Raw genomic sequence first — 72,089 nt, forward strand, 5'->3', positions numbered from 1 at the left:
ATTTCAGTACTAGCAAGTTTATTCTTTTTTTTTTGCTAGAGCATAATAATAATGCTACTGGTCTGTGTTCCAGTGTAGGTCATTCAAATATTAAAACGTGCAGGAAAATGCATTAAATATGAAAATAGTTAAAGCAGGCACATTGAAATCTGTGGGATTTGATTACAATTCTTTCTTTATACCATAGAATGCTTCCCACACAGATATTTAATCTCCTTCTATACTTTTAGATCACATAAGAGCAGAAAAGGCTCATCTCTGGTGGCAAGATACTAAATAGCATTCCAACAAACTTTGATGCCAAGGAACACAATCTGTGATTATTAAATAAAAAAATCACATGCTCATATGAAAGATCATATGCATTAGATCTATAAAGATACAAAACGCTTTCTTTTTTATATACCAGTAGGAGTTGATATTTAACACCAGTAAGGTATACATGAAATTGGAGTAGATAATAGAGATAATGCCTGAAGCTTTGCCAGAAACTGAACCTTTTCAAGAATCTCTCTCTCTCTCTCTCTCTCTCTCTCTCTCTCTCTCCACCCTTCTCAAATGCAAAGCAAGTGGACATATGGCTCATCTCCATCTTGAGAAGGCGGGTCCCTTCCTCGCAAAGTTTCGGATTGTATGACAAATCACGTCCTGGGGAGAGAGACTCTCGCACCAAGCAGAGGGTTTGAGGCGTGTGCCTCATTACCCCCAGACAACAGCTTCATTAGACTGGAAGGGGGGCCTGAAGCCCCACCCGCTCAGCACCACTGACCTCTCCTTCTCAATTTCCCTATTGTTTGTCCATTCCTGGTTCTTACTCTCTATACCATATGGTTCAGCTGAAGATTTTTTAAAAAAAATAAAAATAAAATAAAGTATAGAGAAAAAGATCCACGCTGCCTGAATTGGGAATGTTCCAAGCCTCATACACAATTTAGATCTGCAAACACACTGTTATTGCACAGATCTGGTGTCATTTAACACAGAGAAATTGAGGGCTCCTTTTGTCTGAAGCTGCCTATCTCTATAAACCCTCCCAATATTACATTGATAAGAGTAAGGATGAAAACTTTACCCACCTTGCAAACAAGAATGAGCAATATGGCAATGGAGAGACCCTGCCGTTAATTTCAGTAAAATTCAGTTGCCCATTTGACACTAATATCTTTCTCTAATTCTTGTCACAGGTGGCTTTTGAAGAAAATTGTTTTAAGAATTGCAACTCAAGTTCCCATCTTGCGACCCATGAAGTGCAGTTATAGAAAGTGAAATCAAAAGAGACCTGGTTTTATGTGCTATTTATCACCATAAAGCAGTATAAAATCTTATAACCCCCTTTGTCAATTTTAATTATCTTTTTTTATAATTTCTGTGTCTCAAAACTGTCATCTTCCAATCTCTGCTAACTGGAAAATTCATGGAACTCTTAAATTCCTGATTATTCAAGAATCCAGATTACCAGCCTTGCCATAGTCTATCCAAACAACCAAATTCACAATTATATATATAAAAAAGGATTTCAGCATCAATCCTGTTGCCTTACAATGGACTAGTCTTAGTTTAATGGGAATTTAATCCACATCTTATTGGAAGCATTGGTCTGTGGCACAGCTGTGAATTAGACTACTTCATGAATTAATTGAGATTTAAAATACCCAGGACTGAATAGAGATTTTATAGGGAAAACACACACACAACTCCAAAAGAACATCCTCAGAACTTGATTATTAATACTTCTGACTGCAATATATACACAGAGAGAGCTCCTATTCATTCAATCTATTCCAATGTTTATTTACATTTCTGGAATAAATAATTTGAACACCTGCTTACGAACTGACTTATTTCAATCTCAGTGCCCAAGCTCTAGATTAGTTGAAATTTCTCTTAGAATGAATAGAAAAATCTAGGTGGGGGGAAGGGGAAGAAAAAGGAGGAGAGGGGATGGGAGGAAGAGGAGGGAGAGGGAGAGGAGGAAAAAAGGAGGAGGAAAAGAAGAAAGAAAGAAAGAAAGAAAGAAAGAAAGAAAGAAAGAAAGAAAGAAAGAAAGAAAGAAAGAAAGAAAGAAGTGGAAGAGGAGATTTTTAGGTGCGCATGCTTAGGACTTGAATTCAGTTTCAACCCATCTTAGATTGTGGATCTAACTATAAGTCACCCAAACATAATAATACGTATCAATATTAATAGGCATCTTGGGTCCATTTACAAAACGTCTAGAGCACCACTTAAACATTATTGGCATTGACAAAATCACCACCAGTCAATTGCAAAAGGCAGCTTTACTTGAAACAGCCTACATCTTGTGATGTAAATTTAAGTCAACCAAACAACATCTGTCTATCCCAGATCCTTGGGAAGGTCTCAATAGGTGGATAAAAATGCCAAGTCCAGTTTAAATATCTGGCTGACTTTCCACCAACCATAGTAATAATTATAAAAGGTTTAACTATAGTTGAAAAGAAGAAACTTCAAAATAGGCCACATTTCTCCAGATCCTTTATTTCTCCTTGCATTTGAAACTTTATGGCATGATTCCATAAATCTTGATGATATTTTAGATGTAAGATTTAACAGAGAGAGAAAAGGGAAAAGGGTGATCTCCATCTGCCAAACAAGCAAATAAAAAAAATCCCTATCGCGCTCCTTTAAAGTGTCAGTCACCTCTTGGGCCCTAGAGTCACCCCAAATGTGCAGCTTAGCCTATCCACTAAAAGCTTCCTTATTCACCTGCATATCTACCTTATTATAATTTACCCCGGTAAATAAAAATTATCTACAATTTATGGACTTCCGTAAACTAAGTGGGGGACTGTATCAAAAATTATAGAACTATAAAAGTGCTGCCATTGTGCTAGATTCTGGGCTTCCAGACTGGAACTGCAGAGACACTTCTGTGTTCACAGCAGAACTGCACAACAGTGTCTCTTCTGTGAATCCAAAGGACTGCCTATTATAGATTTACTTTATTAGCTTGTGCCTTGTATCAACCCTATAGAACCAAAAATCACTGTTGACAACACATAACTGATAAATGTAAATGGCTTCAAATATTTGGGAAAGGTCATCTTGAGTGATGGGTCTTCGGATAAAGAAATTGACTCCAGGGTCAACAACACCAGGCAGGCTTTTGGATGGCTGCATAGCAGAGTGGTCAATCAACACAGTGTCCACAACTCCACAAAGGTGAAAGTCTACAGAGCTGTAGACTTTATTCTTTCCCTCTTACATGGATAGAGACATTAACGACACATCAAATAACTGGAGAAATTTCACATACACACCCTCTGTTTGATCTGTGGCATTCATTGGCAAGAAAGTGTCTTTAACTTGGAAGTCTTGAAACAGGTGAAGTCCACCAGAATTGAGTGGTTTATCAGAGCCCAGATGTGGTGGATGGGTCATGTCATTAGAATGAATGTCCATCATGTTCTTGCCAATTGCTCTTTGGGGAACTGGAGACCTCAATGTGGCTGCTGACAGAACTCAATGGTGAGCCCTATGCTATGAAGCCTATAGCATCTTCAAAGACAGGTTGTTGTTGTTGTTGTTGTTGTTAGCTGTGAAGTCATGTCTGACCCATTGTGACCCTATGGACAACGTTCCTCCAGGCCTTCCTGTCCTCTACCATCTTCTGGAGTCCATTTAAGCTCACACCTACTGCTTCAGTGACTCCATCCAGCCACCTCATTCTCTATCGTCCCCTTCTTCTTTTGCTCTCAATCTTTCCCAGCATTAGGCTCTTCTCCAGTGAGTCCTTCCTTCTCATTAGGTGGCCAAAGTATTTGAGTTTTAGCTTCAGGATCTGGCCTTCTAAAGAGCAGTCAGGGTTGATCTCCTCTAGGACTGACCGGTTTGATCGCCTTGCAGTCCAAGGGACTCGCAGGAGTCTTCTCCAGCACCATAGCTCAAAGGCCTCAATTCTGTGAGTGGCATCACAGAATAACACTCACAATTGTTGTAACAATGGATTTCCAGTGCCTCCATTGAGGTATACTTTGCCCTTCCAGACTGGAACTGCATAGCCACCTCCATGTTCACAAGCGTGTGTGCAAACAGTATGTCCTCTTTCAAAGGACTATATACACAACATAAGAGCTGTGGTGGTGCAGTAGTTAGAATTCAGTACTGCAGGCTAACTCTGCAGACTGCCAGGAGTTTGATCCTGACTGGCTCATGGTTGACTCAGCCTTCCATCCTTCCAAAATTAGTAAAATGAGGACCCAGATTGTTGGGGGCAATATGCTGACTCTGTAAACTGCCTAGAGAATGCTGTAAAGCATTATGAAGTGGTATTTAAGTCTAAGTGCTATTGCTATTGCTATTGCTATGTTATAGTATTAGGTACTTCAAAAACTTTCATTAATAGTATAAATAACAGTGAGAAGGGCTGCATATACAATAAACAAACAAACAAATAAATAAAAATTGTGATTTTGAAAATGACAGAGGTTAAATTATTAAATGGCTGGATAATGAATTAATTTAATTCATCTTTAATCATTAAATCATTGTCCTGGCTCCAATTTTTTCTCTTGGTTCCATCTAGATTTTTGAAATGTGGCCACAGTCCTTCCACTCAAAAGTCAGATTTCTTTAGTTTAATCTATACTTTTGGATTAGATGATAACAAATGTGTTTATTGAAGCCTATTATTTTACTGAAATCAGATCTGTGTAAAGTACATGTATGCAAAAGGATAGGTCTGTTTCTTCTCCCTGTTGTCTCCCCTATTTCTTCTTTTCTTTAGACTAGCCAAACCCAAGTCCTGCAGCCATTCTTTGTATGTTTTAGTCTCCAGGCCTTTAATCATCTTAGTTGCTCTTCTCTGAATTTTTTCCAAACTCTCAACATCTTTTTTGTGATATGGTGACCAAAACTGGCTGCAGTATTCCAGGTGTGGTCTTACTAAGGTTTTATAAAGAAGTACTAATACTTCGTGTGATCCTGATTCAATGCCTCTGTTTATACAACCCAGGATTGTATTAGCTGTTTTGGCTGCTGCTGCACACTGCTGGCTCATAGTCAAATAATCATCCACTAGGACTCTAAGGTCTCTCTCATAGTTACTGTTTTTAAGCCAGGTCTTGCCCAATCTGCACTTGTACTTTTGATTTTTCCTGCCTAAATGTAAAACTTTGTTTTTGTCCACACTGAAACTCATTTTGTTGGATAGGGCCCATTGTCCAAATTTGACAAGATCTTTTTGGATACTGAGTTTGTCTTCTGGGGTGTTGGCTACTCTTTCCAGTTTGGTGTCATCTGCAAATTTGATGAGTTCCTCTTCAATTCCCTCATCTAAGTCATTGATGAAGATATTGAAGAGTACTGGGCCTAAGATGGAACGTTGTGGTACTCCACTGCTTACTTTTCTCCATGTGGATGTAGTGCCATTGAAGACTACTCATTGAGTACAGTTTGTCAACCAGCTTCAGATCCATCTGGTGGTGATGTTGTCTATTCTACCTTTTTCTAGCTTACTAAGCAGCAGGTTGTGGTCTACTTCGTCAAATCTAAGCATACTATTTTACACAGCATTTCTCTGGTCTACTAATTTAGTCATTTTATCAAAGAATGAAACAAGATTGGTTTGGTATGATCTGTTTTTAACAAACCTATGCTGGCTACTAGTTATAACTTTGTTTGCTTCTAGTTGTTTGCAGATCTGTTTTTTGATTATCTTTTCTAGGATCTTCCCAGGTATTGATGTTAAACTGATTGGTCTGTAATTTCATGGGCCTATTTTTTCCCCTTTCTTGAAGATGAGAACCACATCAGCTCTTTTCCAATCCTCAGGTACTTCCCTTGTGCTCCAGGGTTTTTTAAAGATGTGGTGCAGTTGTTCTGAGATAACATCTGCCAGCTCCTTCAGAACTCTGTTATGTAATCTGTCGGTTCCCAGTGATTTCTACTCGTCAAGGACAGATAGGTGTTTTCTTACATTTTCTTCTTATTTTAATTTTTGTTTCTAGATTGTCTTTTGCAGCAAGGTTTTTTTTGGCGGGGGGGGGCAATGTTGGGCTATAGCAGGGGTGTCAAACTGCTGACCCACAGGCCAGACACGTCATGGCAAAACCATGTCCACCCCATTGCCAGCAATGGGGAAAAAGCTCTGATATGTCGCACAACATCATGTGACGTCACGAGTTTGACATGTCTGGGCTACAGTTTCTTTTTGTGTGAAGATTGATGCAAAGTATGAGTTAAGCAGCTCTGCTTTCTCCCTGTTGCCTGTTATTTCCTTTCCATCTTCTCTCTTTAGTGGACCTACAGTTTCCTTGAGTTTTTTCTTGTTAATATGTTGGAAGAAACTTTTTTTATTATCCTTAGTTTCTGTTGCAAGTCTTTGTTTATTCTGAGTCTTTGCATTCCTGACTTGCTTTCCTGAGTTTCCTGATTTGCAAATCCATGCCAGTCAAAACAAGACTCTTTCACTATCAGAGTAAAGAAGATCTGGAGATGGTTCTAGGAATAGGAGACAACATATGAGCTTTTGTTTCTGTCTTCACATCATCTGACTAGAATTGAGTCCAACAACATTTGGAGAGCAGCATGTTCTCCAGATTCTGCCCAATGACTGAAAGGATACAATGAGACTAGGATGAAAGAGCACAAAAATAAGTTTTTATGTAGGCAGTTCTTCATTTAAAGGTAAAGGTAAAGGTTCCCCCACACGTGCGTGCTAGTCGTTTCCAACTCTAGGGGCCAGTGCTCATCTCTGTTTCAAAGCCGAAGAGCCAGCGCTCATCCGAGGATGTCTCCGTGGTCATGTGGCCGGCATGACTAGATGCCAAAGGCGCACCGGAATGCTGTTACCTTCCCACTGTAGTGGTCCCTATTTTTCTACTTGCATTTTTACGTGCTTTTGAACTGCTAGGTTGGCAGAAGCTGGGACGAGTAACAGGTGCTCACTCTGCTACGCGGCACTCGGGATTTGACCCGCCAAACTGCCGACCTTCTGATCGACAAGCTCAGTGTCCTAACCCACTGAGCCACGGCGTCCCTAGTTCTTCATTTAGACTTATACAAACCAAAATTTTGTGCAGTATGAAAATGCATATGCAGATATTCACCAAAAGCACATTGTGGTACTTTAAAGAGTAAAATGAGGGGTGAGAGAAATCTGTAGAGACTTACATTTTAAGAGACACAGTTCTTGGAGGAAAAGACTGACAATTGTTTTTCTGACAATTTTCTCCTAGTGGAAGATTCAAAAAGGTAAGTGATTTGATACTCAACAACAAAGAAGTAGCAGCAGAAATGTTGAGACGTGATGGTCATGTATTGTTAGAATTCACACTCACACTACAGGTAGTCCTCAACTTATGACTATAATTGAGCTCAAAATTGTTGTGCTAAGCAAGACAGTTGTTAAGTGAATCTTGCCCCACTTTATGACCTTTCTTGTCACAGATGTTAAATGAATCACTGTCATTGTTAAGTTGGTAACACGGTCGTTAAGTGAATTTGGATTCCCCATTGACTTGTCAGAAAGTTGCAAAAGGTGATCCTGTGACCTCAGGATCTCATCATAAATATAAAGCAGTTGCCAAGCATCCAAATTTTGATCATGTGACCATGGGGATGCTGCAAGAGTCAGAACTGTGAAAAACAGTCAAGACATTTTTTCCCAGTGCCACTGTAACTTCAAATGGTCATTAAATGAATGTTTGTAAGTGGAGGACTAACTATACAATAAAGTGAGAATGGGGGACAGGCACAATGTTCAAACATGAGGCCAATCATTTTCAACACATGAGGGCAAGAAGTAGAAGGACTTTTTCATCAGATTGGGAAATGACATGTAACTGGGCAAGGTCGCTATTACAAGATAGAAATAAAATTCAAAATGATCTTGCTATGTTAGATAAGGAGTTTGGAAACAATAGAAGGAAATTTGACAGAAACAGATGCAAAGTTCATTACTTAGGAAGTAGAAATTATTCATAGGTGTAGAATGGATAACAATTTGGGATGGCAGAACATGACTTAGGAATTTTAGACATCAGCAGATATACCATATCCAAATCACAGGAATAAGAGCAGTATGTTCCAGTATATCAGACTTAATATTGAATGTTGTATACAATTTCAGGCACCAATTATTTAAAAAAGTCAGACTCTATAAAACAGACTCAAAGAATTCACAAGGAGATATTTAGATGGGAATATAATTGTGCTTTCAAGTAGCTGACAGGATTTTACTCAGATGAAACTTGTTCTCTACACAGAACATGAAATAATGGATTTAAATATAGGAAGCAAGCCCCCAATTGAATTTTGCAGAAAATTACTTAACAATTTACAGTGGCATCCATTACCTAATTGCTGATTCTGTGAACATTAAAATTAAGAACAAAAATTAAAATCTTATATAGATGCTTGTAAGTGCTTGTATAATTGCAGCTTTGCTATCCTTGCCCACTTTTGCTTTATATTCTTTTTTCAATTCATTATGAGCCATCAATAAAAAGCCAATCTCTTTTAAAGCCTCTTTCAGAACCTCCCAATGTTGCCTAAAAGAGGATCATAAAAAGGAGGCTTGTAGAATCAAATTCCAGTTATCGAGGGCCTGATTGTCACAACTGTTGCAGGAACATACAACATTTAAGGTCTCTGCCCTCTATCCATTAGCATGCCTTTCTCAGCATTTCCTTCCAATATATTCTGCTTTCAAAATGGAAGACAATTATCCCATGCCAGACTTGAAAGTAGGGGATGGGGGAAGGGGGGGCAGAATCCAAAAAGACTATGATTGCATGATTGAAGCCACATTCCATACATTGTGTGTTGCACATAAAAAGTTCTGTAGTCAGAACTTTTCTGACTGCCCTCTTTGGATGCCACTTCTTGTAAATTATAACAGCACTGAAAGCATTAATTTTAATTTCAGATCTTCATCTCCTTTCGTCTCCTGTGCATGACAAGACTTCTCTACCCTCCTCTTTTCTTTAAAGGATGGGCAAAGAGGAAACAAACAAATAAAATCCCTTGAGATTGCAGTATTTCTACAATGCCAAATCAAGGGATTATGCCAGGAATTAATATTTTAAACTCTCCAACCAGTGTTTCTGATTCAGAGATATTTTGGTCAGTAAATCATACTACTGTCTTCTTTAAGATTCTGGCTTTACCAAGTGCAAACTTGATTTTTAATAGGTCAGAAGAAGAAAGTTGGGTTGCTTTTAATAAGGCCAATGTAAAGTGCAGAGCCTGTTTTTTTTTCAACAATTATTCTTCCTTCAGTTATCTGTTCCAAACTTTGTTTTCTTTCAGACCGGCTGAGCAAAGCCTCTATGCTTCCTTGCCTTGTTTCTAGCCTCCCCTAATTCCTGCCAATTTATCCCATATTAAAACTTCTTTAACGAAGAATGAAGAATCAAGCACCTGCTATGCAAATGGCAGCAAATCCTTCCCTTCTGAGGGAAGTGGGGGGAGAGCCAAGAGGAAGAAGGGAGCAAGAAAGCCGAGGGCATTCATCTGCTGGGAGACTGTTCATATGTAAACAGGTTTGGGGCCTTGACAGATTGCTAAATGCTACCCAAGAAATTCTGATATTAACCTGAAGTAAAGTTATGCAGATCCCCAATCACTCTACTCCCCCCTTAAACGTCCACTTCACAATTATTTACTACACAGAGGATGTTTTTCTTCTGAGCATAAATTTCTCATTTAAAAGTTCCAGCTGAATATGTTCTCTCTGAAAGGAAGGTTTGGGGGGGGGGAACCATAGGAGATCAGAGTATTTATTGGTCATCTTGCCATTTGGAAAATAAACGTGCTCAGTACCATAGTTCCTTTTCCTTCTCTCTTCTCTCTCTCTTTATTTGGAAGCTACCCTATTTTGGCCTTACTTTATAATGATTCCTTCCTTCCTTCCTTCCTTCCTTCCTTCCTTCCTTCCTTCCTTCCTTCCTTCCTTCCTTGTTTTCTTTCTTATTCTTTTCTTGTTTCATAATTATTTCCAACAAGTAAACCAATAGTCTTTCTTAAAACTCTAAAACTTACAGAAAAGAAACTAGGCCAAGCATCAATAAATATCTATTCATTTTATCACATTTTTATTCTCTTTCTCTTCCATCTTCCCCACCATTTTCCCTGGCCTGATTCTCTTGGATAACATGGATTAGCGCTGTTGAAACTTAAAAAAAAAACAAAAACAAAGTAGTCCTTCCCCCCCCCCCCGCCCGTCCCTCGTCTCTCACGTGGCCAGGCATTGAATTGCAATCCTATCTCAGGCTTAATCCCATCAGACAGTCTCCTTGGAGGATCCTCTTGGCTAGCTCTTTTCATCCCTGGACTAGGGACTTCTTCAGCACAATGCAACTGTGTGTATATGTTTGTGTTTGTGTTTGCTTCCTTTGTTGTTGTTGCTTTGCAGACTATACTATTTTCGAATTTATAGACATTGCATTATGGCAGTGTATGCGGTGACTAAAATATAGCTGGATCTACAAATACCGCTCATTCTATCTTTAAAGTGTCTTTTTAAATGGCCTCATTTGTCATTTGGGAATTGGAGTGGGGGGTGAGATACTTACACACTGTCCTGCATTAAGATCATTTATTTTCAACTGCTGAGAGCATGACTGACATTGAAACTGCTACTCTGGCTCAGATATTGTTTGGGTTGAAAATGTATTGTTTAGGCGGCTCATAAAAGAAATAAGTTAAATACCCTGGTATCCCCCGTTAACTTCCCCCTCTTCTAACACAGACTTTGATAACCATAAAATCCACGGTGGAATGGGAATATTGTTACAGGGGACAAAACCCAGCCAATGGTTATCACTTGCTGCAGAGTTCTCTACTTTTCTGTTCTTCAGAACAAAAGATGCCACCAAGGAAAAGAGACTTTGAACACTCTAACTTTCTCTCTAGGTCTATCAGATATATCAAAGCAGCAACAATGGGAAAATATTATCATTATTCTTTACCTCCCCCCACCACAAAAAAAAATTGCTTGGAAAAAGTAGGAGAAAAATCCCCAAGAAGTTATGGTAAAAACTTAAGATGCGACAGCAGTGGCTTTCTTTACACATGCTGTGAGTGTTTGAATAAGAACAATTCCCCAGCACTGTAACACGCCAAAAGAATGACAGACAAAGGATTTAAAGGAAAAGGTTTGGTTAGAATACAAGGCAAGTGAAAGTGAAAGGAAGCAAAAGGGGGAAAAAACCCATTTACAATGGAACAATGCATGTACTAATCGCTTTGATATATTATACAAGCCCAAAGACCCAAAACATTGTGTAATTATTTATAAATGACTTCTCCACTCTTGTATATAATACCAGCGAAAGAATAAAACTGCAGGCTACTCTCTAAACTATTTCTAAATAGACCTGCCTCAAAAGGACAGAGAAGTTTTTGAAACAAAATAATTAATGGTTGATTTTATGGTTGTCTCATTAAAACATTTTAATTGCTGAAAGAAAAATACATTGCGTTCATAGGCAACCATAATTTAGTTAAGTTCTAAAATGTGTATAAAATAAGATAAAGGAAATACTGAACTATAGTTACCTCATTTCTGATTTCTTACTGTAGTTAAATGCAAAAAAAATGCAAGAGACTAGAAGATGGTTTTGCTGTAAATTTGGTAAATTTGTCACTTGGCTTGAATTATTATTTTACATAGTGCATATAAATGACTGAGAGAAGGAAAGGTTAACTCTATTTTAAGAACAACTTCCAGAGACTAGCATAACATTTCAAGTGCCTTCAAAGATTATGTATTATCTGGAATGAAAATTTCCTCAATGAAATTGATTTTGAATTTGCATTTCTGTCACTTAGTTGAAAAATAATTTGAAAAATATTTTGTGTGCTCATCCTTAAAAATGGAACAACTCTGGCCAGATTTATGGGTGGTGTCCGTCTCAGTAGACATATCATATGAGCATCTTTCTCAGAAGATGGTACCATTTCAATCGAAAGAAAGAAACCCATTTAGAGATGTCAGCAGACTATAGTGGAAGCTTCAAGTCTACTGTATCAACAGAAGAAGAAGAACTGATTCCTTGTGTAGCCAGGTATTGAACTGTTGGAAATATAGCCACCGGTTTACTTATAACTGCTTAAGTCAATATGGACATTTAACCAGTCCACTCATATCATGGAAGACGATACAATACAAACCAAATGACAAATTCAGGTAGCAAGAAAAGTTTCCAAAAAGTTATCAGTCTTTCATAAGTAGTATCATTTATTATGTGCAGCCTGGTCTTCAGGAACCTACCTTTTAAGGGGAATTTAGCCATGTGCTTTGGAAAAGAGAAGGTTGGGTAAACTGCATGAAACAACCTTTAGCTTTCTGAATGATCCTATACAAGAGTCTCCATCTCTCTATGTGGTCATGCAGCCACTCAACTGTACAGTGATTCAGATGTGCTCTCTGCAAAAAGACCCTGAAGTTTCCGGTTCACTTGGACAATTCTCAGTGGATTTGGAAAACAGTGTACAAGGTATCCAGCAATATGAAGGACAGCTTCTTAAAATGCACTATCAAGAAGCAAAGAAAGGATTAAGTTCTTATAAAAAAAATTTCTTGAGCAATATTTTTGTTTAACTAATATCCATTTGATCATTTCCTCACTTACATTCCCTGGATTCAGAACCAGATTGTTCCCACAATTTATTTGGCTATTGAGTGTTCTGAAATTAATCCCACTGTAAAGGTAAAAAGGTAAAGGTTCCCCTGCACATGCGTGCTAGTCGTTTCCGACTCTAGGGGCCGGTGCTCAACTTTGTTTCAAAGCCGAAGAGCCAGCGCTTGTCTGAGGACGTCTCCGTGGTCATATGGCCAGTATGACTAGACGCCAAAGGCGCATGGAACGCTGTTACCTTCCCACCATAGTGGTCCCTATTTTTCTACTTGCATTTTTATGCAAGTAAAATGCTTCCGTCGCGATCTAAAGACATTCTTATTTGAACAAGCCGGCCTGGCCTGATGGGGGATGGGTGGGGTTTTTTATTGTTATTTTAATATTTGTATTTACTGTTTTTAGTGGGCATATATTTAATCCTTTTTTAACTTTTGTAACTCTGTGTATTTTTTTTATGCTTGCCCTGTTCACCGCCCTGAGTCCTTCGGGAGAAGGGCGGTATATAAATAAAATTAAAATAAAATAAAATAAAATAAATGTGCTTTCGAACTGCTAGGTTGGCAGAAGCTGGGACAAGTAACAGGCACGTAATTACGCGGCACTCAGGATTCAACCCGCCAAACTGCCGACCTTCTGATCGACAAGCTCAGCGTCCTAACCCACTGAGCCACCGCGTCCCTTACTGAAGTTGCTAATGGGCATGTTTTAGAATCACTTTCAAAATCTGTGAGGCTTCAAATGGGAATACAGAACAATAAAAAAATGCATGGATTGAAAAGGCCTGGTTGTCAGAATTATTTGAAAAATGAGCCTGGTCAGCTGACTGAAAAAGGAGGAAAGAATTATGTATTCTGCTCTTAATTATGAATTATGAAAGCATAAGATTCTAAAGAAAATATTTCCCATCTAAAAGTAAACACTAATCCTCACACAAAATAAAAAAACAGAATTACTGAAACGGAAGGGCCCTTAAGATTTCTCCTATTCATCCCTTTTAAAGTGTAATAGTTAGAAATTAAAAGTTAATTTCCTCCAAAAATGTAAACCTTATTTCTGTAAACCTTATTCATTATGTTGTATATGAGCACACTCCTACATCAATTTTGGGTAGGAGATTCTGGACAATTTTACATCAAATTAAATCTTGAGCATTATGAAGCAAGGGATGTGATAGATGTCCAGAGTGGGAGAGGGGGAGGAAGGGAAGGAGAGAGAGAGAGAGGGAATAAATTAAGCATTATATAAACTGTTGTGAACTAGATAAGCATATGATAGCAATTTATTCAAATTCAGAGAACAGAAAACTTTAAAATTTTATTAGGTCCTCATAATAAATACCAAGGGAAAGTAGGAAAAAAGAATGAAATTATTTATGTGATAATTTATTAATACTTTGTGAAGGACACTTTAAAAATATACCATTGTATTTTCTGCAATCCACTTAAACAATAGAACTGACTGTATATTAAACTCTTCTGTCAAGACAATCAATTCTACAAAAAAATTCAACAGATAGTCCTTGATTAGTGATTGCAATCATGACCAATCAACTCTGTTGTTAAGCAAAGCATTCACTAAATGAAACTGAAATTGTGCTTACAATCTTACTTCAGCTTACCTTTGCTTTACAGACCTGTGAAGGTCATAAATGTGAGGATTGGTCATACAATTACCTTTTTATCAGTATCGTAACTGCAAATGTTCACTAAACAAGGGAATCACTAAATGAAGACAATCTGTAATTGTTTCACACAAAAAAGCTTCTGGAGTTTGTCGATTATTAGCATTAGGATGTTACCAAAATATCTGGGCATGAGAACTGCATAACTGCATATGAATGCATAAAGAACTCTCTGATAAATTGAAAGATAAAAAGGACAAGTATAAGAATTGGAAAGAGGGGCACATAACTAAGTCAGAATATCAGCAAATAGCCCGTGCCTGCAAAGATGAAGTGAGGAAAGCTAAGGCTCAAAATGAACTAAGGCTTGCAACCAAAGTCAAAAATAACAAAAAATGCTTCTTTCAACATATAAAAAACAAGAAAAAAGTTAAGGAAATGATTGGTCTATTAGTGGGGGAAAGTGCCAAGAAGGTGACAAGCAATAGGGAGAAAGCAGAACTATTTAATTCGTTTTTTGCATCTGTCTTTACACAAAGGGAAAAAACAGTCCAACCTACCCAAACCAGTGGCATAAAAAACAGATTAGAAATGCAAGTTAAGATAGGCAAGAAAATGGTAAGTGAGCACCTGTCCAGCCTAGACGACTTCAAATCACCAGGACCAGATGGATTACACCCCAAGGTTCTCAAGGAACTGGCAGACGTGATCTCAGAACCACTGAACTATATTTTTCATAGTTCCTGGAGCACTGGGGAACTACCAGAGGACTGGAAGAGAGCTGATGTAGTTCCCATCTTCAAAAAAGGGAAAAAAATAGATCCAGGAAACTACAGACCTATCAGCCTGACCTCAATACCTGGGAAGATTCTGGAAAAGATAATCAAACAACAAATCAGCGAACACCTTTAGTCATCACTAAAAGTCAACATGGGTTTGTCAAAAACAGATCATGCCAGACAAATCTTATTACATTCTTTGACCAAGTGACAAAACTAGTGCACCAGAGGAATGCTGTAGATATAATTTACTTGGACTTCAGTAAGGCATTCGATAAAGTAGATCACAACCTACTACTTGATAAGATAGAAAAATGTGGGTTAGATAGCATTACCACCAGATGGATTCATAGCTGGCTGACAGGCCGTACTCAGCATGTGGTCCTCAATGGAACCGCATCTACATGGAAGGAAGTGTGTAGTGGGGTGCCCCAGGGCTCTGTTCTGGGCCCAGTGCTCTTCAATATCTTCATTAATGATTTGGATGAGGGGATAGATGGGGAACTCATCAAATTTGCAAACGACACCAAGCTGGCAGGAATAGCCAATACTCCAGAAGATAGGCTTAAGATACAGAAGGATCTGGACAGACTCGAACACTGGGCACTATCTAACAAAATGAAATTCAATGGTGAAAAAAGTAAGGTTCTACACTTAGGCAGGAAAAATCAAATGCATAGGTATAGTATAGGTGGTACCTTGCTCAATAGTAGTAACTGTGAGAGGGATCTCGGAGTCTTAGTAGACAATCACTTCAATATGAGCCAGCAGTGTGCTGCAGCTGCCAAAAAAGCCAACACAGTGCTAGGCTGCATTAACAGAGGGATAGAATCAAGATCAAGTGAAGTACTAATATCACTTTACAATGCTTTGGTAAGGCCACACCTGGAATACTGCATCCAGTTTTGGTCACCACGATGTAAAAAAGATGTTGAGACTCTAGAAAGGGTACAGAGAAGAGCAACAAAGATGATTAGGGGGCTGGAGGCTAAAACATATAGGGAACGGTTGCTGGAATTGGGTATGTGTAATTTAACGAAGAGAAGAGTGAGGGGTGACATGATAGCAGTGTTCCAATATCTCAGGGGCTGCCACAAAGAAGAGGGAGTCAAGCTATTCTCCAAAGCACCTGAAAGCAGGACAAGAAGCAACAGATGGAAACTAGTCAAGGAGAGAAGCAACCTAGAACTAAGGAGAAACTTCCTGACAGAACAATTAACCAGTGGAACAACCTGCCTCCAGAGGTGGTGAATGCTCCAACACTGGAGGTTTTTAAGAAGAGACTGGACAGCCATTTGCCTGAAATGGTATAAGGTTTCCTGCCTGAGCAGGGGGTTGGACTAGATGACCTCCAAGGTCCCTTCCAACTTTATTATTATTGTTATTATTATTATTATTATCTTATTTTTTTTAAAAAAATGAAAATAAATAGTTGAGCTTATTCCATAACAAAGCTTACTTTAAAATAAGTCAGTCTTGGCCACTCTTATTTGTATATTATTTGTACCAATACCTACTTATCAAAACAGAGAGTAAATAAAAATAATTTTGTTGCCATGGAAATAATGCCTTCAAAATTTTATTCAGAGAAACAGAAATCCAAGCCACGAAGCCAATCTCTTTAAAATGTTTTCAAGCCAAATGTCTAATCTTGATTTTTGATAAGTCAATGAATATTCTGCAATTGACTTCCAATGAAGGAAGCCCAAAAAGCCTAAGAAGAACAATCTTTGCTGGCAAAACAATTTATTCACAAAATAAGTACGTACACTGCTTGCTACTGAGCGCAACCGAATTATTCATTTAGCACTTTTTTGTTTGCTAATAAATCCATCTTCATTCTTTCAGAGTATGTACAATTCATAAGGATTCACTAAACAGATGCTCCAAATAAATTGCATACATGGCATACTTTGGCAAAAATATATATTAAAAAATCTGAAGATGGTATGCTTCATACCAGGCAATAGGTTCATGCTTTTTATTTTTCTGTTTCAGATCTGATTGGATGAAAATAAAAATCGATTTAAATAACTGCCCTAAGCGTAAATGAGAAAGTTTGTTAAAAGCTACGCTTGCATATAAACACATGTACAACTATAGATAATAGATGATTAGGAAAAAAAATATAGAATCATTTTGAACTAGTTGGCCCGCAGTGTGAAAAGCTGTGAAAGTTACTTTTCTACTTCAAATATAATAAAAATGTGACAGTTCCCATTTGTAACAGGGAGGGAAGAAATGGACATAACTGAAAGTGGAAGTCCAGAAACTTGCAACATTACAGAATTTCCCAACTTATAAAATGAAAATAGTGGTCTCCTCATAAAAAGCTTGACTGGGTCATTGATTGTCTGATTAATTGATTACATTTCTCTCACAATACTTCTGAGGCAACTCAAGCTGGCACACAGGAAGACAACAATCCTGAGGAGCAGTTTTGGCTGAGATGGGTAAGCCTGAAAACATCGGCCAGTTCCATGGTGGCATGAAAACTTGAATCTGGATTTCCTTGGTCTATATCCAATGCATCAGGGGAAAAGATAGTACTGTTCATTATTATTACAAAATAACCATTTACATTATTTCTTTATAAGACAAAAACAATTACAAATTAGAGGGATTATAAAACCGTGTTTAACAATACTTATTTACAATATGCATTTTATAACACTTTCATATTCTACTTCTCTACTAATGGTTCTACCAGGATCTTTTCCACCAAGAAAAAGAAGCCAATTAAACAAAGTCAAGAAGTGTTGAAAGGCCACTATGGGATGCTAATAGATGACAGACAGCATGGACAACGGAAGCTGGGAGAGGGAAGCAATGTAAGGTAGAATCTGGAAGAAAGTCCATTTGACTGGCATCCTGGAAGGAAAAAAAACATTGGTAACTGGTCTCAATTTCAGAATATTAAATGAAGGAGAATTTACTATTGACAACTTCTGAAAAACCTTGCCAAGACTTTCCCAAGCAGTCTCTGAGAATCGTACATGATTGAACTGAAGGGGGGGAAGGGGAGGAATGGGATGTAACACCCTCTTTTGTAGACGTAAGGAAAAAGTACTCAAAAGTCCTTTGAGTCAAGCTCAACTCCTGACGATTCCATGAACACATCCATATTGTATTCTGACAACAATATCAAAGTGGTTTTGCCTTTGCCTTCTTCCAAAACGCTTTTGTTGGATTTTAATCTCCCCGTGTAGCCTATAAACAGGGTTGGCTTAGTGGTGCCATCTAGCTCCTTAGTGGTAAAAACTAATTGATCACAATAGGGCTTTTAGCTTTAGGATGCAGCATTTCAAAGCAAAGAACTTGAGTTAAGGAAGGGTCACTCTGCTAAAATTTATACCCTAGTGCATTTGTATGGGAGTGCATTCCACCTAACTGAATACATCACTCACAGGTGTAGTCTACATCTGTGTAACAATATTTTTACATTAATATCCTTCATCGTTTCACTTTGATTGTTCCACTTACTCAACCACTTCAGATAGTAGCATGCAGCTGTCCTTGTCTAACCTCAAAAAACTAAAAAAACAAAAACAAACCCAAACCTGATTAGTACTAGATAAGACACCTAGGAACCCAATCTAGGAAGCTGAAAAAAAATCAGAAGGTAATAGCCAGGGCTTTTTTTCTCATAGAACGCTCAGAACGGAGTTCCGGCACCTTTTTTGGGATGGAACCTTGTAGGGTAGGCAAGGTGGGTTGTATGACATGTGAGTTCCGGCACCTTTTTCTTTTACAAAAAAAGCACTGGTAATAGCAAATCACTTCTGTGTTGTTATCAAACCAAACCAAACCCTACAAGACTTTTGGTGGCTGTAAAAGAGTGGTTAAAAACTGAGCTTTTCCTGAGAGCATTTTAGTGATGCTTTTCTACTGTGCCATCTCCCCCACCCTTTCCTTCTATTTTTGTTATTTTTCTAGTTACACTCTATGCTGGATGATAATTTTATTATATGGGAGTCTATCATTCTAAAACACCAAGCAAAAGAAATAGTTTCATAAAATAAAATAACTGTAGTATGTAATCAAGCAAAGTTATATTGCCTGCTTTCCAAATAGAACTTGGCAGCGGGGTGAAACTATTACTATCCCAAACGAACTTGGACAAAACGCTTTTTAACCTCTTACACTGGATTTACAACAACTTAAAACCAAATATTCCGCCGTGTTTTAATCCCAAGCCCCTTTTAACTCGATAAATGCGAAAATACACCTCCGAGCCATACATTGCAAACGGCAAAATAAAGGAAGTGTACGGAACCCCGAAAGAGGATAAATCCACATTATTATTATTATATTATTTTTCTTCATAGGCAAGTAGAATGGATTAGAAAAGAAGGTGTGCCTGTTTGTTTTATTCTAGAGTTTTGAACTATGCAAAAAGTAAACGCTTATGGTCTCAACCGAAAATAAGCCGTAGTAACGTCTTGTTGTTTTTTTCCTTCTTTTTTTCGTGGAAAACTAAGAGCCCTCCCGGCTATTCTTGAAAGTTTCCTAAAGACAAGTCAAGGGACATTTCTCGCCAAATGGGAATTAAGACGCGCCGCATTTCAGAGCCGCTAATTAGAAATCCACCCACCCCCTCCTCCTCCTCCCCCTCCCCTCCTCCGCTGCATCTATCGCGGCAGGTAGAAGAGAATGGACAGGAACGCGATGCCCCCTTTGACACTATTATGATCGCGATTATATTTATTCCTCATTCTATTCAACGGGCAGGGTCGAGGTCCCCAGGCCGGCGACGTGGCTTTTGTAGTTCCTGATGCCTTCAGCCCGATCACGTCGGGCTTCATTCACCGAGGCTCAGCAAAGAGCCTTTCCCCCCCCCCCCAAAAAAAGGAATCAAATCAAATCGAAGACAAAAAAAAGGGGGGGAGAGACCCGAAAAAGCCAAGCGGGCGCCGTCGCTGCCCCCCCCCCGCGCCCTCCCCAATTGCCCGTTTGGCGCAAGGTTGAATGGCCGGCAATGCTCTCTTCCGAGCGGGAGGGGCCGGCTCGCCAGGGCTCCTTTTGGGGGGGGGCTTGTGCCTCCGGCCCGAAGGCTAATCACTTTGTTCCTCCCTCCTCCTCCTCCTCCCTCCCTCCCTCCTCTTTTAATAGACTAATGAAGCTCAAAGGAGGCTTAGCCCTAGTGAGAGCTCACGTGGCTCGCCGCCGGTGCGCGCTGCCCATTGGGCCGCCGTAATTATAGGCACACTCCCGGGAGAGAACGGAATCCTCGGCACATAAATTATGCAAACGAAGGAAAGTGCAGCACGGGGCAGACCTGATGCCTTGATTCATTCATGCCGCCAGAGCTCGCGGGGGGGGGGAGGGGGGGAATCGCGCAAAAGAAGGAGTAGAGGGGGGGGAGGTGGAAGAGCTGCGGAGCGGGCGGGGTGGTGGTGGTGGGGGGGGGCGGCGAGGGGTGAGATTCTATTGTTTTACAGGGTATATAAGATATCTGAGGCCAGTCGTGTGCCAAACTCGCCGCTCGCGCGATTTGATCGCGGCCGAGATCCCTCCGCAAGACGAGGGCTGTCGCGTGTCCTCTCCTCTCGCTTTCAGCAGAAGTCCGGGTTTCCCCAAGTCTCCAAATTAACGTTGGGAAGCTGGGCTGGCGGGCGGCCGGGCGAGCGAGCGTCGTATGCGCGCACCGCCGCCTTGAGCGCGCTTGAAGTGAGTATGAGCCAGAAACGCAGGCAGGAAAGCAATTTGCTAGCTGGCTTTTTGGATAGGTGCTGAGATAGGGAAAGGTTGCAATTCGGTTGGATTACGCTCAAAAAAAAAAAAAGATACACTCGGACTTCCAATCATTCTTGAGCGGGGACGACCCCAGTACAAAAACTCTGTTTGGTTCTAAGTTTAAATTCCGGACTTCATTTTTTGGAAAGTTTTACCAACTGCTATCCCAGCTTGCTTATCTTAGAAACTTGTTTTAACAAGTATTTTTTTTTCTTTGTTTAAAAAATATTTCCTCTTTTCCGTTGTTCCTCATTTTTCACTTTTCTCCTGTTTCACCTTCAGCTGAAATCATCCTTCTTCACCAACCAGCGGGCTTCCAAACCTGTCTGTTCCTACTGGTTGTGGGTGATGGGAGCTGCGTCGTCACATTTTCTGAGTATACAGAACAGCCTTACAGCCACTCACTCCACCTTTTGCCTCACAGGATGTCCTCTGCTTTGGAGACCAGCTACTCTGACCTTGACAACAGCAGTGACGTGTCCTTTTGTATCACAGATGATGAAGGGAGCCTCGGGGACCTACAGATCCCTTCCCTGGCCTTTCCCAAACACGTTGCCTCCCCAGAGCCTCGCTCCCAGAGGTGCGAAGAAGAGAAAGAACGGGGAAAGAGGCGAAGGGGACGCACCAAGGTCAAGAACGAAGCTGTCCTTCACACCATCAAAAAGACCAGGCGAGTCAAAGCCAACGACAGGGAACGGAATCGAATGCATAATCTCAACGCGGCCCTGGATGAGCTCCGGAGCGTCCTGCCCACTTTTCCAGATGATACTAAGTTGACTAAGATTGAGACCCTGCGCTTTGCCTACAACTACATCTGGGCCCTTTCGGAAACCCTACGGCTGGCTGATCAGTGCCTTCAGAAAGCCCCCAAAGAGATGATGCTGCCTGGTTTCTTGGGTTCCACCGATCCACCCAGCCCTGGCAGTGATGCTGGGTCCTGGATTTCCACAGCATCTCCTGCCACCTCTTCCCTCTCTGCCTGCACTTCAAGTCCCAGCAGCCCAGCCACCTCTGAAGACTATTGTTCTGTGCCCGGTGACAGTCTCTTCTCCTTCCACAGCCTGCCCAAAGACTTGCTGCAGAATACAGCTTGTTTTGTGCAGTACCATTAGAAGGCAGAAGGCAACCGTGATATCAAGGGTATTCGCCTTCCACAAGCAAAAGTTCCCAAGCAGCCAGTGCTTATTCTGGGGACTTGGTCCAGCTGTGTTTTTCTCTAGGTACAACAAGCAGCCTGGGGAAATTGTACCATGATTTCTGAAATATGAAAAGTCCTGTATTTTCCCATCCTAAAAGTCAAGGGTGAACAACACTGGAAGTGTGTGCATATATTGTACAACAAGATAGGGAGTCTGTGATAAAGCAGTGTTTAGGCTGGCCTATAACCTAGCCTTTCGAACAAACCTCCCCCAGCTGCTATAGAAGCAGGCTTTAGCCCGGAGTATAGCTTTATTTCGCTACACTCTCTTTTTAAAGATTTTTCTTCTACCACTCCATCCCTTTTGCACTTTTCTACATTTCACAAATCGCCTTTTTGTTTCTTTCCTTTTCAGTCCTGAGCTCTTGGGGGTGGGGCAACAATATGATTTAGGAAAGGGAGGGGGAGGCCGGGAAGGACAGATTTGCTGCTACAGACAAGGTGAAAAGTCAATTTTACAATTTGTAGGGCTGTAATGAAGAAAAATGAGCATGAAAATTTGGTTTGAACGCCCTGACAATGCAATGAAAGGGCTTAGAGAAGGCGGACGGATTCAGCTGGGTGCATGGGCCTCCTGCTAGGGACTTAGCGTGCCAAATGCCCAATAGACCCCTAAGGCTCAGGATGCAGTTTTGACTCTCCCAGGCAAAGCTCTGAATCCCAAGATGATCAGTCCTGAAAGAAGGCAAACTAGAAACTAGGATCATCTGTTGTGGCTCTTGACTTCCACTGCTGTCTTGTACTTGAGAAGAATCAAAGATGGGACATTCACCGACTGGCTCCAGTGCTAGTTTAATTTATTCAAAAGCTTTCATTCATATGAAAATTGTATTTTTGTAAATAAAGAGCTTTATTCTTATGTTATACATTATCTTAAAATCAGATGCTGTACTTTTTTAAAAAAAAAATGTAAATAAACGTCTTTAACATTTGTAACTTCTGTGCCTCTTCATTATTTTTTCTCTCTCTTTCCTCCCACAGTTTCTACTTTCTTAAAATGTGTTTCTGTTTAGAAAAAGAGGAGATGCATTCTATTAATGAACTGGGATATTGCATAGTGGCCTAAAGGCATGATCCAAAAATTTGAAAAGGACTTACCTGTGAATCAGTCTTAACTTTATAGAATTCTCCTGCATCACCTAAACTTTAAACCCAAGTAGAGGCCATTAATGCTCACAAGAAAGCAAATTAAAATTGTTAGCCACAGTTTAGCTCTCAGCGTGAGACTACCTGTGGGGATGCACACTTTAAAAAGAGAAAGAGTTCTTTTGGTGGCAAAAAATATCAGCTGGCAACAGATTTTCAAAGAAAAAGGGATTAAAAGGATCAATAAAAACTGACAATTATGTAGAAAGAGGAAAGTGACAGGTGGGTGCCTAGAGCATTGAGGTTGAAGGCTTTATATTTTTGCCTTTTAAGAAGCCACACTAAAGCTTGCTTAAAGATTTCAAGCTTTTAATCCTTTGTACATTTTTTTTAAAAAAATGGCTTGAGTTTGAATAGTTAAACAACAGACATTCCCATTTCACATGACTCAGAAGGTTGTTTGTTCTTTTTATTATTACAAAGTCTTGATGAAAGTGTTAAGAGAGATACTCCTAGTTTTATCACATACGCTCTTATGTTTTAGCAGCCAGTGTTGTATAATTTTGCAACATGCATCCAAAGCGTCGATACTTTATACTATTGCTCTTTCGGGAACATTAAACTGAGAATCACCAGCCATTCACATTTATGAATGACCTAGAATATATAAATCTGGGCCATAATAGCAAAGGATGAGGGGTATCATTGCCTGTGATCTTTTCTTAGCTTTGTCTCGTTCTTAAGGGCCTTTCCCTTATCTCATTTTGTTCCTCCTTTTAGTCAAAATTTAGCTTGTAGCTAAGTTATACATGGCAGAAATATGTATTCCTTCTTGCATATCCACAGGCAGAACATGAACAGAGCAGGAAGAACTTTAGGAATAGGTGAATTCATGAGCCATCAAGGGATGGCATCTCCAGAGCAAATCTTTGGAGCTGAAGTCCAGGGACCAGTTAGGAGATTGAAACCCCAAATGCTGAAAAGACCTGACAATGCATTTTGATGTAGACACAGTGGTAAAAATTATTTTAAAAAATAAGGACTCCTGGAAGCTCATTAAATCCGAATCAAAGTTTACTTAGCTTGCCCTAGGGATCTCAATAGAAGCAACCCCAAATGAAGAATAGAATAACAGAATAACTTTATTGTCACTTTGAATGTACACTAATCGGCATACATTAAAATGAAATTTTGTTGCATACAGCTCTCAAAAGAGTCACCACCTCCAATATACACCACATGGACTGAGGGGTTTAATATTTTTAAATTGTGATTTAATTTTTGCGGCTAGACTTAATTTAATTTATTTTAATTTTATATTGGATTGTTTTTAAATTTTGCCTTGTAAACCGCCCTGAGTCCTTTGGGAATAGGTCGGTATATAAACCGAATAAATAAATAAATAAATAAATAAATAAATAAATAAATAAATAATGTATGTATGTATGTATGTGTGTGTGTGTGTGTGTATATATATATATATATATATATGTATATATATATATATATATATATATATATATATATATATATATATATATATATATATACACACACACACACACACACACACACACAGACATATTATAGGGCACAGAGAAACAACTCAGTCTAGTTTGGATTATGTACATGGCGAGAAAAACGAATCTTGAGAGTTTACCAGATGGATGGCATAGGGAACAAAGCTTTTACAGAATTGGGTAGTCCTGCTAGAAATAGGAATAGAAATTGGATTAATTTAAAATTAAACTATTAATTATAGAATTCTGTAGGATTCTAGGTATGGTAGCCAAGGTTGAGACCTTATTTTCAAGGCAATTATTCCTTCTGTATTTCAACATGGACATTTAACAAAAAAAAACATTTTAGAAAGTTTCAAACTTTTTGGAATAAGATTGTGAAGCAGATCTAATCTTACACTAGTTACAACTGCCAAGATTTAGGTTTTCTGATGTACGTAATATGCATTGCTTATATACATTGGATTGCCCAGAACAGGAGAGTATAATAAATCGATGTGCAAAGATTATGTAAAATATTCATATTTCAAAAGAGTGCATAAGAATGTGCTAGTTTGACCAGCCATATGTACTTACTGTATTTGGGACTACTTCTCAGTGAAAGGTACCTCCTTTAAAGATTATCATGTCCTAGCCCCAAGGAAGTCAGTCTTCTGTGCTGAACACACACACACACACACAAACTCTTCTTTTGGGATAATTTGCTATTTAAAATCAGGCTAGATCTCCATTCCCCACCCTCCCACAACAATCCTGTTGAGTTTTAGGATTGCCGTCAAACCCTAGTTTTTAAAAAAATATTGGGAGGGAATCTAATGTAAATTAGAAGCCCCAACCTGGTTTGTGTTTAGATGTCTTCATTTTGGGTGGCCTTTGTTTGTCTCTGAATATATTTGTGTTATTACTATTTATTGTAAGTTTTTTAAGGGGTCTCTTGTTGTATTTTAATGCTTTTACTGTAGGAAAGGAATGGCAGCGTTTGAATCTTTCTGGACTGCAGCAGCAGATAAGCCCAATAAATAAATAAAGCCAAGAAAAACACTGTCTTTGAGCACAGTTAACACACTTGCTCAGCACATACTTTCTGCTGTGAAAGATTGGTTTTGGTTGGGAGATTGTTCACCCACTGAGCAGAAGCTCAATTGCTTTGCCTTTGTATGTATGTCACACTGTGGGTGAAAAGACTGTCAGGTTGTGATCTGAAGCACAGCAGACAAAGAAAAGAATGGCTAGTCTTTGGGAAAAGATATAAGAACGGCTTAACCCCCATATTGAAACCTGGAGAAATAAACTTATGGACTTGAAAATTGTTTTCACTTTACCTCTACGATGTTTTCTCCACTGGAATTGTACCACTCGCTCTCTTTAATAGCTGACATAGGGTGTGCAAGACAGGATTTGCAGCTCCCATTATGCAGGAAGGTTCCTAAAAGAGAATCAGTCCAGCCTTTTGCTTTAGAGCTTATGTCATTTCTATAGTGGAGGATAAATCCTCTATTTGGACTCCAGCAAGAGGTCCCTTCAATCCTGCTGTAGGTGCACGTGTCTCGGATAGAACACTGGTTTTCTTTTCCTTAAGCCCTCAGGAGACCCACCAGGAAACCCACCCCAAAGCTGTACTCACATCCTGTTTCAAGAAGAGTGCATATGCTTTCTTTAGCATGCAGCTGGCAGCAACGCTAAGGACACAACGCAACAAGTGCCATGCTCTAGCTAAAAACAATGAGACTAAACTTGTAACTCCTCTCTCCCCAGGTACAAAAATTAATGAGCATTTCCCTCAGCCTAAAATCGTCACAATCAAACTCATCATTCCAGATAAGTTTGTCATCTATGCAATTTAGAAAATTTACAAATAGAGTGAAAACATTACTATTACACTTTTCAGCTAGAGAAAGATCTTGACAATCCAAAATCAGAAAGCCCTAATTTCGGTCTACTATTCCAATAACCAAGTAATTTTTGGACAATATAAAAAGCACAGTAGATTAATAAAGGCTTTGCGAATTTTACTGTCCACATCTGCAACCTTCCCAAGGTCACATCAAAAGTGAGAAAGCACTCAGAAACAGGGCAGAGAAGTGTTCCCTTCAACCTCTCTATGCTGACACCAGCCCCAATCATGCCACTGTGGTGTTAAAAAAATATATCTCTAGAAAAAGGGTAGAAAATGGGGAGCAATATAACAACCTGCCCCCTTCTTTGATGGCTGGGAAGACTAAATACAAATTTTGATGAACTGTTAGAGGGGGAACTATCCTCCTCTAAGTCTGATAGTAAACCTATGACCCAAAGAGATGATGGGTTCTCTTCACTGGATATATTCATCAGGATGTTGGACAACACACACTAGTGTATTCCTGCTGTGAACATGGAGTTTCAGCAAAGCCCCTCCCAATTCTACAACTTTAAAAAAAAACACCTATGCAATGACCGATCCAAGATTGTGTAGTTCTAGTTCATTTCTTGTTCAGCGGCTAAGAAGTGAGGATTCTTTAAAAAGAGAGGCCTTGGAATATCCATCAATTTATTTGATTTACTTCTTTCATCCCAGAGTTTTCTTGCTTCAGTGCCCTCCTGAATGGACCTTTGCAATATGCTGTACACAGGACTGCCTTCGAAGAACCTTCGGAACCCACACGGTCCATTATTATTATTATTATTATTATTATTATTATTATTATTATTATTATTATTATTATTATTAATTGAATTTTTATACTGCCCTTCTCCCGAAGGACTCAGGGCGGTGAACAGGGCATATAAATAGAAATACAAAAGTTAAAAAAAAAATTAAATAATTGCCCAATTAAAACAATCAAAATGTAAAACCCATTAAAACCCTAAGATTCCCCCATCAGGCCAGGCCAGCTTGTTCGAATAAATGGGTCTTTAACCCACACCGGAAGGAGCGAAGATCCGGTGCCATCAGGAGCACAACCGGCAGTTGGTTCCATAAAGCCGGGGCGCCCACAGAGAAGGCCCTCCCCCTGGGGGCCGCCAGTCAACATTCTCTGACCGGTGGCACCCTGAGGAGGCCCTCTCTGTGGGAACGCACAGGGCGGAGGGGAGTCGACGCCGGCAGCAGGTGGTCCCCGAGGTATTCCGGACCCATGCCATGTAAGGACTTAAAAACCATCACCAAGACCTTGAACCGCACCCGGAAGACATAATGCATTGGTGAAGGCAATTATGGGCATTTCTGGATATAGCCATGTTAAGCCTTTGCTATGCTGAGTTATACTTGGTCTGAATAGGCCTCTGGGTGCCATTCAAGATACTGGTTATTACCTTAATAGCCCTTCTTAGCATGAACCAGGATAGCTGATGGATTGCCTTTCCTCAGTAGTTTCTACCCACCTTTTATATCCAGCAGAAGGGGCATCCAGGCCTGTCAATTAAAGAATGCATCTGACATGCTGCAAGAAGTCTTCATTTTCTGCTACTGCACCTGCCCTCCAGAACACCTTATCACCTGAGATCAGGTTGGCCTCAACCTTGCTGGCTTTCCAGAAAGCAATGAAGATCTGGAGATTTACCAGGCATGAGGTTGGGTGGATTGATATCATGTTTCCTATTTTTAAATTTCCAACAGCCATTTCTTTTTTGAATGATATGTATGAATTGTATGTTTTAATAGTTTCAGAGTGTGCTTTTGTTTGCCACTCAGAATAGTTGGATAGAGGGAAAGCCACAAAAAGCTAAATATATTAATAAACAAATGTACATAGTGCTCATTCTCCCCATTTTTCCTCACACAACATCAAACCTGGGAGATTGACTGGGCTGAGAAAGAGTGACTGGTCCAGTCACCCAATGAGCTTCTGTGGCTGAAGATGGATTAGGATCTGGGTTTCCCAAATCCTAGACCAACTAAGCACATTAGCTGCTTAATTATTCGATTAATTATTAGAATAAAAATAATGCATTCAACTACAATCATTACTTTAATAATAACAAATATAAAATGTGAGGTTAGATTTTCTGCAGCTAAAGCTAGCTGTTTCACTTTCCTTACTAATATCTGCATATTTAATCTTGAATTTTAATAATGAAAAATTTCAGCAAGAGAAGAATAACTGACAGCCTAATCCATTGCAACCCTTAATCAAAATTGGGATTTTTTCCTGGAAAATGAAATATGAACACACCCTTAACAATTGCTATTTCTGTCCGGTGAAAATCAGATGCAAAATCAACATTTCCAGAGGTAATTGAAAGTAAGATTTACAATGCTGCAGCACCGCACACACTAAATAGTTCATATACTGCACTGCAGTATAAAGGAACATCTGTGACAGACGCCAGCCTACAACTAGATCCCATTATTATCCACCAAATTCAATACTTCCTATCGTTTGCAGTTTCCCTGCTGCCAACTAGACTATTTGTTGAAGAACTAAAGCATCTTTATTGCTGGTGTTAAACCTTGAACAATGCTTGAATTTCAACCATTAGCGAGACCATTTCTTGTGAGGGATCTTCTTGACTCGTAATCTGCTGTAAACTAGATTTACTGTCGACTTTCTCTGAATGCCTCCCTTAGTACCTGTAAGCACATGAAAGGTAATACTATAATTATAGATCTCAGTCACTCTAATGACCCATTAAGATTGATTTGTATAGTGGTTAGGGATTATAAAGGTAGAAGCAGGTGAGAATTCAAAGTTTGGTATGAAGTCTTTTCTCACTGGTGGCATAGGAAATGCAAAAGAAATCATTTGGGGGAATTAATAAAGCAACCAAAGACAACAATATGTTCACAACTATAAAGATCCAAAATAAAGTTGATCTTTCAAGGATATCTATGAACCAAATGTCTGATGTTTTTTTCAACTGGCATATGTGACTGTAGTGCGGGAAATCCACAGTTTACCACCCACTCATAGCCCTGCAGTTTAATTTTCCTGGTTCCTTAAGGCTCTCTTCCTCAGATTTAGCTACTGAAATTCAGCATTAAAGGACAGGAATTCTCTGATATGAAATAGGGGGTGGGAGGAGAGATGTTTTACATACAGATCCAAATCCAAGGACAGTCAAATGTGTTTAGCCTTGTGTAGGTTTAAAGAATCTACTTTAATAAATCTCCCAAACCCTCAGTAAGAAAATAAGGTCAAAAATGTCACATGGTTATTTAGAAAACCTGCAGTGTCTTCTTCAGGCTGTCAAACCAACCATCTGCCATGAGCCTAGAGCAGAAGCAGATTACGTTGGACTAAATGGAGTTGGGCAAGAAATGAATTGAAAAATCTTCCCACCTTTTGGTTAGGACAGGGGTCTTCAAACCTGGCCCTTTCATCCATGCTGGCTGAGGAATTCTGGGAGTTGAAGTCCACAAGCCAAGTTTGAAGACCCCTGGGATAGGAGAATCAAATCCTTTGGCCTAAGGTAGGCTGAGTAAACATATGAGTTTTGATGGGAAGTATTTAGTCAAGGAAGCCTTCTCTCCCTTTGTTTTTCCTAGTGTACTTCAAAGCAGATGACAATTTGGTTCAGTACTTACACCTTGAGAGTATGTTGTGGATTTTTTGTCACACGATGTCTATTATGGGAAGGCATTCATTTACTAAAAGGAAAAGTGAAGATTTAATCTTTCTAGTTTCCTAAATTATTAATATTTAAAAAAATCACAACTTTTTTTTCTTTTTGGAATTTCTGTGGAAGCATGTGGGCATAGAGGCATTCTTAAAAGTGAAAATACTGCTGTACGCTTCCACTTTTCTTTAGAAACTAACAGCTTGGCAGTTACTCTTTTAAAAAACTGAAATAATATTTTACTTTAGGAAAGAGCATTAACAGTTGGGAATATTAAACAAGAAAAGGCAATATAAGAATTGGCCCAATGATGATGTGTGAAGGTAGAAAAGTAGCATTAGACTTTCTTAATTCTTAGCACCTGCCTTTAACATCCTCCACTTATTATTTCATATTCTTTTTTGACACTTTCCAATACTTACTTATTTATTTCACAAAAAAAGATAAGAAGATAATATATGTTTATGTATGGTCTTGAAAATGATGTGACATGTTTAGAATCATAGTTTAGTACAGTGCTGGGAATGATTGGCTGGCTGGCAGGCAGGCTAGGCAAATATGTATTTTGCTGATCTGTGACTACGTAAAAATTGATCGATTGATAAATATGTAATTAGTAAATGCAACAGAAACAATGACTTAATTTATCTTGTAGTGATTAAAAGATCTGAACATCCCAATTATACTATGAAATATACTGTCATAAATACAGACTCAGAGAAGTTATCTATGATGGGCAGGCTTAGGAGTGTCCAAATGGCCATGCTTCCCTCATTAGAATGGCCAAAAGACACTGTGGCATTGTGACGGAAGCTCCACACTTTGGAACAAGTACACAACATCACAGTGTATATTAAAAAGGGGTAGGTTTTGAATTATAATGCTGTGTGCTGCCTTGTCTTGTCTCCCTGTGGACATCACTGGGCAGGTCACAAAAGAGGGATACGACTGAATGTGAGTTTTTGGGAAAAGAAACTGGCGACCCACTCCAATATTTTGCCAAGATGGGCACTCATAACGAAGCAACGTCTGTATAACAGAAGCACCCTTGATCTGAAATTGGAAAGTAAGTAAACTACTGAGGAAATAAAGAAGGCAAATTCTTGTGTTTATGTTGTTGTTACTATACAGATATAACTACATTATTAGCTATAATATAGTAATAGTTGTATTAAAACTGCTGATGTGATCAGACGAAATGTTTGATGCTGGAAAGATACGTCAAACATTGATACATGGAATGTCAGAACCATGATCTGAGGGAAGTCTGATGTTGTCAGAGCAGAACTGTCAACACTGACATTCTGTGAATCGGTGAATTGAATTCAGTTGAAATGTGTCAGTTTGCTTCAGATTTTCAACTGTGGACAAGAATATCCAAAAAGAAAAAAAGGTATGAGCATTATTATTAATAAATACTGTCAAAATGAATGTCCAGATACAATCCTGAAAATCACAAAGTGATCTCAATTTGAGTCTGAGGCAATTCAATGTGTATTCAGTGATTCAGTTGAATAGCTTTATGGCGATTGTCCTGCCAACCTGGCACCACAAAAAGATAGCTGAAGAACATTATAACAGGGTGGGAAGGGACCTTGGAGGTCTTCTATCCAATCCATTAGATACCCAATACCAGTTCAGATAAATGGTTGTCCAATCTCTTTTTTAAAACCTCCAGTGTTGGACCACCCACCACTTCTGGAGGTAAGTCATTCTACTGATTAATTGTTCTGTCAGAAAATTTCTTAGTTGTAGGTTGCTTCTCTTTTTGGTTAGTTTCCATCCATTGCTTCTTGTCCTGCCTTCAGGTGCTTTGGAGAATAGCTTGACTCCCTCTTTCTTGTGGCAGCCTCTTAGATATTGGAACACTATTATCATGTCATCCCTAATCCTTCTTTTAAGTAAACTAGACATAGTGAATTCTTGCAACCATTCTTCATATGTTTTAGCCTCCAATCCCTAATCATCTTTGTTGCTTTTCTCTGCATACTTTCAAGAGTCTCAATATCTTTTTTAATCGTGGTTACCAAAACTGAATGCAATATTCCAAGTGTGGTCTTACCAAGCTATACAGGCAGTCCTCACTTAACAACCAGTTGAAGTTACAATGCTCTCCTTCCAGTGCTTACAATAATTCGTAAGTTCCAATGACCCCCTCTGCAGTCACATGATTGTATTTTTGGCAGTTGGCAACCAGCTCATGTTTATGGCCATTTGCAGTAGTATCCCAAGGTTAAAAGAGCCTTGGTGGAGCAGTGGGCTAATGCCTCCTTAAGTAACACCAGCTGCCTGCGTCCCACCAGGCTCAAGGTTGACTCAGCCTTCCATCCTTCCGAGGTAGGTAAAATGAGGACCCAGATTGTTGGGGGCAATAAGCTGACTTAGTAATAATGCCGCTTGGGGGGGTGGGGGCAAAAGCCCTAATAAGCAGGCATATACATAGAATGAAGGCTATTGCTAAGCACATTTGATTTGTGCTTAGATTGTAAGCCGCAAATGGGATTTTTTTAAAAAATGTGATCACAATTATTTATGGGGGGTGGGGGGGGGGAGAGTGTTTGACAGTTACCTGTGTTTACTTCCTGTTTTCAGCAAAAAACACCCGTTGGATGAAGTGGATTTGTTTAATGACTGCTGCATTCACTTAACAACTGTGGCATTCACCTAACAACCATTGCAAAAAAAGTTTGTAAAATTGAGTATGGTCACATGGTGACAGGCTTAACAACTTCCATAACTTATGACCATAATTCTGGATTCAATTACAGTTGTAAGATGAAGACTATCTGTAATATTAATTATTAGATAAAGTAATAGAACACTGCAGACATCAAAAGTTAAATAACATCTGGAACAACAAAAAAATGTGGCCTTAGTATACAAAATGGAACAGGTGATAGCAGGAGTTCTACCAAGAAAACTCAATGTTTATAGCATAAGAATTCTTCTAACTATCTAAAATTGATGCCTTTATATATTGATATCACCTAGTGGACAGTACTGAATCAAAATGACTATGTACTTGGCAAGCAAAGCTATCAAGCCTCAATTCAGTCAGAAAATCAAGATCTAGTGCTGATTGGATTTCTAGTGAGGCAAGCTTGCCTGTTTTTCAGCCAAAATTGGCACCTGAAAATGAGATCTGGACTGCTGAAACTCTCTCTGGAAATAAGAGAGATCTAGAGCATGGCTTTTCAACCTTTTCACCCATTGTACCACTTTTAGGATACGGCAATATCCGAGTACCACCAGTCGCCTAGCAAGGTAACAAAAACTTGATGACCAAAAAAAAAAAAGGAAAAAAGTGATGAAGTAGAGGTAGTCCTCGACTTACAACAATTCGCTTAGTGACTGTTCAAAGTTACAATGGCACTGAAAAAAGTGTCCCACAAGCCACAGCCAAGCAAGACACCTGCCTGCCTGCCCACTGGCACTCTTCCTCTTGTCCGAGGTTTTCATTGTTGTGAGCATTTCTGCTGAAGATTGGCAGCGGTGGGGGTGGGTGTTTGGTTTTTAGTCCCCCCCCCGCTGGGTGGTTGCAGCAGGTTTTGGTCACTTCACATGACCCTGGGACACTGTGACTATCATAAATATGAATCAGTTGCCAAGCATCTGAATGTAAATCCCAAGATCCTGGAGGTGCTGCAACATTCCAGCTGCTCGGCGCTTCTTCTGGACTCACTTCCACTGAGCCCTGACAGCCCCGAAGAAGCGCTGATCCTGGTGCTTCTGCTGAGGCCTGACAGCACTGCAGCTCCAGCCATCTCTTGCTCAGGCTTGTGTGGTGCTGCCACTCCCCTCCCCCGCTACCACTTTTCTAGGATGGTCGCGTACCACCTGCCAGGTGCTAATATACCACACGTGGTACCTGTACCACTGGCTGAAAAGCCCTGATCTATAGATTGCCCAATGACCATGCAGCTGGTTTTTGAGTAGACAGCAGAAACTATTGTGTTTACAGCCATTTGTGATCAATACCTGCTCAGCCAACAATTTTTGTAGCTGTGAAATTGAATGTTTGTCCTTGTTCATCATAATGGACTTGAAAGATGATCAGAATTCTAAGAGAAGAGGAAAAGATATTCGAAGAAAACAGGAATTAGAATTTTATGGGATTCAAGGGTGGTTCCAAGAAAGAAGGAAAATATAAAATTGATTTATCTGATTATGGTTAAATAATGATTTTTTATTTCTGGTGATTTTTAATGGTTATCTGGATTGAACAGTTTTTCTTTTGGAAATTTCTAATGTTGTAAGAGATTAATTTTTGATGTCAATAAGGGATTATTATTTATGGTAACACTTAATGGCTTTTAATTCTTTTTTGCAATGTTTAATTGTTAACAATAATGAAGAAAACTTAGACTAAATGGAAAGGGGGGCTACAAACATAGGTTATTTGGTATTTTTATTTATTTCTACTGTATCTTTGCTGATTTAGAGCTGAAGATTTAAAGATGAGTTTATGGAAAATGCATTGAGTATGAAATGAAGAGGTATTTGGTTGTATTTTAAGAGACAGTGATAAGTTATTAATATTGATTATGCTTGTTGAAGACAAAGGGAGAAATTTCATCTTATACAGGAGTTCTGCACTTTTCAAATATTTTTAATGTGTTTTTGTATTAGGTTTCAAATTTGTCTTATTGTTTAATGTAATCCTTAATGTAAAAAAGTATGTTAAAATAAGTTCTGGTGCTGACTTTAGCTCAACTCATGAACTCCTTGTTTTTCCAGAATTACAAAATAAGAAAACAAATCAAATAATCAAAGCAGCAAGATATAATCTCAGCAATATCCATAGAGTTAATGATTTAGATTTGATACATAACAGTAGTTGGAGAAATCTGTACTTGACAGTAAATGAAAATAACAGTTAAGGGATTTTGTACTTCCTTTGTGTGTGGAGGGGGGGGTGGAAGAGATTTTCTTAGTTACATTCAAGTTCAGAGTTCTCCCTCCCTAAAAGAGGGATTTAAAGATAAAATAAAGACTATAACTGTCCAGAAGATTCCAACCTAAGCAGAATGGTCAGTGGTGAGATTCAGCCAGTTCACACCAGTTCGGCAGAACCAGTAGCTAATTTTTTGTTGCCCAGGGCTAGAATGGACTTCCGGAAGCAGCATCTACACAGAGAACCGGTTGTTCGCATATTTGAATCCCACCAATGGTCAGTGGGCTTCTGATGGCAAAGATTCCTTTTAAAAATAGACTTGATCTTCCCTTCCCATTGTGGTGTTTTAATACTTTATTTTTTTGAGAGAGAACCCTGGATCAGAGTTTTTTTAAGGGTCTTGGACTGAAACAGGTAGAGCTAGGCCATGGACTCCAGCTTAAGTAAGAAAACATTTGCTTTGAATTACGATAATTTTCTTTGGAATGGATCTTCTTCCACAGCAGAGACACAGGCCTAGATTGCACACACTAGGTCTTTCTCAGGTATAAAATACTTTTATGTATTGTTGATTGTTCTTTTACATTGTTGTGCCTTTTTCGTGATGCTATGTGAGATATTCTTCAAAAGTCCCTGAAAGTTTAAATCAGGGCTTTTCAACCAGTGGTATGGGGTACCACCTTTGGTACATTGGCACCTGGCAGGTGGTACGCGACCATCCTAGAAAAGTGCTAGCGGGGGAGGGGAATGAGCTGAACCGGTGACAGCACCACACAAGCCTGAGCGAGAGATGGCTGGAGCTGCAGGGCTGTGAGGAATCAGGGGAAGCGCCAGGATCAGCACTTCTTCAGGGCTGTCAGGGCTCAGCGGAAGCGCCAGGCTCCAGCTGGAGCTCGGCACTGATCCCAGCACTTCTGCTGAGCCCAGAAGAAGTGCCGATCAGATGGGATGTTGCAGCATCTCCAGGATCTTGTGATTTACATTCAGATGCTTGGCAACTGATTCATATTTATGATAGTCACAGTGTCCCAGGGTCATGTGAAGTGACCAAAATCTGCTGCAACCACCCAGCAGACGGGGGTGAATAAAAATCAAACACCCCCACCCCACCCCCTCTGCCAATCCTCAACAGAAATGCTCACAACAATGAAAACCTCAGACAGGAGGAAGAGCGCTGCCAGGCAGGCAGGCGTCTTGCTCAGCTGTGGCTTGGGGGGTACTTTTTTCAGTGCCATTGTAACTTCAAACAGTCACTAAGCGAACTGTTGTAAGTCGAGGACTACCTGTACTTCATCACTTTTTTCCTGGTGACTGGTGGTACTCGGATATTGCCATATCCTAAAAGTGGTACAATGGGTGAAAAGGTTGAAAAGCCCTGGATTAAATAACTGATTACACTCTAAAGATACTCCAGAAAGAATTTCACAAAAACATTATTACACAGAGATTGGCATGCCACAATCCAAATCCTTTCCTGCTACAAACAAATATAGTAGTACAAATGGTTTGCTTAATGACCACAGCATTCATTTAACAACCATGGCATTTGCTTAGTGACCACCATGAAAAAGCCAGAAATTCATTTCTGGTCACATGAGTGTCTCAACGTATGACTGTAATGATTTACAACTCTAATTCTGGGCTCAATTACAGTCATAAGTCAAAGATTAACTGTACACAGAATATAAAGTGCAGCTGAATATCTATTTGGGTCACAGTAGGAAAGGAAGGAATAATACATTTTTCAAAGGACTGTTATTTTCAGACTATCACAGATGGTTATGCGCTTAAGCTGATGTGTGCTCAGTTCTAATGCTGGTTATCTTTTGTAAGTAGGATTCAATAGCTTCATAGCTTGTTAAACACTCGTTCTGTTTTCACTTTTGTTTTTCTTTTGGCTTATATTTTGTGTTCCAGGAGAAAGGTGGAATACAACATTTTCTCCTTTAGAAAAAAGTATTTTCAGCTAGTTGATGGCAGTCTTAAGATCTTAATGTAACGTGTTTCACAAATAATAGTTTATAGTCAATGAAATTAGAAAATAGCATTTGTTTGTATTTTTATTATCCTTTTTGCAGCTTCTAGGGCTCTCCGAACATCTCCATTGAACAATCTGACTTTCTAATTTACCTGCCTATTCATTCATCCAGATCACTGAGGCTTTTGCCAGGTGGAAGGGAAACACTCACAAACCTTTGGCTGAGTTTTAGTAGCCCAGTATAATTTCCTCTCCTCTTGTTTGTACTCTACTTTGATGGTCATTCCTCAAGAAACATCATGTTGCTCACAGAGCTACAATGGCCCCTTGATAAGTCAAGTGGCAGCTAATTAGCCCTGAGAGGCTGCAGCAAAGGAGGATCCATGTTACCTGAATGGCTGCACATCGTCACCTGCGGCACTCTCTGTGTCACATACTAAATGGGGATCAATTGTTCAGACTCTTAGAGACTCACCGTGGCGTATCGGATGCATCAGCCTGGCAAAGAGAACTGTCAATCAAAATTAGGCGGCAGCAGCTGCTCTCATTCAGCCTGAGCCAACAGAGACATTCTGTGTGTCTGTCTCTCTCTCTCTCTCTGTGTGTGTGTGTGTGTGTGTGTGTGTGTGTGTGTGTGCTCACGTGCACGCACACAATTATGCAGGATGGATTCTAAGAACTTTGAAGAAGAGTGAAATATATATCCAAGAAACTCTATACCCGGTCACAGACTAGAACTAGATAGACATAACCTTTTATCAGCATCAATAGATAGTTTCTACCATGTTTCCCCAAAAATAAGACCCAGTCTTTTTTTTTTTTTTTTGGCCTCCAGAAGAGGCACCAGGTCTTATTTTCAGGGGGAGGAGTCTTTTCTACTTATCTCTGGCACGGACAACTCCACCCAGCCGGCCCACTTCTTCTGTAGCCGAAGGAGCAGCTTCATTCTGCAGCTGAAAATGGAACTCTGGCCTGTATTTCACAGTCAAAGGCCTTTTTGGAGGCCACTGCAGCTGAGAACCGAGCTATGGATTGAAGTTAATATATTCATATACTGGCTTATACATAAACAACGCAAATGAAGAATGATTTCCTCTATGACTTATTCTTGATTTTCAAATCAAATGCCTTCATAATGGAAACAAGAGCATTGCGTATTGATACAATTCATTTATCATAACCATCCCCATTGATATACCGTTTGAGATTTACTATAAAATAAAAAATATTTTGATTTATTTCTCACAATGGAATTGTGTGCAAAGAGTTAAATGGCATCGGCAATATAAGTACATGTATATACACAACTGAACAATTTATTCTCTTCATAGCACTTGGAAGAAACAGATTGCTGCTTGAAAACTAGCTCGAGACTTATGCCCTAATTTGAACCCTCTGAGCTCAGATCAATAAAATTTGCTAGTAAAAGTAACACAATCCAAATCCCTTTCTTGTTCTTCTGGACATTTGCACTATGGCCCCATCTCAGTCTCCTTCCATCAAAGATTTAGACCTTTGTAAGATTGCTCACAGAATACCAATGGAAGCCTCTCAACATCAACGTTTTGGTCCCTGTAACATCATTCACAGAAGACACTGTGTACAACATCCAAGATCCTGAAAATGACAGTGTGAACGTAAGCTCCAAAATAAGACGAAAAATGCAAGTTCATGCACTCTGTTGACCCACTTTTTCCCCTCTAACATCTATTATAAACAAGTCCACTCAACTCAAGTTGGGCAAGCGGACATCATGCGGCTCGCCACAGTGAGCCATGGATGATGTCAGTAACGTGGTTACTGCCTTATAAATCAAGAGACTGCAGCGAACATAAATCTGCTTTTCAGGGACAGAGGCCTGCATTGCCTCTCCCCCTGCTCACCCACCCATTTGTCTCATTTTTGAAAAAGCTGAATTACTGCCTTTGAGTTCAGGTCTATTTTTCTCCAAAGTGACCATGAAGAGAGAAAAAAAAGTATAAATCACGTTTTTAGGGGAGCTTGGCACTTGGTTCACAATATTTTTTTTTAATGGGGGCTGGGGGGCAGGAAGAGAGAGAGAGAGAGAGAGAGAGAGAGGTAATGCCATAATGTAAAATAGTTAAAAGCTTATTAGAGCCGTTCAGGGCAGTATGATTTCCACTTTGTTTCAGAACACCCTGAGCTCATCCTTTCATGCTATTGTGCAGCCCGCAATTCAAATCTCCCTTTGTCAGAATGAATGGCCCCTCTCAAAGCTCTTTTATGCCAACATATTCCCTACGGGCACATGCCCTTTAGCTCTATTACTGATTTACCCCAAGTATTCAGCCCGTACCTTCTGCTTTTCTTTCTTTTACTTTCCAAAGATCCAAGTGACACGAGCCCAGCGTTCCCCTTTCCCCTCGGCGCTCCAAGCTTCCCCCACCACCACCACCACCCCACCCTCCAATCCTCCTCCCGCTCGGACTTGCCGGCCCATATCGAGGGACGGGGCGAAGACGGCCAGTCTCCCAGCCACCCACCCCCATCCTTCTCCCGAGTAGTTCCTCCAAGTACAAATGACTTCACAAGAACCGAATCTAGCAGCGCTCTGGCTCTGGCTCTGCCTCCCTCCTCCCCCGGGACTCGCGACTCCCATTCGTCCTAGCAGCCTTTTCAGGGGAGGGTGGAGGGATCGGACCGGGAAAGACGAAGTGGGCCCTATTCCTTCTACGTATCTCTAATTAGGCTGGCTTTGAAGACCTATTCAGCTCGTCTGAAAGGCTGGCGTCTCCCTCAACCTCATTGAGGGATGTTTGCAGTTTGCAGAGACATTTGCATCTGTTTGTGCTTCTGAAGACAACCGTGGAGGCTCCTTCTCTTCCCCCTCCTTAAAAGGGGGGGGGGAAGCCCTGGGTCTTAAACCAAATTATGCAGCTGGAGCATAGTTGAGGTATGTGAAGCCGAAGCAGCAGACACGTTTGGCGGCTGAGGGGGGGGGGGGAGAGAGAGAGAAGGAAGGGCAAGCGGGGGACCCTCGACAATTCTAAAGCATTCTTTACTGGTCAAAATATTCAATAATCAGAGTTAACGGGGCAGTTTTGGGGCAGCAAATCTCCTAACCAGATTAAATCCAGATGACAGAAAAAGGCCAAATCAAAAGAGCCCTTCTCCGCATTAGAGTGAAGGGTAGGAACTCTTACGGAATAGAAAGTGTGAAATTCATGCAGAAGTAGAGCAAAGAGCTAAATCACCTCCCCTCCGTTCATAGCGGCCCTTATGGCTTAACGTTTGACTCTGGATTCAATGAGGTGATCAGCAGGGAAGGAAGGGAAAGTAGGCCACGTGTGTCTGTGCAACACCGTCCTATTGCCCTGAATAGCTCCTACCAAAGGGGCAGGTAAGTCAAGTTCAGATAAAGTAGCAACGTAGAACTGGATTTGAATACCTTTCATTCCTATATATATATGTTTACAGTGTAGACTGGGTCTGATCCGTAAAGACAAGTAGAGTGCCTCTGGTTATGTTCGGATGGGCAATGGCCAGGAAATTCAAGGTATAGAAAGTTGACAAAACATCCCAATGGATCAAGTACAGTAGATATCAAACTTAAATCAAAGATTGATGTTTTTAGCAGACTTTGTAGTACAGGTGGGTCCTTGACTTACAACCACAATTGAGCCCAACATTTGTGCTGCTAAGTGAAACATTTGTTAAGTGAGTTTTGCCCCATTTTACATTTTTTTTCTTGCCACAGTTGTTAAGTGAATCATTGGATTTGTTAAGTTAGTAACATGGTTGGTAAGTAAATCTGGATTCCTCATTGACTTGGCTTGTCAGAAGGTCGCAAAAGTTGATCACATGGACCCTGGGACACAGCTACAGTCATAAATATGAACCAGTTTCTAAGCATCTGAATTTTGATCATGTGACCATGGGCATGCTGCAATGGTCGTAAGTGTGAAAAATGGTTATAACCAGGGCTTTTTTTTCTCGTAGAACGCTCAGAACGGAGTTCCGGCACCTTTTTTGGATGGAACCTTGTAGGGTAAGCAAGGCAGGTTGTATGACGTGTGAGTTCCGGCACCTTTTTCTTTTACAAAAAAAGCACTGGTTATAACTCACCTTTTTCAGGGCCACTGTAACCTGGAACGGTCACTAAATGAACCGTTGTAAGTCAAGGACGACCTATACTGAATCATTTTTAGTTTGCACAATTAAGCCAATTGCTAAAACAATCTACAAGAACTCCTTACCAAAGATAGTGAGCCAAACAAAGATGGGTCACAATGATAAACGGAGGAAGAGAAGAGGAAGCTGAAGGAGGAAGGCAGTTGGGATTATTTATTTATTCATATCATTGAGAGAATCTGGTAAATTTATTTTTATTTTCATAAATTTCTATGGGTGGTAGTTTTAAAGATAGATGAAGTTGTATGGCCATCAAAGGAACTCCCAAGCTTACATGTTTAGATGGATTACTTCTGAAGAATTAGTTTTTCATTTGGAGGTAGGGTAGAAAGCTATGTCAACCCTCACCCCAGGGGATTCATGTTCTGATGTCTAGGCCATCACCACATGGAATGCAAAATATAAAATTGTTGAATTTTACAGGACAAAGAGAGGAATATAAACAAGGAATTTATATTTTACATTTCAGAAATGAGTTCTATCTGCATGGGAGAATTCTCGAAGTGTAAATAGGAAATCATCAGAAATTTTAACTATCTGACAAAGAAATATTTTTAAAGCCATATACTCAAAATATGCATAAACCCCTTGTGATGGGGGGCATGGTGGCCTAGCAGTTAAGATGCTGGCCTTGTCAATTGGAAGGTTGACAGTTCAAGACCAAAGCACCAGGATGAGCTCCCATTCTTGCCCCAGCTGCTGCCAATCTAACAGTTTGAAAGCATGCAAATGTAAGTAGATAAATAGGTACCACTTCGGTGGAAAAGTAGCAGTGTTCCATGTGTCTCAGTGTATCGTCATGCCAGCCAGTTGACCACAGAAGCGTCTTTGGACAATGCAGTCTTCCTCAGCTAGGAAATGGTGATCACCATTGTCCTCTAACCATCCTCTAGAGCTGGACATAACTGGACAGGGGAAACCTTTGCCTTTACTTTGTGATGTCTACATCTTCAAAAAGTATTTTTTTAGATTAGTATTTTTTCCTTCGGGTTGATCAGGACAACTTACATAGCACTGTACAACAACCACAGTGGAGGTCTGTGACACAATGGCCCAGAATCACTGAAAGTGGGTAAATGTGGTCCTGGACTCAATTTTAGGTCAGTATCTTAACCTAGTTCAATATCCTAACCATATCTGAACCACATTGGATCCATATTGACAGCTAAACAAATTTTGCTGCATTCATTAGCAAACAGTAATAAAAGACCATCATATCCAGATTTACCAATAGATATGTGTAGCTCAGAGTTAAATTGGGATGTCCTTGATGCTCCAAGTCAGAGAACGTAAAAAAACCCACATATCCAGATTTGCCAAATGTCCACTGTTTGTAATCTCACCAGTGTATGACATACACAAACCTGTGGCTGGATTTCAGTTTCAGCTCTTGGGTTTAGACAAGTAGCTATTTTTGTGATATACTTTAAGCATGTTCTCTTTACACCTCTTAGTCTTAAGCGGCATTAAGTAAGGCAGGCACAACATTAGGGTTTTTTTGTTGTTTCATGTTTGAATTGAACTCAAAGGCAGATCTGCAGATTTGCAATTCTGCACTGAATATGGTTTCCTTAAGTGTATGTATATATTTTATGCCCCCCCACACACACACCCTGTACATGAAAATGCACATACATAAATACATAGCATTGTGTGTGTTTCCAGTTTCCAAACCCTATTCTTGGGGTGTTTTTTTCCCCTTTTGATTCTTTTGAGAACACACCATGTTTGTGTTCTTCTTTCTTTCCCACACAAAAGCTCTCTCCATTTCTTAGGACTCTGGTCACACAGCCTTCAGATCTTTACAGAGGGAAGATGCAGAGGTGAAAGGTCAGCCCAGGGCACTGGCAAGAGACAAAGTCCCTTCAGCTGCCAATGTAAGCTGTGATAGCAGTCTTCTCAAAGCTCATCCACTTGAGACTCTCCGCAAAAGCTCTCAGACCTTTCCAAGAGCTTGTGATGTTGACTCTTCTGCCATGGCATCCAACTTTAGCATAAGTATGGAAAACAAATTAGAAGCATCATTTACTTTTAAAAACTCCAAGCCTTGACACAGGGGCTATGTGAGAGACAGTACTTCTATTGCTTCACATTAATAATACAAGAAGTTGTAAAATTCGATGTTCGTTTTTTAAAATAAATTTAATAACTAGAATTTGCCACCATTATTTGTCTGAATCTCTCCGATTCCCTTCTAAACAGAAGATGGTCATAGAATTTGCTTTCTCTTTAGTTTCATTCTTTTTTTATTTTTCTCTAAAGTGTTCCTATTTATGTTCAGTATTTATTTTTCTACCCATTTCTAAGCAATTCAAAATTATATTCTCATTTAATAATAAATTATATTCCATGTGTATGCCACCCAAATAATTCCAAGTGACTCAGTGGGGGGGGGGGAGTTACAATTGTTAAAACATTTAAAAATAAAAAATAATACAAAAACACAGCACAAGACAAAAGAACAAAGATGGCAGAGAGAGAGAGAGAGAGAGAGAGAGAGAGAGAGAGAGAGAGAGAGAGAGAGAGAGAGAGAGAGAAATACCTGGTTGGAAACAGAGAAAAGGAAGAAAAGGGTTGTTAAATCATGGTTCTGAAAACCTGGGAGAAGAGCCAAACTTTCAGGGCCCTTCAAAATAGAAGTAGATTTGGAGCCTTTCAAATTTTGGGGGGAACCTCATTCCAGAGAGCAGGAACAGCTACAGAAAAAAGCACACTCAGGAGATCACAAAAAGTGACATTATTTAATGGATGGAGCCCAGAGTCTGCCAAATCTCCCAGACCAAACTGGCAAAGCGGATACCATGGGAATCAAGGGTGTCCCTCAAGTAACCAGGGGCTATGCCGTATACAGCTTTATAGATAGTGATCAGCTCCTTGAATTGCACCCAGAAGCAAACCGACCACGAGTTCAATTCACAATGTAGAGGTGTTTACTTGAGCATGCCAAGGCATACCAATCACTTCCTGTCCTGTTGCATTTTGGACAGAGTATGATTTCCTAACTCTGCTGGAAAATTTGAGCTTGTCCATTTTTATTTTTTTAACCGTTTCTCAGTTCAAAGATCTCTGATTTTCCTGGCAAGATATTTATTTTGTTCTCACTGTTTGCAAATTATTCATCTATACTTGTATCATTTCAGATTAAATCCTGGGGGTTCATTTATGATTGAGCACAGATGGACCTCTTCTCTAACTGTACCCACCATGACTCAAAGTCAAAAGCACAGTAACAAGGTTTGGCCTTTGACAATTATGAACTGGACATTTTTTTTTGTCAGGAATTTTATCAAACAGGTGAAATTAATTATACCTCGCAAAATGTACAGATAATTACATTTGGATCGTGAATGGAAAATTAACAAAACCTTGTAAGATACAGACAGGGACTAGACAAGAATGGGTCTTGTCATTATTGCTATTATTTTAGCTTTGGAAGTATTGAAAAGATACAAATTAAAATAGAGAATGTTTTGGTGGAATAAAGATTAAAAGAGAAACATATAAAAATGAGTATTTTCTGATGATCTGGTGATAATTTTGGAAGATCCTCTGGAAGGAATAGAGATATGAATGGAAAAAACTAAAGGATTTTGAGGTGTGAGCTGGTTAAAAATTAATCAACAAAAGATGAAAATGTTAACAAAGAATATGAAAATGAAACAACAAATGGAATTGATAATTGGTTGTATCGCTATGACTAACTTGAATTGTATGTTATACCAAAATAATTATGTTAAGACAATGAATAAAATCAAGAAGGATGTATTAAGATGGGAGAAATTACAGTTGTCATTGTTGGGAATAATTTCTGTGATAAAATGAATATTTTGTCAAAAGCAATGTTTTGTTTTAAACAATGCATATTATGAGAAATGGTGTGCCATGTTATGTTTACGTTTGTATGGCAATAGAGAAAAAGTATTAAATAATACACCACTTCAAGTTATAAAAGATGCCTGGTTTGAAATTATTTTACAGACTGCTGTTTAGTCTGGATGAAAGAGTGGGTTTTGCTGAGAAACAACAACAACAACAACAACAACAATAATATAGAATTAAAAGAAGGTTCAGATGACATGGTATGATAAAGTTAAGGTAAATGTAGCTTTTAAGAATCATTACATTAAAAGTGCCATTTTGAGAACATGCGTTAGATATAAACCCAGACTGTGCCCAAAAATGCCTTTAAGGGACACAGCACAAGAAGCATTTTATAAGAAAGAAATAGTAAAGAAAAATGTTTAACTTATTGAGAATTGTTAGAGCAGGAACATTGTGAATATAAGATGAAATCAAAAGAGCAATTGGCTGCAGAGGGGTTTAATTTTCAATGGTTTTCTACATTTAGTCAAGAGAAAGATTTAAAGTAGATAATATGACCTTTGGAGCCGAGTTGCAGAAGGCAGGATCTGAACAATGTACAAACGATGAACATGTAATTGCTAAAAGTATAAACTTCCATTGACACTGAAATGGAAAAAAATAAGTGACAAAGTGTAAAATGGGCTAAGAATTTTGGATACAGTATATTGCTGGAGCAGTTCGAAAATATGTGGTTAAAAGGATTAGATTGTTATAACCAAAAGGAGGATTTTTATAAAATGATATACCATTGGTATATGACTTCAGAATTGTCTGAAATATATAAAGGTACCTCAAATTTTGTTGGAAATGTGGACAACATGAAGGTCCATTTTATCATTCCTGGTGGACTTGTAAAAAAATGGAAAGATACAAGCAACAGAGGAATGGCTTGGTGAAGATGACAGAACTTGCAAATGCAAAAAAATTCAACTTGTTTGATTAGAGAAAGGCCAATAACTACATTTATCAGTGAATGTAAACCCCTTATGGATTTTCCCCGAAAAAAGGGAAAAATGAGCCTGTGGTTTATGGGTGAGGATTAGAAAAGATAGTTATGGAAAGATGAAAATAATGATATAGCCTTAGAGTGAGTAAAATATAAAATGCATTTACAGTATAACCATTGTTAAAAAGATTAGACACCACCTCTTTATGATCTTCCATTTTGATTTTTTTTGCTTACTTGTTATTTTTTCTTTGTTTCTTTTCTAATATTTATATTGTTTTCTCTTGTGTTTTCAATACAATTTTATATTTTAAAAAAAGAGCACAATGATACCATTTATAGAAATATTATCTGTTTGCCAATTGGTTTTATTTAGTCTAGGGGAAATTAATCTACAGTATTTACAGTTAGTAAGACCATTTTGTTTTTAGTCTCCCTGGTTTCATTCTTCACCTCAATATCATTCTGGGCATTGCCGGAAGAAACATCAACAACCTAAGATATGCAGATGATACCACTCTAATGGCAGAAAGTGAAGAGGAACTGAAGAGTCTCTTGTTGCGAGTGAAGAAGGAGAGTGCAAAAGTTGGGTTGAAACTAAACATTAAGAAAACCAAGATCATGGCATCCGGCCCTCTCAATTCCTGGCAAATAGATGGGGAAGAAATGGAGGTAGTGACAGATTTTATTTTCCTGGGCTCCACGATCACTGCAGATGGGGACTGTAGCCAAGAAATTAAAAGACACTTGCTCCTTGGGAGGAAAGCCATGGCAAATCTAGACAGCACACTAAAAAGCAGAGACATCACCCTGTCAACAAAAGTGCGTATAGTCAAGGCTATGGTCTTCCCAGTTGCAATGTATGGCAGTGAAAGCTGGACCATAAGAAAGGCTGAGCGCCAAAGAATTGAAGCCTTTGAACTATGGTGCTGGAGAAGACTCCTGCGAGTTCCTTGGACTGCAAGGCGATCAAACCGGTCAGTCCTAGAGGAGATCAACCCTGACTGCTCTTTAGAAGGCCAGATCCTGAAGCTAAAACTCAAATACTTTGGCCACCTAATGAGAAGGAAGGACTCACTGGAGAAGAGCCTCATGCTGGGAAAGATTGAGGGCAAGAGAAGAAGGGGACGACAGAGAATGAGGTGGCTGGATGGAGTCACTGAAGCAGTAGGCGTGAGCTTAAATGAACTCCAGAAGATGGTAGAGGACAGGAAGGCCTGGAGGAACATTGTCCATAGGGTCGCGATGGGTCGGACACGACTTCGCAACTAACAACAACAACAACAACAACAACAACAACTAGCATTCAAAAAGTATATGTGATTTCATTAAATATATGTCAATATTTTATGAAAGCTAAATATTTACATATTTATTAGATTTATATCCTGCTTTTCTTACTACTAGTGTACATTTGTATAATATATAAAATGTATAAATTCTGGTTTTTCAATTGCAGTATTTTCCCAGCAAATCTTTATTTTCAAGAACATTTGCTAGTAATGTTGTTACACATGCTATTTCTTCTTCCTGTTTTTTTCCATAACAACCTTGTGAAGTCAGTTGGGCTGAGAGATTATCCAGACAGATATTTAATATGTTTCTCCCATCTTCAGTTAAAGTTAAATTTGTTAACAACTTTGGAAGATTGTTGATGGCTACCTCAGAAATTATCATAGAAAATCTGGAGCTCTGAAGCAAATTTCTCCAACAAGGAATTTGCTTTTTTTGGACAACTATACACTGGCTTGCTGTTGTTTATCCTGAGCAATCTAATATTCTGTATTTCTTCCTCAGATTTGATAAAGCTATGAATTAGTAGCCAGTTAAAACTCAGAACAGCTTTCACACACCATTTTCTGGAAGTACTTTCTGTCACGTAGCAACTAATGGAGCCACCATTTAAATGAAATAAATAAATATTTAAGTTATTTTACTTGCTTCATTAATACGCCCATAAGTATTTTTTCCCTCATTAAAGAGTTGGTTCTAGCACATACTGTAATATTGCCCATACTTTTCAAATATAGTACATCCTTTTTCTTGAAGGATGCTGCCAAAGGTTTTCTTTGAAAGTTACAAATCAGAGGATGTGACTTTCAGAAGAAAGAACTGGTACATAGAGTTATAAGGATGCATATGCAGGTCAATATCCCAGGGATTCAGATCTTGCAGAAACACAGGATGGATGAGAGAAAGAGAGAGAGAGAGATGTTGTTTTGGAAAGATCAGGCTGCTGATCGAAGGGGAAATAATGGGATTTTCTGGCTTTTGCATTGATCTTCAAATAAAAAAAGCCTCAGCTTATCTTTTCCTCCCCTTCACACTGCTGAACAAAAAACCAAAGCCTCTTTAAGGACAGCCTTTTCTAAGTTAATTATTATTACAGACAGTATTGGGATTATAAAATAAAACCCGAGCTGGTCTCCCATCTACTTGTTTCATTTTTGTCTTTTTGGAAATGAGTAGAACATGAGCTGTGTTGGATACTTCACAGCAGCACACCTTGTTTTGCCGATATTTACTTAACAGAATAAATGTTGGTGGACCTCATTTATGCCTATTATTTCAATGTCCTTACTTTCAATAGCACATCTAACTTCACGTATGCCTATTTTGAAACACTAGATGAAGGCCCCTCGCTGGAGAAAGCTATTGATTTTGTGACGTACTTTTTTATTATTATTAAAGAGTTTTACAGAAACAAGATTTTACAATATATCCCCAAATCCCCCTGATTTTGTGACGTTCTTGAAATGTGTCTCTTAAAACAAAACACACACACACACACACACACACACACACACACACAAAGAACAGAACTTGTGTTTTCAAAAGCCAAGGCAAGCCCACGTCACCCAGTAATAGGAAGTAGGAAGAATACCGGAGACTATCCAATGACTCTCACGCAAGGAAGGTCATTCACACCTTGTCCCCAAGGAAACAAGTGACCAACCTCCTACCCTTTCCTGGGGCCACTGAAATAGAGAAGCGTTTGTAGTGATTTCTGTATAGCAAGGTCAGTAAAGAGATCTTATGACGCAGACCTTGATTGAAAATGTCAAACCCACTGCTTTTGTTATCTGTAAAAGGTTCGTGATCTTTCCAATCTGATAATTTGTTTTTTCTATCCACTAAGCCAAGAATTGCCTTTCTTTCTTTCTTTCTTTCTTTCTTTCTTTCTTTCTTTCTTTCTTTCTTTCTTTCTTTCTTTCTTTCTTTTCTTTCCTTTCTTTCCTTTCTTTTCCTTTCTTTCCTTCCTTCCTTTTCTCTATTTATTTCCTTCTTTTCTCTCTCTTTCTTTTTCTCTAAGATACAGCAATGCTCTTTTCTTCCTTCAAATCAACATTTAAAGGTGATTAAGTTTTAAGGACATTTTAAAATACTGATTGTTTTCCCAAGGTCTCATGCCAGTCTTATGTGAACATTTAGAAAACTTTGAGGAATTAAGGTAATCTTTCCCAACGTTGTGTCCATCAAATGTTATATACTCCAATTCCAATCATCTGCAGTCTACACAATAGGAGGTATAATCCAAAGCATCTGCAGAACACAACAACGAGATAGGCTGCTTTAAACCTTATGGTCCTACTAAATTAAGCATGTTGGGGAATCCTAATTTGGAACTAGGAGGGCAATTCTTTTGTTGGAGAACCTGAAGAAAGAGTCTTTAACATCAGTTATAACTATTATAACTTTTTGCTATCTGATGAATTGCTGTATAATTACCACTTTGGCAAAAGGTGCAGTAATAGTGTCTTAACTCATTGCTGGTTGTTGCTATTAAGTGCCTTGGAGGAGAGATTTCACTTTGGAGGAGAGGGTAGACCTGATGTATCAGAGAGCTGGGTGTCAGCTGGTACATCAGATGTAATTTCAAGTTAGCAGAGAAAAAAGTTATGGTTGGGAGACTGCAGGTGATCAGATCATTAGCATAGAAAATGGGATGTGAAGCATGATTGTGAAGTTGGCTTGAGGGATAGGTTAGGCCTGGTGCTTTTGTACCAACCTCCCTGCATCATAGCATCATATGTATCTGAGTTGTTCAAGGAAGAAGGTTGTGAGTTCACAAGCTTGTTCATCGACCCCCCAACCTTTTGGGCACCAGGGACCGGTTCCATGGACAGAGGTTTTTCCATGGACCGGAGGGGCATGGTTTTGTGTGCTGCCTGTATCCTGTGGATGGGGCTTTGTTTGTTTGAGCGGGCTGGTTTCTGGCATGCTGCGGACTGGTGCTGGTCCATGGATCAGTGGTTGGGGACTCCTGTTTTAGGTGATCAGAGGCATTTCTATAGAGTGTCTGTTTAACATTTTGAATATGATGTCAGCAATGGTGTTTGATTTACCAACAATTTCCAAAAAAAATATAAACCAACAAAAGAGATACCCAAAGCAATACTAGCATAAGACAAAGAACAAATGCAACCAAGTTCAAACCTACACTTTGTTGGTAAGAAAGATAAACCAAGCTCACTTTTCCACTCTTATTGTATCCATGGATAGCCACCCAGCAACATTGTTTAAAGTGACTTGGTTCCTATCAGGAAAAATCAAACCAGGAGATCATCTGCTGGCCCGTTACAATAAATTTGCTGTGCGCCTGAAAGTTTTGATTTCTCACTTTCACTTGGCATTTTATACCAGTTGGATAATTTAATTGAAAAGACAGGGGCATTGTCTTATAGAGTTATCTGAGATAGAAATGAGATCTTAAACAAATCAGATGGAAGAAGTCTGACTATACTGATTCTGCTGGACCTTTCAGTTGGGTTTCAAGAGAGAATTGTGGGTGGGGAACAGTGTTCTTCAATGGTTCTCATCCTTCCTGAGTAGACAGTTCCAGTCAGTGATAATGGGAAGAGACTGATCAAGCCTCAGCCTCTCTTTTATGGGGTTCTGTAGGGCTTGGTCCTATCCCACTATATCCTCCCCTGGATTACAGTCACTTATGCTCTTATCACTCCAGGGTTGGGTTACTGCAATGCACCCTGCCTGGGGCTGCCCTTGAAAACTATCCAGAAGTTTCAGCTGGTGCCACATCCAATGGCCTAGTTCATTATATTGTACCAATGTTTGTCCCCTATAGAGTACCCCTACCCAGGAGCTGAACTGGTACCTTCTGTTTGCAGTTTAAAATGTTAACTTCTCTGAGTTGAATCTGCCATCCAATAAGAGGTGGGGGGATTGTTCTTGCTGAGAGTCCCATTCCAACAATTGAGAAACACGAAACAAAATTTTTTTGAAAATGCAAATAAACCGGGCCGGTGGCTCGCATACAAATTGGGAAAACAAAAGGGGAAAAACTGGATTCACGAACTACGAGATGAGGAAGGGAGAATATTCCACCAGGAGGAAAAAAAAAAAATTATAGCCCAGGAATTTTATGAACGTTTATACAAAGAAGATAGCCAGGCAAGTGTGGAGAAAATGGAGGAATATTTTCAAAGAGCCAAACTACCTAAGGTCACAGAAGATACCAGAAATATGTTAAACGAGGAAATTCGACTATCTGAGGTGATAAAAGCTATTAATGCACAAAAGAATAATAAAGCATCGGGACCCGACGGTCTTCCATCAGAGATTTATAAAGAATTACAAAATATCCTAGCTCAACCCCTAGTGGAGGTATTTAACGCAGTATTAGAAGGCGCAAGGACGCCTAAATCTTGGCTAGAGGCAAACATAACCCTTATTCCGAAAGATAACACAGACCATACATTAATCCAAAATTACAGACCCATATCACTTCTTAACTCGGACTACAAGATATTTACATCAATTATAGCGGAACGATTGAAACGATTTCTGAATGATTTCATACACGCAGATCAAAATGGTTTTCTCGCTAAGAGACACACTAAGCACAACATTAGAATAATATTAGATACATTGGAGTACTATGAATTACATAGCGAACAACAGATGGCATTACTTTTCTTAGACGCCCAAAAGGCATTCGACAATGTTAAATGGTCTTTTTTGTGCCAACAGCTTAGCTTTATGAATATGGGAGAAAAGTTTATAAATATAATTAGGGCAATTTATGACAATCAGGAAGCAAAAATAATTATTAATGGGGAAGCATCTAGCAAGTTTCAAATTCAAAAGGGAACACGGCAAGGCTGCCCCTTATCACCGTTGCTGTTTATATTGACTCTTGAAGTATTAACGAGAACTATAAGAAACGACCCAAAGATAAAAGGATTAACCATTAAAAAGGAAACCTTTAAATTGCAAGCTTTCGCGGACGATCTAGTTTTTATTATGGAGGATCCATGTCAGACGGGACCAAAGCTATTGGAAGAATTATCTAAATATGGTGAGGTTGCCGGACTGCGAATAAATAGAAATAAGACCAAGATGATTGTTAAAAATATGACCAATAAACAAAAAGGTAATCTGGCCGAAATCACGGATATAGAAATAGTCAAGAAAATAAAATATTTAGGGATTAACATTACGGCTAGATGCACTTCACTCAAAAAGGATAATTATGATAGTGTAGTGAATCAAATAAAAGGTGACCTGGAAAGATGGGGAAACCTAAAACTCTCATTATTGGGAAGAATCGCTGTCATTAAGATGAATATTCTGCCTAAAATCCTGTTTCTGTTTCAGAATATCCCAATTCAACTCGACTCTAAATTTTTTCGAAATTTGGATAAATTATCACTAAATTTTATTTGGCAGGGGAAAAAATCAAGAATTAAATTGAAATATTTACAAGACACGAAGGAAAATGGGGGTTTTGGATTGCCAGACTGGGAATTATATTACCACGCCGCGGCCCTGAGCTGGATTAGAGAATGGGTAATCTTGAGAAATAGAAGACTATTAACTTTAGAGGGTCACGATTTGCAATATGGCTGGCATGCTTTCCTATGGACGGAGAAACAAGGTCTTTTCTCGCATTTTCAAAGACACCGGATCAAGCAAGCGCTATTCAATACTTGGAAAAAAATTAGATCTCACAATTACACCAAAATACCGGTCTGGCTATCCACCCTTGAAGCGATAGTTTACCCAAATCTGTTTGATTTGGGTAACATAATCTCATACAAGGATATTCTGAATGAGGAGGGGGAATTGAAACTTAGGAATGAACTAGAATTACAAGGTATAAAACTCGATTGGTGGGCCTACTTACAAATCCAATCGAGATTTAGGAAGGATAAAAATGAATGGGGGATATATACCTCTGAAACAGCATTGGACAAAATATTATTGGGACCGGACTCTAAACAAATAAGGAATTTTTATAAATTACTTTTGGGATATAAGCTGTTTGAAGAGCAAGTGAAAGACCCCATGTTGATCTGGGCTAACAATTTAGGACATAACATCGACCTAGATACTTGGCAAACAATTTGGGATAGGAATAAAAGGATAACACTGGCCTCATCGTATAAAGAAAATTTATTTAAAATGTTTTACCGATGGCATCTTCCCCCAGCCCGCTTAGCAAAAATGTACACAACAGCATCTCCCAAATGTTGGAAGTGTTCTGAAGAGATAGGCACATACTTCCACACGTGGTGGTCTTGCAGTAAAACACAAAAATTTTGGAGAATGATTTGGATTTGGCTGAAAGAAATATTGAAACAAGATCTGGAGTTTAGTCCAGAACTTTTCTTGTTGGGAATCACGAAAGAGAAATATCCTAAAGATGTGCTATACTTAACGATCCATATTATCACAGCAGCTAGAATATCATTTGCGCAAAAATGGAAAAAGAATGAGATCCCAGGACAAAAAGAGGTTATTAGGAAAATTTGGGATTGCGCTGAAATGGACAAATTAACTTTGGAATTAAAGAATAAAGATCAATCAGACTATTATAGAATTTGGAACAAATTGTATCTTTGGATGGATAAAAAGAAAGGTCTCTATTAGGTTTTACAGACTAGCTCACTGTTTTAAATATTGTGGTATTTCACCGATTTGTAATCTAAGTGTATTTAAGTGTATTTTTGATGTACATATATACATGTATATATATATATTTAAACATTGTAGACAAAAAGGTTTGTCAGCTCGCTGGTACTGTGTCCAATGTTTTTAAATAATAAATTTAATTAAAAAAAATAATAAAAAAAAAGAGGTGGGGGGATTGTTCTTGCTGAGAGTCCCATTACTGAGGGAATGCCATCTTCAGGAACTACAGGTTATGCCTTCTCAATGATGGCCCTGTCTCTTTTTGAAAAGTTTACACCCAGGATATCTGGATCACCCCTTCTTAGTACATTTCAGAAAACTATATAACTCACTTGAGGACAAGGAAGTTTTCCAAATGGTAGAGCATTAGACTGATTGGTTATAATTGTATTACTTGAATTTTGTGTTTTAGCGGCATGGGGCCTAGTTGTGAAGACACTCGCCTCTCACTTGGAAGGTTGAGAGTTCAATCCTAGGTAGTGACAGATGTTTGTCTCTCAAGACGCAAAGAGAAAATATCTGCTGCGAACTCCACATAGGCATCAGGAAGGGCATCCAGCCAGTAAATGCTTAGCTCCATTCAGTCACCCTGACTCTACTCCAAGTTAAGGGACTATAAGGTTATAAAAGAAAAGAACTTGAACTTTTAATTTACTGGCATTAATACCCTAATGTACTCAGACTCTCTGAAAATAGAATGGCACATAAATTGTAGACACAAGTAAACAAATAAATGAGCCAGAAGCCCGAATTGTTTCAGAATTCATTCTTACACTACTGGATTTAATACATTATCAAATTAAAAGCTTAAAATAGCTGCTTATATACATATTTGTTAGAATACAGTAATTTAGATATTTAACAGCAGAGGGAAGCATTAATAAGTAGCTGGAAAGTCTAATACAAAAAATCAATGGAAGAAAGGTAAAAGATTCCCATGTCTAGTCATGTGCAACTTCAGAGGGTGGTGCTTATTTTTTGTTTCTTAATCAAGGGAACCAGCATTATGCAAAGACACTTCCATGTCATGTGGCCAGCATGATTATATGCCAAAGCGCATAGAACGCTGTTACTTTCCCAATGAAGTGGTACCCAGTGGTGGGATTCAAATATGTGAACAACCGGTTCTCTTTGTGGATGCCACTTCCGGAAGTCCATTCTGGGCAAAAAAATTAGCTAGCAGTTCTGCCGAAGTGGTGCAAACTGGCTGAATCCCACCACTGGTGTAACCTATTTATCTACTCGTAATTACATGCTTTGGAACTGTTAGATTGGCAGGAGCTAGGTCAAATAATAGAAACTCGCCCCATTGCTCAGCGCTTGGGTCTTGAACCTGGGCTGCCAGCTCACAAGCTCAGTGCCTTTAACCGCTGAGCCATCATGCCCCTACAATGGAAGATAAATTTGATATTTGTATGTCATGTGTCATAAATTTAGAAGTATGTTTAAGCCAATACAGTTATTACTTGGTGTCCCATTGGACACCAATAAAACTTTTGGGGGAAGAAATTAATGACATGAGCTAATTCTCTGAGGCCATTGTTCAAACTTAGTAGGATAAGACATAGTGGATCCCTTTTATAGAGAAAATACTCCATATATCAGTTTTATTCTGGATGATTCACTGGCTTTCGGTATGTAGATATTAGTTATTTTCAAAGCATAACAATGGATTGGAAAATAAATGAACAGAGCATGTAAAGTGACATTATCTATAATATTATTTATCTTATATATATATATATATGCAAGCCTGGAAGAACATCCATTCTGCACCAATTATATCCATTCTGAATGACTGTTTTGCTTATTGAGCAAGCATTTTACTGTGAGGAATTCTGCTACAGTACTACTTAGAAACTTGAGCAGTATATGCTAGTTTATATTTCTAGCCCAGGATCAGTAGAAATCAGTTGCCATATAAGTTTAATATTATTCTAAGTTCACAACATTGTGAAAGTGGAATGTCCAGTTGTTTAGCTGATGTTGGCCTTCATATATTATCTTATTTTTTCTGTTATATAAGAGCATTTAAATGAGTTTTTTAAGCTATGTACAGTGTTTGATGAAAAATACAAGGAGTTTTTCAGCAGAGCTTCTTCTTCCCTTCACAGTGGCATCTGCAGAGGGTTGTTATAATATGCAAGGTGATGGACAGAACATTGCAAGGGAAGCCCTGTCCCCTTTGTATGTACATTAATATCACACATGTGTTCAAAAGGAGCAGGGCCAGCATGTGATGCTCTGTCTGACATATTTTGAAACCCTTGATGTCTGTGACTTAGCATGAATTGGTAATACTGGAAAACCAGGATCCAATGAAAGAAATCCATTTTCTAGGATGTTCACATGTTAACGTTACTTTCCTTCCCTAAAGAAACAATACTCTTAGCTGAAGGACTATATTGTATGGGATTTCATTTCATTTAATTTCCTGATGTTCCTGAGCAGGGAAGAAATCACAGTTCAGCAAGAGAAGAGAAAGTCAGAAGGGTACAATGCTTACCATTATTTTACTTAAAACCAGCAAAAGTTGATTGTTTACCTTGTTGCACTACTTTGCGACAATGCAATGTAATAATGACTAATACATGGTGAAGCTAGAGCTTCACAGAGATACAAATAATCAGTGTAGTACGAAGTTGTAGATGTGATGTTATAGGTGGTATATTCCTAGAAGTTGGCTTGTATTTGTTGACTTGTACAAGGCTCAGATGGGGATTTGGTGAAGAATGAAAATGAGACTCAGGTTGTCAGATTAATTACTTGTCAACAGATGTCGCTTCTAAAAGGTATCACCTTACCTACATTATCTCTAACCTATTGTTAGGTTGAGAAGCGGGATGGGTGAGAGAAGGAGAAAGGAAGAGAGAAGGATTAGTTGTTCAAAACTCATGTTTATAAATCATTTTTTCGTGATTTGGCATGGTTTGTTAAATGACCTATATAGAAAACATCCAGCTATGGTCCAAATCCTCCTCACGTATTTATAAGAAAGAAATGCATGTGCATGCATTTAACTTTGTTTCTCCTTCATGCAATACAAGGAGAAATACAAAAAGAGAAAGAGTAGGCTGAAAGAAAACAAGGTATTTGGCAAGATATATTACACACAGACATTCAACTAAGTTCCATTTTTATGCATTTTTTCATCTCAAAAAGTAGACTTCTTTTGATATCAGAAAGGCAGTAAAGCTGCCTATTCAATAGGAAAGTTCTTACTCCTTTTAGAGTGCCTTTATGATATTAACTTCTTGGTTTCTAACTCCAGATCATCCGCAGAGTAAGGATAAGCTTACTCATGTAAGTAAAAATAAAAAGGGGCATGTGTGTGGACTTGGATTGTGCAGTCACAATCACCATCTCCTGCAGATGCCCCATCTCAGTCTCCTCACCTTCTATACCCTTTGCACCAACCATCTTGGGTTTGTTTGTACATCATCCTTTTCTTTTGCAGGATGAAGACGTACAAGTTTCATTTGATGTTGTCCCTTAAGCTATTGTGGGAGGAGAGGAGATGCAAAACGGGTCATACTTGTGCTCGTTTGTCTAGCATCCATATTACACGATATGGGAAAATAACAGAGCTGCTGATCCTGAATGTTCTCCTCAGAACCAGAGAAGGCCATGGGGTGGGACTTTCCTGCATTCAGTCCAGTCCCCTGATACTACTGAGCCTGCTGGGCAAAAGAGGAGAATGGATTTTATCCCATGAACCTATCCAGATCCCCACTCTGGCATACTCCATGGTCACAATCACACAATTCTATAGGGCACAGATGCTCATAATATAATTAAGGGGAAAGTACAAAAATGTTAAGGAAGAGTCTATCACAAGATATTGTTATTGGTACGTTGTTGGTAGTTATGTTAAAAGAGAGTTAAAGCGCATTATGAATTTGGTTAATTGTATATTATGCATAATTTTTATTTAGAATATGATTATTGTAACTATAATCCTGTATTTAGCTCTGGGAAGTGGGGGGGAGAAGTGGGTGGGTTTGGGGTGGGAGGGATTTGGGAATATATTGTAAAATTTTGTTTTTGTAAAACTCTTTAATAAAAAAAAAGATTAAAGCTTTAAAGGAACGTTTACCACCTTTTCTTTTAAAGAAAGCATTTTCATGGTTAAATCAGTCAATTTGACAAAAAATATTTTATTATTTATTTTGAAATAAAGCTGCTCTGAGTGTTGCTCAGCATGTTGTACGTCAACAAATGGACCAGATCTACAAACTAAGGAATGGCTGCTTCCCTCTGACTTTTTGGCAATTCTTACTATCTACCTTAAGTGCTTCCTGAGAAGTGGGAGAGAGAATCAGTAGCTGGTACCTTGCAGATAAAATGGCAGGCAGGGCCAAAAGGAAGAGTTGATGAGGAGGAGTCACAAAGATAAGCAGGAGGGGAAGAGAACTGGTTCTGAAGAGACAATTTGGAAAGCAGTAACACTTCAGAGAAGTAAGAAACCTGATTCTGAACTGTACCTCTTCAGGTTATAGGTGGGAGCTCAATAAAATCCATAGGTTCCTCCAGAGAATTACATTGATTACTTATATATAGAATCTACATGAAAAAATGGAAGCCAGAGAAAATAATAATGATGTAGCATTCTCTGTTTTATACTAGATTTTCAACTGCATGGATTTGGAGAGGCAAGATTCTTTCAAGTATTTCTCCCAATCGTCAAAAAATGCAGTTATTTATTATCTGGATTTGGGAAAAGCAAAAGCAAACAGGTATCTAAGAAAAGGTACAAAACAGAAAGGCCACAAAGATGTTCACAGATGAGATTAAACTAGTGGGAACCCTCTTCCCTAGATGGTTTCATGAAACTCTCCTTTTTATTTTTCTGTTATGGGGTAGTGGGTGGGGTGACGATTATGTGTATATGAAAACAAAAGATGTTTCCTGTGCTTATTCCATTAAGCTATGGCATCAAATTATTCTTCCTGCAGCAACTTGGCCATCTGGTTGTTGGTTCCTAGCTCTAGCCCGTGCACTGCTGTTCTTCCCCCAGGTCATTTCTGCTTCCCTGTTTCTTTTCCTGGTCTTCACTCTATGTGCAAAAGTAGCAGGGGAGCTCTTATGAAAAGCTAAAGCCCCCTCGGCAGTGGTGTTCCAGCCAAACTGCTCTTGTATTAGTTTTTGATGAGTTTTCAGTTTAGGCCTTTGCAGATAGAAGGAAAGAAAGGACAAGGGAAGAGGGGAGGATGGGAGGGAGGGAGGGAGGGAAGAGGGAAAATGCAACAGATGGGCCCGATTGTGCTCTCTAGGCAAATTAAGGAAGACATCTGTAGCTCCCAAATACTGGTGGTCTAAAGCAATTAGTCCCCTGTGAAAAGGGGCCTCTTGGAGACTCCTTTAGCCAATCCCATCCTGGGGAGTGCTCACGTTACAATGGCCTTGACCACAGTTCATTGAGCCAAAGAAGAAAAAGAAAGAGAGAGAGAGAGAGAGAGAGGAGAGAGAGAGAGAGAGAGAGAGAGAGAGAGAGAGAGAGAGAGAGAAATTAATTCAGTAGAAGCAGTGAAGGAAGGCTGGAATCTGTATACTTTAAAATGCAAGGTTGTTTACAACCTTCTGCCTTAACGCCCTTTGCATCATTGGGTGGAAAGGGAGGGCAGCCCCTTCCTTTCTCCAAACGTACCTGCTTTCTGCTCCATCCAAACTTGAAATTGGCAAAATAACAGTTTGTGTAGACACCTACCTCTCAGTTGTACAGAGTGTGTAATCTGAAAATTGCCCAGGGACCTCAATTTTCCACCGATTTGTTTGGAAAACAATGAATGAAGACCCAATTCTCCTTGGTTGGAAGAATCTCCCCACCCATCCCTTCTGCTGCCTTCAGAAAGGGAGGGGGAGGGGAGGGCAAACCTGTTATACGATAAGCTTCCTTTCTGTAACTGATAATTATAATGATCGTTATGATTCTAGGTTGAGCTCCGGTGGACTAATCTGGTCCCTCGGTCCTCCAATTTCGATGCTCCAGGAAGCTGAAAGTTAAAAAAAAAAACACCTCAGAAAGGATTTTTATTTAAACTAGACATGGAGCCGCGGGGGGGGGGGGAAGGGAGCTTTTTTCCTCATGCATATTTATGATCAGGAAAGGTCTCTGTGGGAAAAGTAATCCACAAGCCACAATGGGCGAAGCATCTCAGAGGAGGTCACAGCACTTTTAAATTACACCTCTTGGCTTTGTTCACCCAAGCACAATGGGGCTAAGAGATAGGAAGAAAGGGCCTGTGCTCTGCAGCACACCCAGGACACTCCGCAGCTCAGTAAATAAAGGCCTAAACTGATTTGATATCTTATTGGATTTCATTTAACCTAAAAACAGGTTCACGCTCAGCCATGGAAGCCGGTCAAGAGCTGTTCTCTAGAGGGGGGGGCTGGAGGGAGAAATCTCTGTTTGTTGATCAAAAAATTACCTTCCTTGGGATTTCAAATGGGTAGGGCTGAAGCACACAATGGAGCCATCTGCCCTCTTAACCTGTTGCTTATTTTAATTAATTGATGACATTTTTTATTGTTGTTGCTGTGAAACTATTTTAAAAGGTGACTCTTGCCCCATGAGTGTGTAAGTATTTCATGAGAAGCACAGTTTTGAAGGAAAATGCAGTTACTGTTATAACGCAGGTCTTTGTTTAAAATGCCTGCCTTTAATGACTATTGAAAAATGGTAAATATGGACAGTTTTTTTAATGAGGATAATTTTTCCTACATAGATTTTAACTGAAGGTAATGTTACTATTCAGATTAAATTGCAGACAATTTAATTCCTCTTCTCCTAGAAGCTGGAAGTAAAACATAATGTAAGTACCATTGCCGTGATCATTGCCATCATATTAAAAAAAATTAAAATTAATGAATTAATTAGTCACCTTTTAAAATAGTACACAGCAACAACAATAGACTTCATGTGAACTTGTATACATTTATTAGTGTATACAAAAATCCTTTTGAATGTGCAAATTATCTTTTTTCAGTTGTGTGTTACCATGGCAGTTACATATATTTAAGCTTAATGTTAAGATTTGATATTTTCCATCACTCTTTTGTACAGATTTGGAAACCACACATTGGAGAAAGTCACACAATACTGTGAATCCCAGATCCAGGTTAACAAAACACTTTTAACCAGGTTAGGAAAACCCAACAATAAATGTGTTCATCCAGCATGTTATGACTACCAGTAAACCATATTAGGGCCTTAACAGAATGGCTATTTTTACACAATAATGGCTGGACCACTTTCACCATGCTAGATCACAAACCACTAGATCTATACTAGCCTGGTCTAGTACCATACTGTATATTGTTCAAATTAGCTATTGTGCTTGCACTGATACTTCTGATGATAATCTTTAGAGTATTGGGGATACAGTGATAACATGCTCAGGTAAAGGATACTATTTTATCCCGTCTTAAACATAACAGTTGCATTGGAAAATAAGTCAGTGATCCTTCTTTCATTTGCCTATGTCTGATTTAAAGCTATCAGTATTCAAGAAATTTAGGACCTCTCAGACTGTATCAGGAAGATGCCTGTTTTGGATCAATCCTCTGTAGATAGATAGATATTGGATGACTGATGCACGTAGATCAACATGACATCTGTTCCGCATACCAATTTCATAATTGTTGGTGTCCTGTCCAGCTAAGGCAAAGAAATAAGGGGGAAAGAACCTCTATTAGGGGTAGATAATGTTTTAAGCCCAAGTGGATAGTTCACAAAATGAGTGCCATTGGATAGTGAGTTGCAAATCCCCATGAACTAAAAGGCAAACTTCTGATCCTTCTAGCTTACCCCAAATGCTCTCTGTCTTTCCCACATTTCTCTATTTTTATTTTCTGGGCATGTGAGTACATTTCCAAACACCCCAAAAGGCTGTAGCAGCTATGTACCACTTTTACATTCTAAGAATATATCCATTGACCTAGGGACCAAGAGATGCTCCTGTAATTAAAGTTGATGCTAGAGGCTGGGACTTTGCTTTCTAGAATGCTAAATTCCCATTTATTAATTTTATGTATAAGTAAACCATGAGTAAGCTGGAAAGCCTTATGATCAGGCAAGGCAGAGATCAGGATGTATACTGCACACATCTGAATTAAGAGAACAGCTGCTTGTGAATGTAGACAACAGTAAATTTAATGGACCAGTGACTTTACACAATATAAGGGACCTTTCCATGGGATGGAGCTAGATGTGATTAGAGTTACCATATCTGGATTATAATAATGTTTATGACCACTAGATGGCAGTGAATAAAATCTTCATGGAGAATAGAATAGAATAGAATAGAATAGAATAGAATAGAATAGAATAGAATAGAATAGAATAGAATAGAATAGAATAGAATAGAATAGAATAGAATAGAATAGAATGATAATTCTGAAATTTTAGGCTATATCTACACATAAAAAATGGGACAGGGAAGAAATGCTGCCAAAAATGGGAACTTCAACATCAATTGCATTTTGCTAGCACTTTGTAATATCTTAGGAATTTTACTTAATTATCTGAGATACTGTGGAGCAGAGGTGTTTTCCTGCCCATATGAATGCAAACCATCGATGTGAAGCAAGGGAATGGAAAGTCATTGCATCATGTGAAATAATATATGTTACTGGACATGATATAGAAACAGGCTCGGGAGATATTATATTGGTGCTGGCCCTTCTTCCATTGCAGCTTCTACCTTTCTCAGTAGAAGTTAGATTAGTAAATGAGCATGACATTTATATAGATTGGAGCGCCACATGTTGCTCCCAACTATAAAAGCACAGGCTTTTAGACAGAAGTCTAGGGGAAGACTTTGACCGTAGCAAGGTTGCCTTGCTACATTTTAAAGTACATAATAGAATATAGTGTAAAGGGGTGGGAGATAACATCTTTACTTTCAGAGCTTAAAATGGTATAATGTCATTATTGCCTTCAAGCAGAGGTCTAAGCAAGCACCAATATTTTGATTGATGATTGCATGACATCAAGTTGTTGCTGGCTCTTAGGAATCACCATTTCTCTCTGACAATCTTCCTAATCTGGTCTTTCAGATCTTCCAATGACACCTTTCTGCTGTCATTCTTTTCTTCTTTTTCCTGCCACTTTTCCCAGCATTGAAGCCTTCCCCTGATAGCTGGGTATTCTCTTAACATGTCCAAAATAAAAAAAAATACTTTTTTTTTACTTTGGTCTGGTCATTTATGCCTCAAAGAAAACTTAGGGTTGATTTTTTATATTATTATTGTTGTTGTTGTTGTTAGTATTAGTATTAGTATCCAATTGTTTGAGTTTCCTTGCATACAATCCTCCAGTGAAACTATTCTGTGTGAATTGCATTACTGTGACCTATATGGCTTTATTATTTTATTTTATTTTATTTATTTTATTTTATTTTATTATCTTATTTTATTTTATTTTATTTTATTATTATATTTTATTTATTTTATTTTATTTATTTTATTTTATTTTTCACAAGAGAAGTATTTTCATCTGGAATAAAAGTACTGAAAATGTGGATTGAGCACCACTTAGTGGCAGAAAAATAAATTACAATGTGAAACTATTTCTGGGTTAGTTATATTGTCTGCTTTCAACTAGATCAGGGGTAGGCAAACTTGGCTCTTTTATGACTCGTGGACTTCAACTCCCAGAATTCCTGAGCCAGGAATTCCCACAATTCCTAAGCCAGCCATGCTGAACTACCCCTGCACTAGATCACAACCTACTACTCGATAAGATAGAAAAATGTGAGTTAGACAGCATCACTACCAGATGGATTCATAGCTGGCTGACCAGCTGTACTCAGCATGTGGTCCTCAATGGAACTGCATCTACATGGAAGGAAGTGTGTAGTGGGGTGCCCCAGGGCTCTGTTCTGGGCCCAGTGCTCTTCAACATCTTCATCAACGATTTGGACGAGGGGATAGATGGGGAACTCATCAAATTTGCAGACGACACCAAGCTGGCAGGAATAGCCAACACTCCAAAAGACAGGCTTAAGATACAGGAGGATCTGGACAGACTTGAACACTGGGTGCTATCTAACAAAATGAAATTCAATGGTGAAAAAAGTAAGGTTCTACATTTAGGCAATAAAAGCCTTCAGGATCTTTTATATTTTTTATATCTGCTTATATCTGTAACAATTGTGCATTAGACCCTATGTAATTGTTGCAATGGAATCACAGCTAACTTTGATATTCCACAAAAGCGGCTTTAAGTGTAATCTTTTCTGGTTCTCCTCAGATTAAAAACAGTTCTATTTTTTTATCTATTTTGAGACCTGCTGGAGGTAGTGAAAGTCTTTTTTCTGTCTAATCTTACCTTCCACATTTTTCTGTCTAATCTAGTTCCAAGAGTGGCTACTAACCAGATAACCAATGGAAAACCCCAAATTAGACACAAGGCCTGGTCCCCATCAACTAGTACTCAGCAGCATGTTATCTGCAGTAAATAATGTAATAGGTTTGTGTAATGCATCACATTTAGTTCCAAATACATACCAGTACTTAAGGACCCAAAGCGCATAAACATAGTAGCTATCTTCAGCTCTTTAAAGCAGCCATGTCTTTTCCCAGAAATGATTGCCCTCTGCAGCTGCCATGCAAGCCCAGAAAATACCACACGGTTTGTGGTATATAACTTAACAGCCCCTTGCAGTCGAAAGCACCTTCTAAAAGTTTAATTCCAAAGCATTGCACTGGGCTAATATGCTGTATAACTAGTGAGTATTGTCAGAACAATCAGTTGGATTTTGTTTTAAATCAGCTGGGCAATATCACTACAGGTTTTATAGTTAGCCCATGTGCTGTGTTGAATAGTTCAGTCTCAAAGTTCTAATCATAGAATTTCATTGGATTACCCTGGTTCTACCATTATCATCTTTATTGACTCATTTGCTAATGTGTAAAAGACCCCAAAAGTTATCATCTTAGAATGGAACCATTCTTATTCTCATGATAATCTTTGATCATCCTTTCCTGTGGCTTCTTAATTACTTACTTCTTCTCTCAGTTTTTACCAGCTAATCTCCCACCTGGAATTTTCTTTTTAGGAAAATTACCATCAGCACATATATTATACAAGCTTGCCCTAATGGACATGGCAGTGTTTTGCATTAAACAAAATTACCAGTTTGGAAAGACCTTTTTTTTCTGTTGATTTGGTTTTAACCAATATAACAGTTTTTTGATTAAAATAAAGGACAGTCCTTTATGATTGTTGTTCATGGTTTTATTTTACAAAGAAAAAACAATATTGCTACCAGTTAAATAAATATTCACACCTATGCTTAAAGGTTTAAGTTTTAGGAGAAAATTTGCATCTGAACTTGGAAGAAAATCTGTTGCTGAAGGAGATTATTATGAACAGATATGAGGGGGGAAATGTTTATGGTTTGGGGGGGGGATGTTATACTCTAGTTTCCCTTTAACCTATTCCAGCAGATGGAGCCAGTAAGTAAGCAAAACAATATATGAATCAATGTCACAATGATTTTCTACACTTCTTATATACACTTATGCTTTGAAGGCCATCGTAAAATGTCATTTTCAAAGACTGTCATGGAAGACCAAGTAAACCAATTCTGTAACATCTACGCATTATAAGAATTTGTTAAGGTGTTTAATAATAAAGTTGGGCATTGAGCCCTGAGGTAATCCTCAATTTACAACCATTCATTTGGTGACCATTCAAAGTTATAAAAGCATTGAAAAAAGTGACTTATCAGTGATTTTCACACTTGGGATCATTGTAGCATCCCCATGCTCACTTGATCAAAATCCAGATGCTTGGCCACTGGCATGTAATTATGACAGCTGCACTGTCCCAAGATCAGGTGATCAATATTTGCAAAGTCAATGGGAGAAACCAAATTCAATGATTCATTTAACTCCAGTGATTTGCTGAACAGCTATGGCAGAAAAGATTGAAAAAGAGGGCAAAACTCACTTAACTGCCTCATTTAGCATAGAAACGTTGGGCTCATCTGTGGTCGTAAGTAGAGGACTACCTATATTAGGTATATCTGGATTACAGTTCAAACAATGAACATTCTTTGGTTAAAAAAGATGAAAGCAAACACTGAGAAAAAAATGAACACCTACTGGAAAAAGAATTCTCTTCATCTGAGTTGACCTTCTTCATATAGAGAGTATTACATATCTTGCTAGCGTGTGGAACATTCCTATGTCTGTCAGTTCCAATTTAAAAGCTCATTGTCAAGAAATGGTTAGAATAGTTAAATAGCTGTAAGTATTAGAAATAAGAACTAAAGCTTGGAAGCCACAAACTATTTTCAGGGAAAACCTTTGATGAGAATTAACACTTTTCTTAAATTATTTCTGAAAACAATCATTTATTTCTTTGATTTGGTAAAATAATAAAGCAGCTAGCCTTGTCCAAATGTGGACACAAAAGAATGTATGTACCTTGTAGAAAGGTGTGAGTAGCAAAATGACAAAGGCAAAAAAAGAAGAATGCTTTCTTTAAATATATCTACCACAAATTAGCAAAGAGAGGAAGGCAATTAGACAACAAAGTTATAAAGGAGTAGCATGCAAGAGTAGAAAAAAAATGTAAGAGTATCTGTCAGGCTTTGTTTTATACATTTATTCCACTTTATACAGGGACCTTAGAAAGCAAAGCAGTTCCTAAATGAGCCAGCTGAGAGGAATGCGTGAGAATGAAATCTATATGTTTCCAACAACGTGTAAATGATGTATGTGTGCATCTACAATGTTTAGAGTCCAACTGCCTCAATGGGAATGTCCACTCCATTTAATTTGATTTATAAGCCCACCCACTTAGGGTCAGCTGCCCCTAACCCCACTCCCCGTCACTGCTGGCATGCCACTCCTCCTGCCTCTGTTAGACCCCGAAATGTCCTTTGGAGACAACAGCTCATATACATGGAGTCATTAATGACACCTGCTTCTGGTAGCTGCTAATCTGATCTTTCCTAATGGAAGAAAATGCAAGCCTTTCAGCCCAATTGTAAGATCTGAGAAGGTCCTCACTGATAGAAATATTTTCTTGTTTTTCAAATAACTAACCACTTAACAAGATTGGAGACATAACCAACTCTGAAGCTCTCATTTTGGCGACGAATCTGAAAGTGACAAAGAGTGGGGAAAAAATTAATCTGACCATCAAATTGCACATCAATATCTCAAAAGGCTGGAGGATATTTTAAGTGAATTCCTAAATCCTGGGTCCAATATCACACAGAAAACCTGGGCATAGATGTTCACTTTTACGTGCAAACGCACGCCTACTTTGCGTTTATCTTTCCCCCCAAAATTCAAATAAATGCTGCCCATTTTTCTGTACTGTCTCAATAAAGCCAATGTGACATTATTAGTACAATACATATCATAATACCAATGTTACAGAGATAACAAAAATAAATGCAGATCAAAGCCATGTTCAATTAGTGGCTTAAGGTTCTATCACTCCCTCATAAATCTAGATTCCCTCTCTTAGCTGTTATTAAGCTCAACAAACCATAACATGTGTCCATTTGATTCACTTGTATTAAGACATATGTCCACAACTGAGCTCAAAATTTGGTTGCTAAGCGAGACATTGTTAAGTGAGCTTTGCCCCATTTTACAAGCTTTCTTGCCACAATTATTAAGTGAATCACTGCAGCGGTTAAGTTAGTAAGTGAAGTAACGTATTAATTAGTAACTTAACACTTAAGAGGATCGGGATTCCCCACTGCTGTCCGCCTACCTGGCCAGGTATTTAAGGAGGCCAGGTAACCCTTATTCTCCAGTATGCTTACCCCCCCCCCAATAAAGAGCTGAACACGTACTCCGGCTGGCGTCTCTTCCTTGCGTCGGACCCACTACATTACAGACTTTGCTTGTCAGAAGGTGATCACAGGATAGTGCAACTGTCATAAATACATGTTAGCTGCAAGCATCTGAATTTTGATCACGCGACCATGGGGATGCTGCAACAATCCTAACTGTGAAAAATGGTCATAAGTCACTTATTTCAGTGCTGTTGTAATTTCGAACAATCACTAAATGAATGGTTATAAGTCAAAGACTGTAGTATAAGTCAAAGACTGTAGTATCTCCTTTGCTGACATTTTTTCACAACCTGGTTTGTGGTTTGTTATAATAAGTTATAACATTATAAAGGTAAAGGTAAAGGTTCCCCCGCACATGTGTGCTAGTCGTTTCCGACTCTAGGGGCCGGTGCTCATCTCCGTTTCAAAGCCGAAGAGCCAGCGCTTGTCCGAGGACGTCTCCGTGGTCATGTGGCCGGCATGACTAGACGCCAAAGGCGCACGGAACGCTGTTACCTTCCCACCGGAGTGGTCCCTATTTTTCTACTTGCATTTTTTACGTGCTTTCGAACTGCTAGGTTGGCAGAAGCTGGGACGAGTAACAGGCGCTCACTCTGCTACGCGGCACTCGGGATTCGACCCGCCAAACTGCCGACCTTCTGATCAACAAGCTCAGCGTCCTAACCCACTGAGCCACTGCGTCCCTATAACATTATAGTAAGTTTAAATTCCATCAGCTTACATATACCACTAAGGTATTTTTGTTTTTATTCTGGTCTGGGGGGTTTTCAGTGTGATATGCATTATCACACATAAAAATGAGGTATAATTTGGCAGGCCATCATTCTGTGTATGGGTTTCCCCACTGGCTAGCTACTACTGGGAAGAGGATTCTTCAGTAGATAAAAATCTTGATCTGATCCAATGAAGCATTTTTCTCCCCTAGTTCTTTCTCCTAACAGATGATTGCTAATCACGTTTGGGAGTTTATGAAGCACCTCCAGCATTGAGGGCTCTAAATAATCTTCAGTAACAAAGCAAACAAGAATAATAAAAAAGGAGAAAATCATGTCTGACCTAAAATGGATGAATAGATATAAATATACAAACACAGAGAGAGATGTGTGTGTGTGTGTGTGTGTGTGTTGTGTGTATTACTCAATACCACAGATGTCTTTGCAATGGCAATGACCATACAGGTCAACTTACAAACATTCATTTAGTGACTGTTCAAAGTTACAACAGCACTGAAAAAAAGTGACTTATGACATTTTTCACATGGCCATTGCAGCATCGCCACAATCAAATATTCAAAATTCAGGCACTTGGCAACTGGCATGTATTTGTGACAGTTGCTGCATCCTGGGAGTCATGCGATCACCATTTGTAACCTTCCCAGCTGGCTTCCAACAAGCAAAGGCAATGGGGGAAGCCAGATTTGCTTAATGATTGCATAATTCACTCTAACAGCTGCAGTGATTCATCTAACAGCTGTGTCAAAAAAAGGTTGTAAAATGAGGCACAACTGCATTACTTAGCAACAGAAAGTTTGGGCTCAGCTATGGTCGTAAGCCGAGGACTACCTGTAACCAGTGCTTTTTTTGTAAAAGAAAAAGGTGCCGGAACTCACACATGTCATACAACCCGCCTTGCCTACCCTACAAGGTTCCATCCAAAAAAGGTGCCAGAACTCTGTTCTGAGCGTTCTATGACAAAAAAAGCCCTGCCTGTAACTCTTCTGTAACGATCTGTGGTCTTGTAAAATTTGGTTGCAACGAAGTGAAGGGCACCTGGAATATGTCACTCCATCAGATACTAATCTGGAACAAAATTAATGCCCTGACCTAATGGGGGACCAAACATTGCACACAAATATTCTGCCAATATCAAGGGCCACATTGTTTACTTTTGCTGAAAACAGAAAGCAAACCACATGCCATATCCCAAAAAGATTAGTTCTTCAATTAATCTCGTGTTCATGTCATCCCACAGCTATAACTGCTAGTGTTGTTTTCAGCCTGCAAAACCATCATCACTTAGTGTCAGAGGTGAGAAAAATGAAACCTGCCTCTGAAATATATGGACTGTCATTCTAGATATAGTCGTTGCATATGATTCATTTCGTGTTCATCCCTATCATTTAAACCACAAATTAGTTATTTAGATGTTTAAAAAGTAAGAGTGTGTAGAGTTGTTCCTAATGAGTACAAAAGGGAACGAGGCAATAAATTTTTTTTTGCCAAAATAATCATGAAAATTATGAAAACTTTCTGACTGCTTTGTTCAAGCTCAAAGAATAATTGAATACTTGAATAAAAAACAAAATGATTAATGATTTAATGCTAAATTAGAATGCAATTAATGCAGATAGTCCTTAACTTACCACCCATCACTTAGAGACCTTTCAAAGTTACAATAAAAGCTACTTATGGCCCAATTTTGCAGCTTTGATGGCCACACATACACACCTGCAACCACATGATGGCATTTTGGCTGCTTGGCAACTGACTCACCTTTATGGCTGTTTGCAGCCTCTCAGGTCACATGACCACAATTATTGACATGCTTCAGTGGTTTACAAAGCTCCCTTCTGGTTTGGGGCAAAAAACACACCCACTGGTAAACTAGATTTGCATAATGATCATGGTGTTCATTTAATAGCCATCAGAAAATAAAGTCCCAATTTTGGGTCCATTCATGTGATGCCTCAGTTTATAACCGCAATGTCTTACAACTGTAATTCCAGGTTCAATCAAGGTCATAGGTCGAGGACTACCTGTATTTTAAATGATTAAGACTGTGACTTTGAGTCTTAGAGACAACCATCATTTTGTCCCGGGGCCTCAGGATAAATCAGATTTTTTATTTTTAAGTGGAAAATTTAGAAATGGAAGCTTTTCTGAAACCTTTCTTTATATTTGTCAGGTTAAGGTAAGAAAGCAAAGTTATCAATGCTGTGTTATTTCTATTATAAGGTTATAGTAACAGAATCTTGTAATTCTGAATACAATCCTCACTTTCCTCGCTTTGCTGTATCTTCATGACAAATAGGGTGGGCTATGTCTGAAATGCTTTCTCAAGGAGCCTTGGTGGAGCAGTGGGCTAATGCCTCCTTAAGTAACACCAGCTGCCTGCAATTAGTGCAGGTTCGCATCCCACCAGGCTCAAGGTTGACTCAGCCTTCCATCCTTCCGAGGTAGGTAAAATGAGGACCCAGATTGTTGGGGGCAATTAAGCTGACTTTGTAATAATGCCGCTTGGGGGTGTGTGAAAGCCCTAATAAGCAGGCATATACATAGAATGAAGGCTACTGCTAAGCTTGTAAGCCACCCTGAGTCTTCGGAGAAGGGCGGGATATAAATGGAATTTAAAAAATAATTACATTTCTATCCTGGATTCAGGTTTCTTTTTCTTTTTTAATGTTGCCTTGATTGTGGTTCTTCCTTCTGCTCTTCCAGATTATTTCTCCTGCTCATGACAATGTCAGGCCTCCAACAGTATCCAAGAGGAGAAGAAGGGGAAATAGGGACCATAACATAAATAGAAATAGGAGAGGTAGTACTGTATATCTGAAGAAGCCAAAGACTTTCCAGCCTTCCATTGTGGAAGCCTATAATTAAGGGGAAAATCTGGACCAGACCTGAGGACTTTCTTTGGAAGAAAGGGCAGAAAGAGGAGTAATGAATAACACCCTCTCCCCTGACTTCAGCAAATTTTGAATGTTCTCAACAGGGTTCATTCCACTGAACACTGGAGTGCTTTGAACCATTCAATAGAACTGCTCTGTCCAGATGTATCCATGAAGTGAATTTAAAAGGACATGAATCTATATGGAGTACACATCCATACTGAAAATCTACAGATATAACAGAATAGCAGAATTAACAGATTTGGAAGAGACTTTGAATGTCTTCTAGTCCAACCCCCTGCTCAAGCAGGAGACCCTAGAATGATGATGATGATGATAACTTTATTGTCACTTTGAATGTACACCAATCGGCATACATCAAAATGAAATTTCGTTGCATACAGCTCTCAAAGGGTCACCACCTCCGATATATACTCCTTGTTCGTGGCCCGCTCAAATTTCACATTGTCCATTTTAGTCTCTCGGGAGTGAACAATGGCACACAGGACAGATGGAAATGAGGCTCCATGTTGATTAGCCCTCAAATTCGCTTGTATTCTGACAACCTCACCTTCTTTCCTTTTTCTGATCCTGACTCTTCCACCTTTTCCTTAAAGAGGCCTTGCTTCTTTTCACCCCTGGAGCACGCTGCTGCTGCCACCACCAACTCCTCCAAAAGCCCCACTCCCTTCCTCTGGTTGTCCAATCTCTTCTGACAAACCTCAAGTGATGGAGCACCCACAACTTCGGAATATTTATAACTTCATTCCTCATCCTTGTCTATGCAGCCCATGACATAGAATTTGTGAC

At 39.0% G+C, this 72,089-nt stretch overlaps 1 protein-coding gene across 1 annotated transcript; it reads left to right on the top strand.

The window, feature by feature from the left end:
* Nucleotides 1-20,634: 20,634 nt before the first annotated feature.
* On the top strand, nucleotides 20,635-21,850 carry NEUROG1 (neurogenin 1; the record flags this gene model as incomplete). The annotated part of the gene is made up of 2 exons (XM_083352109.1): nucleotides 20,635-20,672; nucleotides 21,163-21,850. The coding sequence occupies exon 2, from the start codon at nucleotides 21,164-21,166 to the stop codon at nucleotides 21,848-21,850; it is 687 nt and encodes a 228-aa protein (XP_083208235.1). The 5' UTR covers nucleotides 20,635-20,672; nucleotide 21,163.
* Nucleotides 21,851-72,089: the final 50,239 nt, after the last annotated feature.

This window comes from Vipera ursinii (genome assembly GCF_947247035.1).
Source record: "Vipera ursinii genome assembly, chromosome: 2".
NCBI classification, from domain to species: Eukaryota; Metazoa; Chordata; class Lepidosauria; order Squamata; family Viperidae; genus Vipera; species Vipera ursinii.